The sequence below is a fragment of the Centroberyx affinis genome, unplaced genomic scaffold (genome assembly GCF_046629955.1).
Source record: "Centroberyx affinis isolate AG114_WGS23_722 - 3 ecotype Tasmania unplaced genomic scaffold, CSIRO-AGI_Caff_v1 ptg004744l_1, whole genome shotgun sequence".
Classification (NCBI taxonomy): domain Eukaryota; kingdom Metazoa; phylum Chordata; class Actinopteri; order Beryciformes; family Berycidae; genus Centroberyx; species Centroberyx affinis.
The window spans coordinates 10,622-82,710 of NW_027282296.1; the positions used below are offsets into that span (position 1 = coordinate 10,622).

Consider the following 72,089-nt stretch of genomic DNA (forward strand, 5'->3'; position numbering starts at 1 on the left):
GCAGACCATGAATCTTTCTAACTGCAGGGAGAGTGTGTATTTTCGGAGCAATGGGTCTTCGGAGCAATGGACGTTTGTTTTCGGGATAACGGCTGTCGGACAAATGGGACATTTTTCGGACTATTGGGGTTTCGGAATAATGGGCCGTCGGAACAATGAGAACAAGAACATAATTTATGATACAACGATGATCGAAAAAAATGAAACATTTTTTATTTTAGGTTTTTTTACTTTTATTTTTTTACCACTTGAGTTGCTAGATTGCCCGACGTGGCATTTTAATTGCCCCGGGCAATCGGGCAAGCCTTATTGTTGAACCATGTACTAGGCCTATAATTTTGATATTGGCTATAACTAACCGTTAAACCTTGCTGCGGTTGCTATGGAAACGCGAGTTGCGCAAGCCAGTAGGGCTGCACGATATATTGTTTTTTTATTGTCATTGCGATATGATTTTCCACGATAAACACATCGCAAAGGACTGTGATATCAAGTGTCAAAAATTTAGTGCACATCTACATTGTATATAATGGTAACACATTGTCATGAAGAAGTTATTACTTATGATTAAAACGATAATTTTTCATCTGCGCTGTTGTACTTGATTCTGCTCATAGGTTAAATTAAAATGGTCTGTTATCCTTATGATTGAGAGACACAGAAAGCCAAAACACTCTATTTTACCAGCTCCGTCTGTGGATCAGACCCGAAAAGGTTCTGGAAATCCGAGTCATGGAGATGAGATAATCCTCCTCTAAACTGCCCATTTGGCTTAATTTGGAGAACACAGTTGTTGCAGATGCGGAGACGCATGGTGGAAAATGTCTTGTATGAAATAATCCTCTTAACCCCCAAACTCCACTTGCCCTAGCCCCTTTGCTGATGCCTATCATGACTTCCCACCTTCTGTTTTCCCAGATCCTTTACTTAGATTTTTCATTAAGACTGTCTCAGAGGCTGACATTCTTGATGAGCCACTCAAGTTGCTGATTTGGACCTGCTGAGGTTCTACAAAGTAGTAGGAAGACTCATTGCAGCTCATATCTTTTCAGTTTGTCCCTCCCTCATGCCATGAAAGCTGTCGTTGCTGTGTGCAAAATATTCTTTATTCCTCTATTCAGGCTATTCAAATAATAATGTAATTTATGTTTTTTTATTTTGTGTATACTAGTGCAGTGCCCGTTCACGCCGCTGCTGCACAGAGCGCTGTTCGCTTGTTTAGTCAAACTTTATTAATATTGAACGTGTCGCATGTCCACATTGCACCAAATCCGACACTGCACGTCCTTGGGTCCCCAGCAATACATCCACCAAGTGTGAAGTAGATCGGACGAACGGTTCTCAAGATATGTGAAGGACACACACACACACACACACAGAGATTCTTGCTTTTATAGTAGGATTAGGCTATAATTTGACATTTCATTTAGCTAGCTCAGTATCTTATTGTTCAGGGACGAAAGTGTCTTATTCTGTTAAAGGAAAAATGCACTCTAAAACACTTCTAAACATCTATTAGTGATGCACCTTACATTTATTTGCCCATTTTGTTGTTGGGTTATATATTTCTCTTATTCCCTCAGATAACTGGCCAAACGTAGACAATGTGATGTCACGTCGATATTTCCTGTAAAGCTAAAATGGAGTTTGATAGAAGAAAATTATCTAAACCATCAACGGTAAATGTCAGGAATCCCGGTTATGTGCATATTCTCCAGTGGCACAGCACAAAAATTAAGTGGAGATTAATGTCTCGATGTGATCCTGCTTTTTGTCGTGGTTCAACACATGAACGTAAACTGCAAGTTTTATGCGTTGGTTTAGTATGCATTTTTCATTTATCCTACAGTTGTGGTGCAGAATTTCTAGAATATTGGGCGGTAGCGGTATATCACGGTATAGTCATTGTTCTGGTAATTCAATTTGAAAAAGTTTATGAATGAAAGAACCCTCTGAAAATGCTGCTTTTTTGCTGAAAATATAAACAGTCCAGTTAATTGAATATTTGGCACATAGAAGGTATTCTATCACACTTAAAATGTGTATAACTTTATGAAAAAATAGAAACAAAGGATAAGATTATGAAATAATTGCAAAACAAAATAACTTTTAGTTCTTTGTCATCTTGATTAGGCTATATTATGTTTCGTCCTGTTGATTTACAGGACACGCTTCCAATGTTTCCCACAGGTTGATAATTTACGTGTGTGTGTGTCTGGGTGGGTGGTGAGGGTATTTCAGTATTTCACAGCCTGTTGTGGGTTATGGATTAATTACTTGTCCTAACCTACAGTGAGAGCGGTGTGTCCAGGGAATCCAATGGTAAACAGGGGCAATATGCCATTCTTTGCACTACACTCATGTTACTGCAATAGTTTACCCATAAATGAAAATTCTGTCATTATCTAGTCACACTCATGCCAGTTGAAACACAGGTGAAGTTTGTTAGTCCGTATAACACACAGGGAAGTTGTCAGCACGACTCTGTAGCAGCCTTCTCCAAAACAACTGAAGTCAGTGGGCTCCGGTTCTTAAGATTCCCAAAAAGGGCAAAAACTCATGATGACCTTATATTTCTGTCAGTCTTAGCTGTCATCATCTGTCTAGATTAATTTCAGTATTTCAGTTACCCAGGCAGTAAGATATCCAAAAAAAAGAAAAAATCCACTGGACTTAAAATGAAGAGTTTAAGATGTTTTACCACTCATCCGAGAGGCTTCATCAGTTCTACTTAATGATGGGGAATTGGTGTGAAACTGCCGTGGTAAGATGGGCATTGCCCCTATGGTGACGCCCCTCCTCCGGGTTGTGAATGGGAGTAAGCTGGTGTGTTAGTGAATTGCCGAGGTAAAGATGTTACGACAGCGCTGTATGTAGCGGACAAGTGATGTTGCAATCTCCCCCCTCTGTTTAGTGAGGGTTGCTCCAGTTTGACGTATATGGCCTCCTTAACACCTCTTTCAAACTGTCTCTAAAATGTGTACATTATGATCCTTGAAGCTGTGTTTTTTTGTGAGTGTAAACCACTGAGTCTTGACCCGAGGGGTTCACTCTTTCATGCTGCACCATGCCTTTGTTGATGTTCGTTAGTCTCACCGATGTACTAGTCTGTGCACCCCTCACGGCACTTGACAGCATAGACAGTGTTGCTCCGTTGGTGGTGTTGGTGTGCGGTCCTTTGGATGAACCAGGTGCTGTCTCAGTGTGATGCCAGGTTTGAAAAACACCAGGATATTGTGTTTGGTAAAAATCCTCCGGGATGCCTCAGAAACCCCGACTATGCTACACCAGCTGATTTCAGTGAGTAGCACACCTTCAACCAGACAGAAGGAACTAATCAGTGAAATCGCCTGGTGATCGATTGGAAAAATTGCATACTCTTGGGCCTCCATGGCACATGAGACCCCTGGTGTAAAAATAATGTACAGCAAGCTGGCCATAATCGCAGAATAAGTTCTGTCAGATTCAAGACCCCAACATGAAGCGGAGGCTCCCTGTACATTATCCTGCTTATTACATGGCTACAGACCAAAGGTATGGTGTGCTGAGTTGTGGCTATCAAGGTCATGCTAGTGGCCACAGCACAGAAAAGTCATAGCGACAACAGTGGAGGAAAGCAGTAAGAAAAAGCAGGAAGCTAAACATTCAAAAACACGGTGAACATTAGCTTTGCTTTTTTTTTTATTGCAGATTGGCTGCGTTCGCCATCTGCTTCTTCAACGCCTGTGGTAGCTTGATGGATGCCAGTTATCTCAGCCTCAGGCTATAAGCCGTTTCAAGGTATACAGCTCATCAAGATAAGTGACAAGTTTTGGGTGGGGAAGTTGAGGGGGAGGAGGGTAGGACTCTTTGAGACACTTCCTGTCTCAAAGAGAAAAGTTGAATATTGTAGCTTTAACGCAGTGCAGCATAGGCAGGCACCCACAGCCCTTGCTGTATGGGGATAGTCACATGACCAACTTCTAGAGGTGTAAAAAAGCATCGACGCGTCCGTTTTGAAGTTTGAAAGCCAACTGCATCAATTTGAAAGTTGGGATTGATGTATATCACATTAAGGAGTAAACAAATTATTCCAATGGTAACACAACATTCTTGCCTGACAATGTGTAAATAAATCAGTTTTTATCCAAGCATAGTAATTACATGTTAGTGTGTGCTACATGACTGAGCTGCTTACTATCCTCTTGCCGCCGGTCACGCATGAAATGGTTTCCATTGAGGCAGCATAGGCTATGTCTTGTGTCAGTACATTAAAGTGTTTTAAAATAGGCTATGAAATTCCTAAAACAAAGTCAGAGATGAATATATGTGAGCGGTCAATGTTGAAAATAGCGAGTGAACTCAATGGGTCAGAATAAAATGAAATGATCAGTTCTCTCTCTGAAATTAAAAACAGCATGGCCATTTAAACTGTTGGGCCCATTGTCTATTAAAAAATAAGTAATCAGTTAACTGTCAAATCGTAGCCTACCTGTGGATAAACAGATGTAGGCCTGTAGTGTGATAAGGCGGTTGAAACCGTGATCGGCTGAACACTGATGACCCATCAGTGGCCAACAATTGAGCCTAGCAAAAAAATTCACCAAAATCACAAATCTTTTTACTACTGTTGTTTTACTACAATTTCCTAAAAACTTGGTATTCAGTGTTTGTCAGAATCCCATTTTTAAATCCAGATTATGATGTGATGGAGACGAAGAAGAACGGGCCCCTTCCTAGATGTAGCGTAAGCAAGGTGTGCGCACATGCTATCGTTTAAAGGAGTCATCATCAAATATTAATGGCCAGGCACACTGAGGGAAATGTTTTAATCTGAGTTGTATCCTGCTAGATTTAATGCAACAATAGTCAGGGCAGGCTTGCGAACAAACAAACGCTTGTGTTTTTTTTAATACTCTTTATTTTTTATTTTGAAAACGGGTACCAACAGTCGGTTGTCATGTATATGTACACAGATATATCACAACAGCAGGCAACATTGTTACATTTGTGAGACTCCTAGTATTTAATACATGTTTTGTTTAGCAATCTCAAGTTAAAAGTCAAATTTTCCATTCTATATATCTCTTGGACAATTGCAGTCCATTGTTGGACTGTTTGTGATTGGGTCTCTGATCATCCATTTATGTGTGAACTGCTTTTTTTGCTGCAAGTAAGATCTTAAGTAAATACTTATCGGCCCTTGTGTGGTCTGTAATATGGGAGTGGTCAGCTCTGATTTTGTCACCAGCATGGCAGATCTGACCTGGTTTGTATAGATTTTAATTTTGGTGTTATGAAGTAGCGTGTAAGACTCTAAGAGCAAAACTCTCGCCATGACTTAGAATTAGTGGAAATGGCTTGGATCAGACACATTTTGACCCATTCCTCTTCACTGATTTTAATTTTCAAATCTTTTTCCCATTTCTGTCTAGTGTAATTGGTTGAATGACCCTTGACATCTTGTATACCTGTGTGTATGGCTGAGACTAGTCCTCTCTTCCTACCATTCATTCTGTAAGCATCAGTAAATATATTAATTATTCCTGAGTTTGGTGTATCATATTGTTTTCCTTAATTTCCTTATTATAGAATTCTGCATCTTTAAGTATGGAAGCTATCCCAAGTCATTAGCAAATCTTTAATAGACATGAACAAATCATTAGTTCATATTTATTTTATAACTTACAAATGTTAGTAAATGATGACTTATATATTATGTCATATCATAATTCGCATTTATAAATGATGGGTAGAGTGATCTTAGGTAGCCTGTCACTGTGCTTCATCAATTAATGTGTTGTATAAAATTGGTAAATATGAGTAGATCATGTATTGGTTTCAAGAGAATCAGTTTTGGATTGTATTGAACACAATGCAAGACTTGTTTATTGCTCAGTGGACATCTCTCAGAAAATTAGTATTTCATGTTTGATAAAGTTGCTATTAAATAGTGGTAGCATTTTCTATTTGTAGCTGAGTACTTCCGTCTTTTGCATGAAATATGAATATCTTATTTAATTGAGTTTGGGTGATGGTACCTGCTATCGAGCTTTGCTGGGGGAAATTAAAGGCTATAAGCTCACCAACCCGAGATTCTAGCCCGTTTGAATCTTTAGTTTTCTTATCATCTTAAACCAGGTCTGGATTGAAAAGGGAGTCTACTGGTCTAGGCCGTTACAAGGTGCCTCTTCCAACTTTGATTTTTTATAAAGGTATCTATTTGCGAGACTTCCATGGCTTTCCACCTGGATGTTCTGACTGACACCAATAGACTAAATAGACTTTCAGCCGAGCTGCATAGTAATACTCCTTAAAGCAGGTAAAAGACATCCTGCCCTTCTCCCCCCGACCCTCCTCCCACAAATGAATCTTAAAATAAGTTTTTTCCAGATATTAAACTGTTTAGGAGGGACCGCAATGGGTAGACTGAAAAGACTGAAAGAGATAAAGGACTCTGGGTGAGACATTGATTTTAATTGCGTCTATTCGGTTGCTAAGATCCAAAGGAAGTTGGGACCACCTATCCACCTGTCCATCTTAATTCTTTTGTTAACAGGTTCATAATTTCGGAATCTGCGTATGCCTATGATGTGTTTGGAACACACTATTGTTATCCAACTATTGTTATCACTTTCGTTATCCCTTTTCTAAAGTTGCTCTGACTGCTTGGGCCAGAGGCTCTATAAACAGTGCAAAGAGGGTCCAACTCAGATAGCACCCTTGACATGTTCCATGCACCTTGACATGTAGATTTATAATATTTTTTTATTGAAAAGTAGGCTACTGTTGCTTATACATTATATTCCAAATAAAATAAGTCCTGTCAATAGACTCACGTGCATAACGCTATCTCTCTCAAACACACATACAACGTTACCATGCAAAATCGAAAAATTAAAATCCTCTACTATGAAAATTTGCACTTTACTTCGTTCCTGACATGTATTTTGTTGCCAAATAGCCATAGGCTTTCACCATTACGCAATGCCAAATGCCAAAAACGATGTGTCCCTCTCACCATTACGCAATGCCAAATGCGCAACGTGCATCATGTCCCGTTAACCATCATCACACATTGCCAATTGCTAAATACGCAAAAACAACACAGTAAATATGTAAAAAGCTCAGCCCAACAAAAAGTCATGAAAATAACCTGCAAAGGCATTTTACCTTCACCCAACACACACACACACATCGCCCTTGATTGGTTAATACATTACACTACATTCAAAAAATTTAGTAAATCCTCCCCAGTTGTGTCTCATGTCACTTAAATCAACTCACGTAGTGCAATATTTATTATTACTTTACTGAACGAGACTTAAAGCTACTCAAAGATACTCATCAGGAGCAGCTCATCACAATGTTCCAATAATTGTGCTTGGGGGGAATTATTTTCACCGGACATTATGACCGGGGAGATTTAAATAACTAAACTAAACTTCAACAGATTTTCCCGGTAAAAAAACGTATAGTCTCCTTCTTAAAGCCAAATGGACCTAGCACTTAAAAGAATTCCCACCCTACCGAGTTGAAAGCTTTCTCAGCATCCTACCTCATTATGAAAGCACGACTACGTTTTTTGGCTATATAATGCATGAAGGAAGTGCAGTGTTCTTATGTTATCCCATTATTCTGCACAATTCCACATGTTAACACAGAATAATGTAAGTAAATGTGATTGACATACCAGCTCCCGATGGTTCCTTGTCAATAATCTGTAATGTATCATCGGAAGCGTACCTTAGAACTGTAATTCACAGGGTGAATTTGTTTACAGCACAGGGTGCCGCACTGTTTGCCGTAATTGTCTGTGGCATGGATTGCTTTTTTTGGAAGTGTTTGCTTGAGGGGTTTGTGAAGACCTTGTGGCCACTGTCTATCAATGGCAGTGTGGCAGATTTTGCTGTGCCTGGGTTCTTGAGAGAAAAGCTCGTTTATTTTGATAGTCATAATTTAATTAGTTGTTTAGAAGAGGCTGTTTGCATATGGCACCCCAGTCGCCTCTGATGCGTAAACCTGTAGTGTTTGTTTAATGTGCATTGCCTGAGTGAAGACATGCTAGTTTTCCGAACGCTGGGTTTACGCTGCTTGGTTTTGGCGTGAATTTGCATACTGCATGGTGGTTTGGGGATCAGTGTAGCTTGGTTTCACCACCACTAAATCTCTGTCTTTAATATCAGGATGCTCAGCAGAATCCATATTCATATTGTTTCTCTATAGAGGATGGCTTAAGCTACATCCTAATTCTCTTACTAAGCCTTTTATCTGATGCAATAATCATTTGTGGTGTATGATAATTATGATGACAGTATATAATTACAGTTAAATGACAAAGTTTTTAATGTCTGTAATTGCACTGTAATTATTTTGGACAGTTTATTAACACCTGTCACCTTACTGGATAGAAAGAAAGTTGTATGTATGTTTCCCACAAAAATCAATGTAGCTGAGCAAATGGTAAGTCTGCTGTTGAACCAAGAGGGGATAAACCTCCATTTAGAGGTTTAACTGGTTTAAACTGTGGGGTTGATGGGGGGGGCATGGCCTTGTGAGCTGGCTGAGCTTGTTGGTGTATCGATGTGATAGATAAAGGTCCACATGGAGGTAAAGTATAGCAGGTTAAGAGAAATGTGAATTGAAGGCAAAAAAAAAAAATGGGAGCTGTTGAGAGTTGATCTGGATTTTTAATGATTAGTCTAAACTGTTACAACTAGATTTAATGAGTCAGTGAGTCTAGTTTGTTAATTGCAAGACTCTATAGTCCAATATTAGCGCTCTTACCACCACCTTACCAAAAACATATTTTTGGATGTCTATGTTAGAGGGGTGAGGAGGAAAAGGAGGAAAGGGAGGGGGGGGGGGGGGGGGGGGCTATAGGTAAACCTCCCACAGCTCCTCTCAGCACCCCCGGCTTGCGAGCGTATTGCTAATGAAGAGCTCAATTTAGCCAGTGATGCGCCACCAGCCCAGCCGAGCGTCCTGAGTGGCTGAGCCCTGCGCTGACATCACACAGCCCAGCAGTTGATTTGGCGCTGTCTCCGAGGCTCCGGAGCGAGCGAGAGTCTCAACTATGGGCTCTGCTACTTAGGCTCAGACAGAGGGCGAGCAGCCAGCAGAGACGGTGAGCGCTAGAGAGAGAGAGAGAGAGAGAGAGAGAAGAGAAGAGAAGAGAAAGGCAGGGAAGGGAGAGAGAGAGAGAGAGAGAGAGAGGGGGGCTGACTCGGGGACCTTTTCTCTGAGCAGCAACTTTCACAGCCAATGCAGCTTCTGGTACTATGGAAACTAAACCCCTGACCAATGGAAATAATGGAGGCTACAATGTGGCAGGTATGTGCAAACAGATTCAGGTAGCACAACAATTTCCATACCTTTTTTCCCCCCACTTGGGTTTTTGTCAAGACTCTGGCTCTGTTGCAGACTCTCATTTCTCTGTTTTTACTGTATATTTTCTGAAAGTGATTTGAGCGTTAATGTCTTTTAGTACTTGGGTTTCCAGTTGTAGGCTAGTGTCTGAAATTGTGGTGGTACGTTTGTTTGGTTTTTGTTTTGAACTGATTTTTATTTTGTAGTGACGTTGACTGTGGCCATACCTTGAATGAATACCCATTTGAATCATATCATTTACACTGTGTAGTGTTGCTTTCCCGAGGGCTTTTTCCCCCCTAGGTTAGTGGGGGACGGGAGGGCAGACGGGGTGCTTTCTTCCCCCACTTTTGATGTGCTGTGAATAGCGTGGTAGTTCTTGGACCCCAGGCTGCTCCATGCCTTTCTAAAATCCTTCCACCTGCTGTGCCATGCTTGGACAGCGATGGAAAATGCATGAAACAGTCTAACGTTACGCTCATTCTTCATTCCCTTGAATGGTGAATCATGTCCGGTCGCCTGCGGTCATGCCAGGCGGGCTCTCGGGACAAAGTGCCTTTTTGCAAGGAAAGGTCCCATTTAATAAGGCACTGGTTCTCTGAGCAACCGGACTACCACTGTTACTGGTGAGATTTTCTTTTCAGTCGAGGCAGTTCACTTGTACAGTGCGATTCCGCATGTGTGTTTCTTGGTCAGCAAGATTTTGCTTATCTGTTTTTTCCAGACGCCTTTTGCTCAACATCATTTGGCTGATGAATTGCTTTAACACCCTGCTGTAGGTGTCCTTGTTTTCATGAGCTCAGTGTTTTTGATGCTAATAGTTTACTGGTAATTGCAGTGATACCTTAGGGGACCATTAGCAAATTATTTTTATGCTTAGTACGTCTGAATTGTGGTGTAATTGGCAGTGCGGGACCACTCCACTCCTCAGTTCTGGTTAACTGGGGCAGTCGTGTCTCTGGAAAAGAGGGACAAGGTACAAATGGGACAAATTAAAATTTGTTTCAGACATCTAATGAAGGGCAGTTTATTCATAAACCAAATTTTAAACATTTGTGTAAAATGGCCCTGCTTTGGGGACTCTCTGGTGTGGTGGTCCCAGAGCAGAGGTCAGTGGTCTTTTTCCACATCGCCATTCTAATAATCATCCGCCTAGCTTTGCTACATGGGGGGATGGGGGGTGGATGAACGACAGACCCCGGTGCAAGCCCAAGAGATGCACTCCAGATAGCATTTAACATTAGCCAGGAACAGGCATAATTGCATTAAGATTAGGGGAAAAGGCAAGGGAATATCTGGCTCATGAAGGCAATTAAGTGGTATAATTGCTATATGGATGTAGCCGGGGCACATGGTTAACCTCCACAAGAAGTCCTCATTAGTAGACAGACCTCCTCTTGTGCGTTGAGTGGCAGGCGCCTTCCATTGAAAGGGGAAACGTGCAGGCTATCGGGGTCTTTACCGTACACTTTCATTCATTTTCCTCACTCTGTCGGTAATTGAAAGGAAGCTCGCGGTAACCTCGGCGCGGCCCCGGGGTCAAGCGGCCTCCGCGTTACTGATCTTTTATCTGCCGGGCAGCGGGCCTCGACTATCTCGAGAGGACGAGACGCGGTTTACGAGACGCCGCCGCCGCGGTCGTCCCCCCCCCCGGCTCTCTGTGGTTAGTCTGTGGACACGGACGCTTCTGAGCCGATCCTCGCCAAGGCTGAAGCTTTTGATCATGGCTTTGTGTTGCGGCAGATAGGAAATAGACATCCGGGATCTGGGTAGGTGAACCCCATGCCTCAGGGCCGTTTCATCTCTCTTAATTCACAGGAAATATTAGACCGTGCCCCGGGGTGAGAGGTGCGTGTGCGTGTGCGTGTGCGTGTGTGTGTGTGTGTGTGTGTATGTGTGTGAGAATGTATGCAGCGGAATCTCAAAAAAAAGTGTGAATGGAACAGTGTGCAGTCTCGGCCCACGTCCAAAATGAGGGGACTTGACATATTCGGACAGCGGAGGGAGCACGGCTCTGAAAGGGTGCAGTTTACGACCCCCCCCAACCCCCCACCCCCACCCCCAAACACACACACAAACACACAATGTTTTTCTCTTCTCTTTCCGCTCTGTGCGTGGCAGTCAGGCGTCAGAGCAGTCATTTGTATTCCTCTCTTGACGCTAGGCAACTGCCAATCATCCGGAAATATAACTGGCTGTGAAATAATAATAGTTCACCTAATGCTAATGCTAATATATACCTCCCTTGTGTCTATGTGCGCGCTTGTACACTCATGAGTTTGTGTTTGTTATATTTTTTGAAAATGGGATGGATTACAAATGTATTTGAACAGACAAAAGATTGCCCTGTTTCTCTAATGCCTTACAAGTTATTATATGTTGAAAGAGAATAATTGTAGAATTGTGTATCGTCTTTTGAGTTTTTCTTTTGAATTACACATTATGTAGTGAACATAAACGCATTTTATATTTTGTGTTTGGGGCAGTGCACATACCTCTGTTGTAGTGTGTACTTGTAAAGGCCCAAAATGTAATAATTCACCATAGCGTAATAACTGCTCCTAATGTAATAAAATTTAATGTAATAAAGCCTGTAACGTAATAAATATCTAGTAACGTAATAAAATGTTGAACCTGTAACGTAATAGCATTTTTGCCCATAATGTAACGTAACTACTTTATTGACAATTCATTACTTTACCACAGATGATCTCAAAGTACCACAAAGCGATTACAGTTACAAGAATCGCAAAGTATTCCTTAGCACCAGACAGTAGCACAGTAGTACATCAAAGCTTTCCACAAAGCCCCTGAAAGTATCGCAACGTATAGCTACTGTAAATGATGAAAAGCAGCACAAAGGGAAGGGAGTCTATACCAAAGCACCAAAAAGTCTACACCAAAAAGACCAACACAGTAAATAAGTTGCTGGTCTATGTTAGTACATTATTTAGCAAAATATTATTATCACGCCTGTAATGTTATAAACTAGCAATAACGTATTAAGTTATTTTGCGTTGTGGGCAAAAAATGCTATTATGTTACAGTTTTGTTACATTATTAGACTTACTTACTTAAAGATTACTTTTTGATTTTATGCCATTATGTTCAGTTATTATGTTTTGGGCCTTTACAATACTAACTATTCAAACACAGTAGCGATCCCCGCACTCTCCCATGCTCTGGCCATTAACAGTGAGCGAGCGTGGCACTGAGACGCCTCCTCTGGTCTCATTTTACAGACGGCAGGCAGAGCCAACAGCTTATTTATCCATCCCGACAAAATCAATAACTCCTCTACACTCCGCTGTCACTCGGTGACACCGGCGCAGATAGCTCATTTGTATCTCCCGAGATCTATTTGCGCTGTGTGTGTGTGTGTGTGTGTGTGTGACCATCAGGAGACTACCAGCCATTCAATGAATTAAATGCACACACACAAACACACTTGAAAACTCACGCGGGGTTACGAACCTCTATATTCATCCACTTGTATCACAAATCCTGCACTTCCCACCCAGTTTGTTCCATGGAGTTTCTCCTCACCCCCCCCCCCCCCCCGTCCCTCCAGCGGCTGCAGTTGTTTTAGCAGAGCCGCTCTATCTGTTGAGCTGTGAGAGGTCGGTTCGCTGCTGTCCGCCTGTGGCTGGAGCACATTGCCCAATTAGCGCTAAATGTGGACACGAATCCTTCCTCGCCTCGCTCAGCAGAGCCTGCAGCTACTCAGATGCCAGCCAAAAAGAAGTGGCAGCTCCCCCCCCCCACACACACACCACTATGCAATTGAAAGATGAGAGAAGAGAGGGAGAAAAAGCCCCTGGAGGAAAGCAAGAGCCCCCATGCAGACTTCTGCCGTTTATCCGCTTGAAAAGAAAATGTCCTTCTCTCTCATGCCTTGGCAAACCGCTCCATCTGCCAGCTATGAATTCACCATGTTAACCAAGTTACCTTCCTTGTTTTGGGCACATCTGCTCCTAACGCATTCACAAATGTAAGCCCTAATGTCCATTTCCATAGCACCCCACCTGTAGCCTGCTCTCTTGCCGTGTAACTTCGACGCTAAAGCCAAGGGTCATCAGTGTGACAGCCTGCTGCGAGGGTATATTCCCGAGGCTTTAAAGAGGCTCTTTATTTGACGTGTCTTCCGAGTAGGCCTAGTGCTTCTCAGCACTCCTCTCTGCTCTTTACCACCGGCTTTCCATCAGTGCTCAGCCCACCCTCCACTCTCACTCCACTTCATGCCAGAGAGGCTCCATCTGTGGCGGGTTCGCTGCGGGGGTGTTTGAGGGAAAAGGTCGACCAGGCGTAGGCGTTCTCTCTCTCTCTCTCTCTCTCTCTCTCTCTCTCTCTCTCTCTCTCTCTCTCTCTCTCTCTCTCTCTCTCTCTCTCTCTCTCGCACTTAGAACCTGGAGGGGTGGGTGGAAGTAGCGAGCGAGCGAACGAGGGGGGAGAGCGAGAGAGAGAGAGCGCTCGTCAATTCCAGAGCAGCTCTTCTCCGGGCGCATTAAAAGCATAATTGTCCTTGAGTAGTCCACTTGGAGAGGAGGTAGAGAAGAAAGTGCGGAGCGCCTCATTCTGCCCTCTGCTGCCGACCGCTCCACAGCAACCCCCTCCACTCACCCCACCCCCACCCGGTCAGACACGGTGGAGTTAAGACATGAGTGATGTGAAAGGCTTCTGGCAACTTGTCACTTCCACACAGAGGCAGGCAGGGGCCCTGGAGACGAGAGACAGACGAAAGGGACTTTGACAGATTCCACACGGCCCTGACGGACAGGGTTGCCTTGGCTCTCTAGGATGCGGAAAGAGAGAAAAAATAGTGTGTGTGTGTGTGTATTCACATCTCGGGCGTGTAGCTGACAGTCTCAACCAACACACGACATACCATTAGTAAAGCAGTAGAATAATGCTCAATTGTTATATCACCAAAATTACAAGCAACAAAAAATCTGGTGTGCAAAGGTCATGGGTTTAATGTGCTTACAGTACTCTTTATTTTGGAATTGGGAGGGATCAATGTTTGCTGTTCACAGTCAATTTGGGTATTGGAGACCAAAAAAAATAAGATCGAGAAGTGTGTACGTCTGTTTTGAGTCAGTTTAGTGTCAATACCAGTCTCTGTGTATGTTTGAGACTCACATCTCTCCTTACCAGTGACAGCGCCCTACCAGTCCTACTCTCCCAGTCTCATGAATTCCAATCAGCCGAGGCCATCAGCAGCTTAAATAATGCAGCAGCCCGCGTGTCGGCTTCATTAGCGTGATAAATGCGCTGCATTGTCAGGAGTCGGGCGGGCCCTCAGTAAGTGTTAGCGTGTAGCTGTGCTCGGCCAATCCCAACATGTCCTCTTGATGTCGAGCCTCCAGCAAAGGCAACCAGAGCGTGTTCCCGAAACAGCGTCTTGGAACGACTAGCCTCCACCGTTGACTAAAGGCTAATGAACGTGGATGGAGGGTTGCTCAGGAGCTGATGAGTTAGTATTAGAGGTCTTCACGGGTCCAAAATGACAGACCCGAACCCTAATGGACCCGGGAAATTCGTTCCGAGATCCGATTGCACCCGATAATTTTTAAAAATATATATATATACTGACCTGTTTTTGCCCGAGATATTACAGACCGACCTTATTTTCGCTCTTGTAATCTGATCCTAGGTCAGCCTAATCATCACGCAAGTTACACAGCGCTTCCACATGCGTTTCTCGTCTGGTCACGTGATCAGCGCTGATCACGGGTCTTCTCGGATCCACTCGGGTCTTACACATAATGATATACAGACCCGGGACCCGCGGTAATAGAATGGGACCCGACCCGGACCCGATTGACCATAATAAAACCTGGACCCGAACCCAGTACGGGTCCCGGGTCGGGTCTCGGATCCTAGGGTCCGGGAAGACCCGTGAAGACCTCTAGTTAGTATTATCCGAATCATGTCACCAAGCCAGTTATAGGAGCTGGACAAATTGTTGAGGGACGTGGACCTCAACAATAGTTTGAGAACTCCAGCTGTGAGGCTTTTACCTCTTAGTGCCCATGGAAAGACCTGAGCAGGAGGAGGTTGTGTTGCCCGCTGTGAGCAGCCATTGTTAACTAGATTATAGCTTACAGATTATTATAGACTGACCTCTCCCGACGGGGGGAGCACTCTGAACACTTGAATCGGCCCCATGCGAGCGTTTCAAAGAGAGCGCAGCCTTCCGGTCCTCTTAACTTAGAAGAGCACACTGCCTACGAGGGTTAGGAGAGCAGGGACATGGAAACATTTGCTCCCAGTGACAGCTACCTGCCCCGAAGGCTGACCTGGAACCATGGGAGATCAAAAAGAATCAAAGGCAAGAGAGAGGCAGCGTCATCAACGGTGCTATTCATGGATTCATTCAGGGAAATGACTGGAAATCAAATGGCTGTTATTGCTTTCAGAGTAGTGCTGTGTTTCCTGTGAGTGCCTCTCGATGCAGGTGGAAATTTAAGACGTGATTGCACGTGTAAGGTTCTACCCAAACGTCGCTATATAGTCTCTTGTGTTAAATGGCTTCCTCTTTCTCTCTCTCTCCCTTTTCTCTCCCAGGTCACTAAGGGGCATGAGAGGCTTGCCAGAGGCCAACGCTGTTGTGAGCTGGACCCAGCGCTGTTGACGGGGACATGGGCCTCTTCCTCAGGGCTTCCAGCACGCTCAACACGACAAAACACCGCCTGGGTGACCGAGACACACACCACCACCACCACCACGGCAGCAGCAGCATTCAAAGGGACCTCGCGGGCTTCAGCCTTCTCTCTGGCGCCACGCCACCGCAGGCTCAGCACCCAGCAGCAGCAGCACAGCTGGTGAACACACACACACACACACACACACACACACACTGTAGATACTAATAAGTTAGTGCCTTAGTGCTATACCAGTGGCCAAATTTTAGACAAAGCATTAGTAGAGGTGTGAATCTTCACTGGCCTCATGATTCGATTACGATTCAGAGGGCTACGATGCGATTATAAAACGATTAGCCTAACGATTATTGATTTCTATACATGATTTATTTTTTCCCACTGTGTGACAACTTGCAACTTTTAAAACATAGCGTATTGGTAATGATCCATAATTAAAATAAACAGATGAATTTACCAAAGATGCAAACTCCTCACCTTTAGGTGAAATTCGCCGTTTTGAGATCAAAATAGGTCAACTACTAGACCCGAGGAGATTTTTTATTTTTTATTTTTTGGGGGGGGGGGGTTGGTCAGTTTGATCGGGTTAGATGCAGAATTGGTTAATTGAGGTGAAACAGACTGCGCACCAAGTTATTTTCCTCACCTCAGTTGGTTTAAGTTGTTTAAGTGCTGCAGTGTGTGTTGGTCAGCCGCTGATCTCTGCTCCGCTGTGCTAACGTTAGTCTCTGAATGACGGCGTAGAAAGTTGACAATATGCTTCACGTTCGTCTCGCAAAGGCAATTATCGAGTCATTAAATCAATCTGCCTTTTTTGAAGATGAACTACAAGATGCATGGATGTATTGACAAGATAACTCGTATGCTCCTCCTGTCCGGGTGCTGCGCTGCCCTCGCAGTCGAGTTCCGCGTTCGTTCCGTCAACATCCCGTTATTAACTAACATTTAGAAAATCGATTTTTGACATTTGTGAATCGATTCAGAATCTTAGAATGCATCTTAGAATCGAGAAATTTCCCCCCCTTTAAGCATTAGTCAGTCCAGTGATGACAGCCTTAGAGAGACAGGCCGGACCACAGTAGTAACGGAGAGAAAAGAGTCTTTAAGTGTAAGATGACGAGGATGCCAGTTCGGTGACAGGCTGCCAGATAGGAGATAGCATGGAGAGATTGTTTCTCTCGTGTTCCTTCCTGGCGGTACGGGGGGAGACGGGTCCCCGGAGGCCACCCGCTCCACCACAGCAGAGGCCCACATATGGGAGTGTCAGCATCTCGCAGTGAAGGCAGCCTGGCAGCGCTGTCACAGATCGATGCGCCATCTGGGGCCGCTGACGTGGCACCAGACACTGTCAGAGCTGGCACACTCAGGAAATGTCACACGTGCATATATCTCACCCTGCAATGTGTTAATGGAAAGGTTTTAGACGCCCCTGCTTCTCATTAGCACTCGGGAGCTCTGTCTGGCTCCCCTGGGCGCCAGGTGCTGCCCATGCTATCAGGCACTCGGTTTTCATCATTTTGAGTGTGGAGGAGGGGTTGAAGGGAGTAGAGCTGCAACGATTAATCGATTAGTTGTCAACTATTAAATTAATCACCAACCATTTTGATAATCGATTAATCGGTTTGAGTAATTTTTTAAGAAAATAAGTCAAAATTCTCTGATTCCAGCTTCTTAAATGTGAATATTTTCTGGTTTCTTTCCTCCTCTATGACAGTAAACTGAATATCTTTGGGTTGTGGACAAAACAAGACATTTGAGGACGTCATCTTGGGCTTTGGGAAACACTGATCCACATTTTTCACCGTTTTCTGACATTTTATAGACCAAACAACTAATCGATCAATCGAGAAAATAATCAACAGATTAATCGATAATGAAAATAATCGTTAGTTGCAGCCCTAGAAGGGAGGTGTGGAGGTTAAGAGACTAGAATGTCACATTTTTAGACAGTTTAGCATAATAACAGGTGATGTATAATGGTAGAAACTTGACCGATCTGTTTATCAATGCGACCGTAAACACCAAATAAGCGATCTCTCGGTGACATCCCCCCCCCCCCCCGACTCCCGTTTTCTCTCTCTGTAGGTCTCCAGCCCTTGGTGTAGACACTCCAAGTAGCCGTCTCTAATGAGGATGTCTGAAACTGTCACTGTAAAAGAGACTAGTGACACCATGAGAGGCCCGGAGACGGAGGTGAACCACGCCGCGCCGGCCGCCGCCGACGTCAGCCCGACCAAGAGCGACAGCAGGGAGCGACGGGCCGAGCCGCGGGCCGACACCCAGCCGCCGCCGCCTCAGCCTCAGCCTCAGCCTCAGCCTCAGCCTCAGCCCCCGCCCCCGCCCCAAGTGCAGCCCGCAGCCCCGCCCCAAGTACAGCTTCCACCCCAGCCACAGCCCGACAGAGACGCCAGCTGCTGCCAAGACAAGAATGAAACTCAGGTAAACCCAAGTGGGCAGTACACTATAATAAGGCTAACATAGCTTAAAAAAGGTAGGGCCACCAGAAGCCCAATAAATATATAAAGGTATATAAACACTTGAAGATGTCCAAGTCATAAACAAGTATGTAGATTTTTGCAGAGGGTTATTTGAATTATTCTAGAGAGCGGTGGTGTGGTTCGTTAGGAGTGAGAACGTAATCCACAGGAAATTACCCCAAAACACAAGGGTTTATGGGTATAGGGAGATGGACGTTGCCAGCAGTTACTCATGCTTGCAAAGCCTAGAATAACAAAATGAACTGAGGGCAAACCTGAGTCAAGAGAGGTGAAATGTCTCCTCACTATCTCAGCCGAGGAGCACATTTCTCAACTCCTTGAAAGAATGCACAAGAATACTCATACTAAGTTTAATACTAAGAAGTATTAAATAGTAAAATACAACAAGGTCTACTTTTCTACTATGGTACATGGAAATTGCTCAGTTTGTTTTCTTTCTCATGGTCCCGTGACTGCCAGCCCGTTTTCCCCCACCCTTCCCCCTTTATAACTCTCCTCAATCAAACTTCAGCCACTCCCAATTTCCTTATTGGAGTGTAGCGTGACAGTTGAAAGGGGGGGCTCGGTGTGTGTGTGTGTGTGTGTGCCAGTGGAACGAGCTAAAGGTATATGTGCTAAGAGATGGGGGGGGTGGGGGGGTGGGGTAGGCGTTATTGAGCTTTGTAATGGCGAGCAGAGCAGTGCAGGAGAAATAATTGCTTTCCGATACAACACAGGCTGAGGGGCCCTGGGGAGTCCCCCGGCAAAGCACAACCAATCAATTGTCAGATAATTGAGTTATGAGAACCTGCAGAGGCAGTACCTCAAAACCACAACTCGGTTATTGTATGCTTGAAGGTTAAGATTGCGGGGTGTGGGGTGGAGGGAGGGGACGTATGTGTGTGTGTGTGTGTGTGTGTGTGTGTGTGTGCCGCGTCCAAATTTCCTCTCCCCTCTTTCCTTGACAGATAGCGCGTGACTTGCCTTGATGTTGTGACATTTCCCTTGAGCGTGTTTTTTTTTTTTTTTTTTTCTTTCTTTCTTGTTTTTTTTTTTTTTTTTTTTGAAAGAGCCCACAGCCTTTCTGACGTCGGCTCATTCTCTCCTTTCGTATCGTACCCGCACGAGCCTTCTGAGACGGGCCTCCTCCTCCTCTTCTTAAAAAATTTCGTCCCGCGCGAAAGGCAGACAGACATGGAGGAGAGAGAGGGGGGGACAGGGGGCATGGGCCAGGAGCCTTCCAGTCTTCCGATGAGAGGAAAGGCACATAATCTCCGTCTCAAATCCCAGTTTATCCACCAACTTCTCCCCGTGTCGCCCCTAGGGAGACAGGAAGGGGGGGGGGGAAGGGGGGGGGACGGAACGAATGTCTTTGCCTGCCGCCATCTGTCTCTCCTTCACTTTGCAGTTTGCGGTGCCTGTGCCTAGGAAGGAATTGTGACCGTTTCCCCCCCCCCGCGGCATTCCCTCCCAAGTGTAGAATTCAGAGAGGCATTTTTAAGGCACACTTTAAGTTTTTCCTACAGCGAGGGACGTCAAGCCTCGTAATGTAACCGAACCGGACGCTCGGAGGCTTTACGAAACCACGGCAGCCACGTGTTTAAAGGTGTTAACCGCTTCAAGGTGTCTCCTGCGCGTAATGAAGGCCGTCTCATCTTAATGTGACATTTGCATATGAAGGCAGAAACTTAGCCGAGTTCGGAGCTTAAAAGCGTTTTTTTCCGTCTACAAAAATGCTGAATCGAGTCTGATTTTGTAGACGTGAAATGAAACGGTTTCTCCTGTTTTAGATTTTTATTCTCATTTCACTCTGCGTCACTGACTGGTCAAGGCGTTCAAAGGGGAGGCGCTTGGACTCGGCGCGCAATGCTGGACCCGTGTCTCACCTCTGATCCATTTTGTTTCATTGCCTACCGTACAGCGGCAAACTCTTGGACAGTCAGGAAAACGAGCCAAGGTACAGTGGCAAGAGGCATGTCTGTAACTAGTGTTTGCTTGGAGGGGCCCATCTAATTTATTCAGACCGATTCATTGGTTTATTTTTCAAATTTGATATTGTTTTTGTTTTGCCTTGCATTCTATTCTCATCTTTATTTGTGGATTTTTCATTTGGAAGGAGGTTTTTGTAAATGTCTGCTTTTTTTTTTTTGTCTTGTTTTTAATCACGTAGCTTTCAGGTCTTCCAGTGCATCATTTGATCAGAATTCTTTTAGTGACTTCGCTGTTCACCTTAACCTTAAGCAATGTAACATTGACGACAGAGTGCATGATGCAGTCTTGAACTCTGGGGGTAAAAAGAAGCCTGATCCATAGTAGGTTGCCAGTGTGTTTTTGTGCTTGCGTTGCACGGGGGTATGGGTTCCTTTTTTTTCCCCTCCATAGTGCTTGGTTTGTGGTGTTGTAACTCTCTGTCCCATCCTGACTCTCTTCTTAACCCTCACCACTCTCCCCCAGTCTAACTCAAAGTTAAAGTTAGTTCGGAGCCTGGCTGTTTGTGAAGAGTCCTCTTCTCCCCCTATTACCACTGATCTGCCTCGAGAACACCAGGTAAACCCCCCTCTACTCCTATGAATGCACTACCCCCCTTTCTAATACACCACCTCCACCCATTAGCTGGTGTCCCACCTTCATTTCAGTGCATATTCATGCACCTGAAATATATTATACCCTTACAGTCAAACAGCAAAGAAAAAGTTGTATCAAGAATTCCTGAGCCCCCCTAGACTCCTCTCTCCCTATTTTCCTGTTCTCATCCTCAGTCCAGAACTGATGTTTTTTTTAACCAGTGAAAGTGTCAGAAAATTCCTTCATTTAAACATTATTTTCAGCTAATTGTGCCTAACGAGGTTTATGACTGTGGAATTGTCTATGTTGAATTCACACACTCTGTGGCAGTGTAGACTCTTTGATTAGTTTACTACAATTAAATCAAATTACATTTTGTGGAGATGCAAATAGTGGAAAGAGATTCCAACTTGGGAAAGACCTTGGGAAATATAAATGAAGTTTATACATTTTGTTATAGTGGTCAGATGTGGTGGATTAAAGACCAAGCTAGTATTCAACATGGTCATTTTTTTAAGATCAAGATCTTGTCTTTATTTGGGCAGAACTCTCACTCAGGCAGGTGGTTTCTTTCCTCAATCAAGAACAATGGGACAGTTTGACTGAACCAATGAAAAAAGTGAAAGGAGAAAAAAAACTGAATGAGATTTCCCCTCTACGAGTTGTTTTTTTCCCCTCTTTTCTCCAGCCTTTTCCCAGCTTTCATACTGTCTCTGCAGCACTGAAGCTCCGTTAGCAAGCTGCTTTTCACAGGGGAGCAGCAACGAGTCCGCCATTATTCTAATGCTAACATGACTGCTTTCCTCCCCTTTAAAAAAAAAAGAAAAATCTACTCCCGAGTCCCTTGGCGTCATGTCGTGTGCTTGTTCTACTTTGCCCTACTTTTGTATTGACTCTGAAAGGCAAAATAGGAAGCTTTTCTTTTCTCCAAATTCTTAACCGAAGAAAGAGGGTTGAAGGGAAAATCTGCTGGGTTCCAGACCCACTGTAGGGTCTGCATTGTTTAGACCAGTAGAGACAGAAAGCTTTAAACCAGCCACTAATGATACATATGGTCTTTCCCATGCCGCCCCGCTAAGCAGCTCCAGAACGTGTTAAAGGAAGCCTAAATCTTAAACAGGATTTAGGAAGTCCCTTTTTTCGGCCGTCCCTTTTGATTGCAGGCGCAGTAGTCATGGGTCAGCTCATAAGTCGCTCCAGAAAAGTAAAGTCGCAGTATTTTCTGTCGCTCTCCAGGCAATCGGTACCGTTGGCTGTGGTTTTTATTCCATCCAGTTCTAAGTTTGTTTTATCCTCTCTCTGGCCGTAATTCACACCGTGTCCACCAGAACACCCTGTGGCTGTCCCTGTTATGAGGCAGGAGTGGTAAATAACAGAAGCAGCAAGCAAAGACAGCAGGAGGCCCTCTGGCACTGCAGCCATCTTAAGAGTCATATTTGAGGTTCTTGGTAATAGATTGGCCGTCTGTGTGTGTGTGTGTGTGTGTGTGTGTGTGTGTTACAGTCCAGTGTGTCACATACGGTTACGGCACTGAGAGGCAGTTAACTCAAAATCATTTGCATTTTCCAAAGAAAGTAGGTTAGTTAGCTGCCGATTTGTGAGAACAACATTAGTCGTTTTTTAATCAGTTCCAGAGTACAACACCGTCAAACTTGTTCCCCCCCACCCCCCCCACCCCCATGTTGCCTTTATAGGATGACATTCAGATTCAGCTCAACCAGTCATTCGACAAAGAGGAGCTGCCAACGCTGACCAAGAATGAGGAAGACAAGGACAAGAGCGGGGACAAGCTGGAGAAGCCCGAGAAAATGCCGAGGAAAATGTTATCCCGAGGTAGGCACTCTCACCTCGTTAAGCTCCCGCAAAAAGAACGCGCTTAAGAAAACGAGACCCCCCCCCCCCCCCCCGCGGAGCATTTTAGGATCTCTGAACAATCCTTTTTTTTTTTTTTCGTTTCCTCAGATTCCAGTCAGGAATACACCGACTCCACTGGGATCGATCTCCACGAGTTCCTTGTAAACACGCTGAAAAATAACCCCAGGTGTGTAGACCAGGCTCCTGCTGCCCAGCTGCTGATCCCTTTTTACTGCTGATGATTAAGCAAAAGGCTCACCAGCCAAAAGGTTACCTTTGAACACTTGACATCTCGTCAGTCGATTTACTAATTGGGGTTCCTGTCATACCCCCCCCCCCCCCCCCCCCCCCAAGGTAATGAGACGAGTGCTCGAGTGACTGTGAAAGACTTGTGTAATTCTGTGTGCTTAAATCCCAATCCCAGGGACAGAATGATGCTGCTGAAGCTGGAACAGGACATCCTCGACTTTATCAGTAATAACGAGTGAGTGTTGAGCCCCTTTTTCCACTGATGTTTTTTGGGTTCCGTTTTCGACCGGAAAAAAAAAAAGCTGTTCTTGTCATTTCTGTTAAACCGCCGCATAATTTTCTGTGATGTGTTCCCCGCATCGCCCCGGGGAGCGTTAATGAGATCTGACTCCAGGCTGTGCTGGTGCAGCGCTGTTTAAAAAAAACGTGTTTCTAATTGTCCTCTCTTAGTCACTACTGAATTATTGATTTGGTCCATGACACACCCCCCCACCCGTCTTCCCCTCCCTCCCTCCCTCCCTCCCTCGTCTTTTTCTCAGAAGCCAGAAGAGAAAGTTCCCCCCGATGACCTCCTACCACAGAATGCTGCTGCACAGAGTCGCTGCCTACTTCGGCCTCGACCATAACGTCGATCAAACCGGGAAATCTGTAATCATCAACAAAACTAGCAATACAAGAATGTGAGTAATCTCTCCGCTTACACACACACACACACACACACACACACACACACACACACACAGCCTCCCCATCCTCTCACGCCGCGTGCAAGAATTGAATTTCCCAACCTGCTTTAATTCAAACGGCTTAGGCTTGCAGAAATTACAGACTCCGTATCTTCTGCAGTGGCAAAACAGATTTTTTTTCCTGCGCGGGCCCCTCCGCCGAAATGAGTTTTTTGGGTAAAACTTAATTATCTGCATTTTTCAATATTGCAAAGGGGGGGGGGGGGGTTGTGGCGGCGGAGGGGCAGGAGGTTTTTATGAGTTGTAAGGAGGCTGGCGTAAACATCCCCGGGTTTCATTCCAGTGTGCCCCCTCCTCGACAGGCTCAAGTTTTTTCATTTTGCTCTGTCTTCCCTCCCCCCCCTCTCTCCTCTCTCCTCCCCTCCCCTCCCCTCCCTGCACAGACCTGATCAGAAGTTTTCGGAACACATCAAAGACGACAAGACTGACGACTTCCAAAAGCGGTACATTCTCAAAAGGGACAACTCTAGCTCAGACAAAGACGACAACATGGTGAGGCCCCTTTTGATGCCAACCTCCCCAGATCTCCCTGTGCCGCTGGCTGCAGAGGAAAAATAGTGAATTACTTTTCCTCGTACGCCAGATGAGCTGTTATGTACGGAATGATCAGGGAACACACCTAGATCTCTAAGTCAGAGAGGTTTTAATGGGATACTTTGACATTTTGAATTTTCTCTATTTTTCTTGTCTATAGTTGCTATTGAGCTTCTCTGAAAACATAGGTATTGTTAATATCCTTCAATAAAAACAATGGCCAACCAATGCTTTAATAAGGAAAGTGCAGCAGCTTGTCCCCCCCACAGTGTGACAGGTTCCTAGTGAAGAAAACTAAGGTAAACACTAAAAGGGCTTTTTTTTTAAGAACTGTAAGTTGTGTTTCAGATGCGGATGAGGCTGAAGGATGACAGGAGGAGCAAGTCAATAGAGGAGCGGGAGGAGGAGTACCAGCGGGCCAGAGACAGGATATTTGCTCAAGATGTGAGAACGCTCTCCCACGCTTTTGCCATTGAGGAAAAATGATTCTGCTGTGTTATGTAAAGTGTATGTTTGTGCTAATGCTTGGAAAGTAAGTCATATTTTGTGTATTTCTTATTACAGGGTCCAGATGGCTTTGCTCTTGAAAAAAGGTACGCCTCCCAATCATAGATATAGATAGATACAATTTTATTTATGTGCCACTCCTCAACATACAGGTCAAACAGAGCAACACACACAGTACCCCAATAAAAAGAGGAGGTTGAGGACCACTCATTTAGAGTTATGAGACACAGGCTAAAAATAATACACATTAAAAAAATACTAGAATATATGCATGTTTAGCAGGTTTAACATGAACCACTCATTTGGCTGATGACATGTAAGACTGTAATTTCAAACCCACATTTCAATAGAATCTATTCTTTCCATGTCTACAGGATACAGGAAGATGACTCCTGCAACAGCACCCAGCAAAGGCGGCAAATATTTAGGTAATTTTTAGCTTTTTCCATACCAGGACTGATATTTTATACTTATTATATATAGCAGCAATTGGTAAGTATTATTACCACGGGGATTGAGGGTGTTATCAGCAGCAATAAAAATAATGTCAACAGCCAAACAATACAAATCCAAGATCCTGCTTAATATTCACAGAAACTGATATTGAAAGTATCACCATGTCATTCATCAACATATTTGCATAAAACACATCTGCAGCATTGATATATGCCTGTTGACATATCAGTATATCAACATATTTGCACAGCGTTATCAATATTTATCTCACAGCTTTGTTGAGTACTCAATTCTCATTGATCAATGAAGGCATTCTGAAGCCTGTTATTCTTAAATAAAACACATCTAATCATCCCTCCACAGTCAAGAAGTTTTACTGATTTCTGATCGAATTAACAAGCGACACCTTGTGGCAAAAAGACATTCCTCCTGCAGGCAAACACTCAGCCAACTGAGGTTAGACGTGGAATATTTTTCCCATAAAACTTGTGATTGCTGGTTAGAGGCTGAACAGCAATTTTACAGGATTTGTATATGTTGCTATGGTTACAGTTCTGCTACAGTGTAGCCATGGATGCTAGCTACAGACGTTTCTATGGTTACAGTTCTACTACAGTGTAGCCATGGATGCTAGCTACAGACGTTTCTGGTTGGTTACAGTTCTGCTGAATTAATTTTTGGCAGAAGCTTGTAATAAAATCACTTAAAATCAATATTTCATGTCAAATGATTAATGTCTTGGGTTAAGTAGCCGTGTAATAAGCGGGATAATGTACAGGGAGCCTCTGCTTCGCATGAGGGTCTTGATTTATCCTGTCGGGGCTTATTTTGCGATTATGATCAGCTCACTGTACATTATCCCTTTGCATAACAGATATCTGCAGCACTGCACATCCCCCTCACCTGTGTTTTTTAAATGGTACTCGGCAGAACGATATCTATATTTTCTCACTGTGGTGCTGAACGGTTGTCCAGGTTAAAAGACGGACGCTCGGCCAACAGCCGCCAGAGCAGCTCTGAGAACGAGCCGAAGTACTCGGACCCTCGGCCGTGGAGCAGCACCGACTCGGACAGCTCCAACCGCAACTTGAGGCCGGCCATGACGAAGGCCAGCAGCTTCAGCGGCATCTCCGTCCTCATCAGAGGAGACAGCTCAGGCAGCAGCAAGAGCATGGGCCGGCTCTCCAAGACCGGTAAGGACACACACAACCGGGGCTTGAAATTAACTCTGGCCGCAAGCTAAATCCCGGTCCTGTCCCGGTCCTGTCCCGGTTGATGTTGGTAAGTAATTCTACGAGCGACTTTGGCATATCGCCGGCTTGTCATCAATCAGTCTTTTGCAGTCTAAATATTACTTGATTTTACTTTACGACAGCCAAGAAATTAAATCAGCTCGAGGAATTCTGAACCCACTTGCCAGAGCGGGTGGTTGATGAAATAGTTAGTTTCATGCCCTGTGGATAACCATCCATCATCTGCCACTCCTGTCAGTGTTTGATTCTCCACCCAGCAACCCCACACATCCATCCAGTGACTAGTCAGCAGTGCAGCACCCGTCACAGCTCATGACCTGCCTGCGAAGACAGTCATATTCTAATAAACTTGACAAAATCAGAGACCACACACTGGTCTCGTTTCATTGCATCAACATCTATCAGTTACACAAGGCAGTAGTTGAATTGGAGTGAGACACTGAATTTGATGCTCAAACTTCAATTAAAAACTGGTGCTTCACTGTGCGTAGTCACAAGTGGCTGCGAGACCGTGCAGGAAGGCAAGTGGAAACACAAGCCACGCATTTTTAATCTCTTCTTCCTCCATCGATTTATTTGATCTGGTTTTCGGTTCCACTGAAGTTCACGGCATTGACGGAGTGCTTTTCTTTTGCCACCCGGCAACAGCAGAGTGAGGTCTTCATACCTCCAGTAGCTGTGTACTGCTCATTAGTCAACCGCTCACTTGTCTCTCCACAACTGTCTGTCTATTTTTGACGATGCACTGTTGAAGGCTTGCAGCCCTGGCATGCCTCCACCTTGTTGTGTGTGTCCTCTTTCCCCTCATAGTAACATTCTCCTCATTTTTAGTCTGAATTCATTGGTTATATCAATGAAAATGTGAGAACCATATGTTGTTACATGATCATGATGATGGCTGCGGTTATCAGTCAAGAAAAGTTTGGCAAAGAATTTTTCTTCACCCTTTGAAGTAAACATTGGCCGAGGCCTTTCTAATCCTTTTTTCTACCATATTTTCCTTTTAGATTGCGATCATCTAATGAACAATTATGTTAGAGAGTCACCGTGTCCTCGCCACAGCAGTTGTGGCATATATGTAAAAACGTGAAAAGCTAAATGAAGACATTAATCAAGAAATTAATTAACATGTCATGTAGAACTAGTGATATCATTATCTTTTTCCCAGTTTATGGCGGCATCTCTCCCACAGGTAATTAGATTAGATAATTAGTTATATACATTTGGAGTTTAATATTTGACCTCTCAAAGTAGTACACATTTCTTAAAGTTGTACTTTTTGACTGCAGCTGGGTGCTGGCATATCAATGTCATATTCACTTATTTTCATTGACCGCTCTTAATAGCCAATGAGTTCAAGCCTCCTCCACCACTAACACTGCCATGCCGCCAAACCCCCCCCCCCCCACCACTGCATCCTTGTGACTGTCCCATTTCCTTTTCTACTAAGGCCTAACATGTTTTGCTGTGTGTGGCGGTTAAGGCGTTCCTTCTTGTTCCTCCTCCCTTCCCCCCCCCCTCCCCCAGGTTCAGAGTCGTCTAGTAGCGTAGGTTCCTCCACGGGTTCGCTCTCTCGCTCCCAGCCGCCCCTCCCCGTCCCGGCTCTGACCCAGGCAGGCCATGCCGCGCCGCCCGTGGCCTACCCGGTCGTCTGCACTAGTAGTTCCGTGTCTTACGAGGTGGGCAGGAGTGGCCCGGCGCTGCAGCCACCGCCCCCGCCGCCTCCGCCGCCGCCGACATCCACGACTAACACTAGCTACTATTTGCTTCCACTGGAAGCCACGGGGATACCGCCAGGGAGTATCCTGGTCAACCCACACACAGGTTGGTACCCCCCCAAACCAGAGGACGGTCACATAAGTCAGCCTGAGCCATGGGCCCACGAAGCCATGCTCAAATGTCCCGTGTTTGCCTGTGCGTGTCTTGTCCTGTCATCCGAAATCTTACCTTCGAACTAACACGACTCACACAGCTAAGCTCTTTAGTCCCCTGTCCGATTTCTTCTTTGTCTCGGTGTAGAGAAACGGTTAGAGCAGCAGCTCTCCAGCAGTGGTAAGTCTCAGGGGGGGGGTAGGGGATTCTGTCTCAACCAAATCGGTGGGACGGGAAAACAGCAGAACGCCAAGGCATCATGCATTATTAATGTCTCTTTAAGTTCCGAGATCTAAGTCATGAGTATTTTCTGGAGGACCGTAATTAGAAGTTGCCTCGTTGCTTATGATTGCGCTTTTAAGAAGTAAACTGAGCCAACAGAAAGCATATCATCTTCCTAGAATCAGTCTGAATTGGCATGGAAGTCATCGTCTAATGATGCGGCTTGCATGCAAATGAGATTCCACTCTCTCCTCCTCCGTCCCTCAGATAAGTTTCGAAGGCACTTTGAAAAACTATAGCCGTCTCCCAAGATCATTACAGCCGACGTTGGTCAAAACAAATTCCCCAAAGTGTTGCTGAGACTCTGTTAACGAAGCCATACTGTACACTGAGTTGAATATAGAGATGCGTCTGGCCTCTGATGTCTAATGTTTTGCTCGTCTTAAATATGCAAGGGGTCTGATAAGGCAAGAGCTGACAATAATATTTTCTGCCAGGGTGTGAAAGTGCTTATTGACCTTTATTCAGGAGTTGACAAATGGGAAGGCTTATATAGCACCGAAGCCCCGGGAATTAATTTCGGTACTCAAAAACGGAACGGAGTTATTTTTCAGGGTCACTGGACAGTCATGGGGACTGAACATGGAACATAAATTGAAGAGCCCTTTGCACCTCTACAGAAATGAGCCCAAGTGTAAACATAGATTTTTCTCTGCGAGGTAATTTATTTGGGGGCTTGTGTGCTGTAGGTAGGAAATGTCCAACCCCTAAATCTTTGATATTGGACACAGTAGCATGCTCTCACAAGCAGAATGCTACACAGTGGAGCTAGCCCGTCCAGGTCTGGCAACGAGCTGCCTTGAGATCATGTCTGTTAGTAATGTACACTCCATAGATGCTCACAGAATACAAACAGTGTGAACACCAGTGGAGAGAGGCAAGTGATGGATAAGTCAAACACTGGAGCCTAGTGTCTAGCAGAAGCCTCTTTTTTTTAAGAAGAAGAAAAATACCTTTTGAAAAGGATCAGCGTTCAGCGCCAGCCTATTTCGCAGCGGAACCTCTGAGAAATACATTCATGCATAAATGAATTCATAAAGAATCGGCGCAGGAAAATCACGAGAGCATCAGGCAGTTTTTTTTTTTTTTCATCAGCAATTCAGAAATGAACTCTCAGGGAAAAGAAAATGAGGGCAAATATATTAAATTCATTATCTAGGCCAACGTAGATTTTACAGATTCTCTGCACATAATGTACCTCTACAATATGCTCAGCCTTCTCCCAGCTTAGGCAAAGGTACACATTTATTATAAATGTTTATAGAGAACTGTGGATTGAGGAATATGCAAATGGATTTCTTTGTTCCATGTTTCCGCTTCCCACCTGTTTCAGGACAAAACTAACTAAGGCACAGTCCTATCAGTTTGTGTGTACCAATTTGGCAAAATGATCAAATTGAAAATGGTAATACTTTATAATAGGAGGTTATGGTAAGTTTATAATGGGTGATAAAATGTGTCTTGTTCATTGTAGTTTGAAAAGATAATATTTGAGGAGTTACTGTAGTGAAGTGCTGTTCCATTTGATGATTTTTACGTTTTTGATGAATTATTGGTGAAGACTGTTCTAGAATTGCCCTCATCTCCTCTCTCCCCACCAGGCCAGCCCTTTGTGAACCCAGACGGCAGCGCTGTGGTGTACAACCCCAACTTGGCCCCCCAGCAGGGCAGGACCCAGCAGCCCCTGCCCCCCCCACCACCAGCACCGCCCCCGCCTGGCCCCCACCAGCACCAGCCAGCCAACCACGTCCTCTCCCAGGTCCGCCCCCACACACCCAAAGCAGCGCAGTCGGATTAAATGCATTTAAGTGCTAAGAAATTACAGCCCCAAACATCAAAATCAAAATCAGAAACACCATATTTGTCACCAAACTGAAAGAATATACAAATAAGGCAACTACTGATTATACACTGCCCATCAAAACCCATTTATTTTTACTATTTTCCACATTTTAGAATAACAGTAAAGACATCAAAACTATGACATAACACAAATGGAATGATGCAGTGACCAAAAAGTGTTCAACAAATCAAAACTATCTTATATTTTAGATTCTTTAAAGTAGCCGCCCTTTGCCTTGATGGAAAGGCAAAAGGCTTTGGAAAGAAATTCATACATAGGCGTCAACTTCATTTATATTTGTCTAAGAAACAAATTTCAAGCATTTAAGCATAAGCCTTTAGATCAAGCTGGCTTCAAGGTAATGGAAAAACATAATACAGTCGATCAGGTGTCCCCAGACTTTTGACGGGCAGCGTAAATCTAAAATATAGAAGAAAGTAGAAACATTACTGCTCCTGCTACTACTTTCCACCTGATGAGGACTCGAGTTTTTTTTTTTCACTTTTTCACCTCTGTTTACACAGCCAGGCCCGTTCCCAGTCATTTCACGGCCGACACAGTGTCATTTGTTGTGGGAAAACTTTGCGACCCGCGGCTCTCCTCAGTCGCCACCTTGTCAAGAGTAAATGGATTGAGTTCAAGTGTCATGTAAACACCACCATGACCCCCCCCCCACACCCCCCCCCCCTCGGTGCATTAGAAAGCCCCAAACGGTAATCATTAGCATTCACGCCGGCCCCTAGAGTCGGCGACGGGCAATCTTCTTCCGAGGCCTTCCGTCACAAGCTGTCGGCCCGAGTTCCTCCTTTTTTTTTTTTTTTTTTGGAGCCATAAGGGTTGAGCTTCATTAGTGAGAATAGCAGAGCTGGAAATTGAGTTGACCCCCGCGGCGACGATGCACAGCCCAGGGGTCGAAGGGAAGGAAGCCGCTCACGAGCCAATGGGAAAGCGGCGTCCCTTCCTAATAACCGAGGACAGACACCATCAGGGATAAGAAAGGAAGGAGTTGATGAGAACTTTGCAGATAAGAAATATTTGGTTTGACCCTGGAGCCCCGTGGTCCTTATTTTAAAGCCTGTTAATTGATTTCTACCAGTCAACCTTGGTGGAGGAGAATCATATTATTGGTCACCTATTGACTAAGCCTTTTGTCTTAATTAACATCATTACTGTTAAGACCTCTTCCCCAGGCACTCTCCCATCCCTCTCTACCCATAAACTAATAGGCTTTTCCTCTTGTTTATAGAGGATAAACCTTCCAGCTCCTTTTCTTGCTGTGTGCGTTACTACTCCTGTCTGACTAAACCCATTGCCCCTCGACCTCTTCTTCTTCTTCTTCTCCTGTTGTTGTTTTCTCTCCTGCTCTGTGTGTGTGTGTGTGTGTGTGTGTGTGTGCGTGTGTGTGTGTGACCTGTCTCAGCCGGCCCGGCCCCTCCAGCCCTCCACTCAGCCTGTCCAGTACCCAACGGTCTCTTACCCACCGCAGCTCCTCTCGGTCTCCCCTAACCAACAATACACTGTGGTACCTGCCTCTTCTCTTCTTCTTTACGCCTCCTATCCAGTCCTCCTCAGTCTGTCCTGTCTCATCTATCTGGCTGGCTTTCCTTGTCGTCGTCCCCTCACTCCCGTACTGCTCAGTAGGGCTGCAACTAACGGTTATTTTCATTGTCGATTAATCTGTCGATTATTTTCTCGATTAATCGATTAGTTGTTTGGTCTATAAAATGTCAGAAAATGGTGAAAAATGTGGATCAGTGTTTCGCAAAGCCCAAGATGACGTCCTCAAATGTCTTGTTTTGTCCACAACCCAAAGATATTCAGTTTACTGTCATAGAGGAGGAAAGAAACCAGAAAATATTCACATTTAAGAAGCTGGAATCAGAGAATTTTGACTTATTTTTCTTAAAAAATGACTCAAACCGATTAATCGATTATCAAAATAGTTGGCGATTAATTTAATAGTTAACAACTAATCGATTAATCGATTAATCGTTGCAGCTCTACTGCTCAGAAAGGGACCCAAGACAGTAATTCCAGCCAGCATTATTTATATGGCACTTCTCTGAGGGCGAAAAAAAATAAAAAATCTGCTGCAACCTTGCAGCACCTCCAAGGTCCATGAATTAAAAAAGAACCACAGGAATAAAAAATTCAGCTACTCTTGAAGAACAATTGATGAGCCTTTTTTTTTTTTCTTCCTATGGCACTTCTCTGAAACAGATGATAGATGGTTCAGCTATCACAGATATCATTGATCAAAGATGAATGATGATTCATGACAGCCTCATTAAGTTGAAATCACTTGAGTTATTTGTTTGTGTGAGAAATTATCAAGGGAGTAGAGATTTGTTCTCAAGGCCATAAGTCAGATCGTAATACTTTTTTGCCATACGAGAGTATTCGAGCATAATTTGACACGGACAGTGATTGGACGGCTCATGAATAAGGAATGGGGAAGTCTTTCCGGCAAAATGAATGGAGCAAATTCTATTTTAGGTTTTCTGCCCACTGGACCTCTGAATACATAATGTGACATCAGTATCTGTTGTGCAGAATTGGTGTAAATGTGTGAAAATACAGATCCAGCGGATTTCGGAAGTTCGAACCGCAAGTTTACTTAATTTTCTATATTTTAGGGCAAATGAAATGCAGTCGTACTGAGAGTGAAGTGTGAACCCATAGTCAGGTTTAATTAAAATGCCAGTGATTAATGGAGTCATTTTAAATTTCATGGGTTGTGTTTTGCTACCCTATTCCCCTCCATTAATGCAAATTTAGTGTTCTGCTAACTTCTTTTTTGACCTCCCTTCTCCCAATAAATATTCCTTTAATGATTGATTAAAGTTTTAAATTTGTAGAAGACAGCTTTGAATAATTAATACGGCAGCAGATGTTGAATTTGATTTTCTATGAATAGAAATGCTGAGAGTCCTTAACCACCCCCAGCACCCAGTAACTAAAGTAAACCACGCTTCAAAACAGGTCACAAAAGGAAATTCGTAATAGCCTGTTGCATGGCCTTAGTTTAACGTGGAATTTTATGTTTTTCTCCTGTAAAATTTTTTTTTTTTCCCCCTGTTATTCTGCAGCAAGACAACCTGGGAGCCCAGTTCAGCCACATGAGCCTGGGCCGGCAGGCCTCTGGTGAGGGCCGGGACGCCCATACTGCCATGTACCCCTCTTCAGTGGTGCTACAGGCCCCCCCGCAGCAGGCCGGCTACATGGTGCCTCCACCAGGTCAGCCCGTACCTGCCCCAGCCTACTCCACCCCTGCCCCGCCACCTGTCAACCAGCCAGTCATGCAGCAGCAGGGATACATGCAACAATCCATGCAGCAGGTGTGTACTAGACAGAAAAAATACTGTGTAGCCTGTATGACATAGATGTGTATATGTAGTATGATGTATGTATATGACATGTACTGTGTATGATGCTATGTAAAGCCCTTTGAGACATGCTTGTGATAAAGGGCTATATGAATAAACAAGACTAGACTAGAATACTGCCCGAATAAAGCAAACAGCAGAAACTGCTTCCTGTTTGTTGTAAAGCTCAAAGGTCATGGCTCAGGTTTAGATTCATTCATATCAACAAAATTTAAACCCATAAATGCTATTAAATGATATATAGTTAACTGCTCTTACTTTCTTGCTGTGTCTGCACGAGCATTTTAACGTTTGACCTGAAGAGAGGCCGTGCGAGCCGAGAGCCTCGAGCTGCACAGCAGCGCTGGTGTTAATGTGCACCCCTCCGGACCCATGTGCCTCTCCCCCTTTGTGTGTCCGCAGATGCCAGCCTGCTACTGTGCGCCAGGCCAGTACCCCCTCTCCAACCAGCAGTACCGAGCGGTGGGCACGGTGCAGTACAGCGCCCCGCAGAGCCAGCCGCTACCCCCCCCTACACAACAGACAGGTAACTAAAGGCAGAAAGCCCAGCCGGATCTTGGCACTCACTCCAAGTAACAACAACAACACTTTATCTAAGCTCCCTCCAAGTTTGTGCCAGTTTAATATTATTTGTCTTCAGCTGCGGCTCAAATTGCCGTGAGCTGGAACGAGCGAAAGCCATGAAACTTGGCCCAATAACTGGAAATGATGTGCAAATGCTTCCCAAGAAATATGAGCCCAGTCGGCCAGATGGTGGCGCAGTAATTAAGGCCCAAAAATGCAATTTTGGAAAGGCCACGCCCCTCACACCGTAAGTCCGATTGACTTGAAATTTGACACACGAGTCCAGCTCAATGCGCTCTACAAAAAAGCCTCTTGGACCATAAAAGCCCGCCATGATGGATTTTTTGCTAATTTGCATAATGTAAAAAAAAATAATGTGACATCTACTTTTTGGATTTTGACGTTGTCAACACCAAATTTGGTATACGGCCTTGGGGGACTGCGATACACATTTCTATTATAAATGAGCAAGATTGGTCGAAAAACATGGCCGCCATCATCCAAAATATCTTCGCAAAGGGCGGGGCTTAGCAAATATTGGCCATAACTCCTTAACCATTTGTCCAATCATCATAAATCTTGGTAGGTATCTTCAGTCCATGTTTGGGAATAGGTCTACCAAAGCATTTTGAGGCCGACCCACAGGGGCGCCACAAATGCCACAAACGTGTATCTGAAAACCCCGTGGACAGAATTTCACCAAAATTAGTGTGCATGCTCTGCACACTAATTTTTAACCAAAATCTGAAGTGCCATATTGATCGGCCTATCACATATTTGCTCATAACTCAAGATGCCGTTGAGCAATCCTGATTAAACTCACTGGAGACATCCTGCGCTATCGCCTGAACATACACACCGAGTTTCGTTCAAATCCGATGGAGGGGGGGGGACGAATGGCGGAACTTTGAGTGCGCAGTTATTGAAATGCTGCATACATTGTAATGATAAAACAATGTGCTTGGTCTCACTCCTTTAAACAGAATTAAACGAGCTGAAGTGACTTTGCTCACCTTTGTGAAGCCTGAAACCCGCTCGCTGCTGCTAGCGGCTTTAATTTTGGTCGATTGAGCTGCTTCCCTCTGTGAAGCAAAAAAAGGTTTGAACCCTCGAGTTGCCACTTGCGGCTGTATTGTGGCTTTTCCCAGTGTGATTTCGGTTTTCTGAATTTAGCATGTGACTAATTGAATTTCTGACTTGATAGGAGGCTAAGTACCCCCAAATCCTTTTTCCCTCCACATACAGTACATTTTTTGTTTTTGGAGTCTTTTTACTGCATGCTGTGGGGTAGAGGGGCTTGTTACCACTTCTTCACTCTCAGCCCCGATACTCTCCCCTCCCTGTTTTTTTTTTTTGTCACTCTCAGCACTTTGTTTTCTTCGGCTATCCGTTCTTATGGCAGGTCCACAATGGGCTCATCTTGGGTAAACTGCAGCGGGGAAATTAGGCGGCGCCCCTGGGGCAGAAGATCAGAGCGAGGAGCTAATTACAGCGTAGAGCTTTTCTTCCTGAGTCGGCCATTGTGTTGCTCTTCTAACCCTCACAATACCCATCCCCAATCAAATACACGATTAGCATTGTTTCCTCCCCCCACTATGCTCGGCTAACTGCGGTATTAGGCTATGCGCCGGCCTCTCTCGGGAGAAGGATGCACCGCGCCACCAACATCAGAAAAGTGAAATGCTTTGGGGTTTGTTTTTATCTTTTACCTGGCTGCCATTGTGCGTGCATCTGTCCTGAGGTTGTACAGTATATGGGGAAAAGCTGTGTGTGTGGGGAAAATGTCTTCTAGCGTGTTATGAAAGCATTGTATTTTAATATGCCTTTGAATTTTTTTCCCGGGTCCTGTGCTGGGTTTTGCGATGGAACAAGAGGGTCTGGAGACGGGGCCGGGGCGCTGTCTGAGAGGCCTATGATTCTCACAGTGAACCGGTCTCTTTTCCTGCCCCTCACTCGTCCTCTCCTCCATACTGTATTAATCTACCGGAGGGAAAAAAAAAAAAAAAAATGTCAGCTCTCAGCCAGCCCACCTCTTTCCCAGCCTCCTTCAGGACGGACTGTCAAATAATGAGGTCTCCTGTCTGTCAAATACCGAGCCTTCAGATTTGTTTTTCTGTCACAGGCTGTGAATGGTTTTTTTCTCTGTTCTCTATGACTCTACTGCCATATTAAAAGTGTTATTGATCATTATCTGTACTGCTTAATTACTCCGTTTATTGATGCCCATGGGTTGGCCACTACACTGCTGCATATAATCTTCCAATAGACAAATCAGTTGTCTATCAGCTGTTTCTATACGGACTTTGGTCACTGTGTCCAGATGTGTCGCCAGCTAAAAATAAACGAATAAACAATAATGCTGCATTGGTCTTGTTGAGAAAAAAAGCTGATGAAATGGATAGTATGAATTGAAGGACATCAGCACTGAAAGGAAAGATCCCTGTCTACGTTCCCCCTTCTTCAAGCAAATATATGTTTTGGGGGTTTTTTTTTAAAGTGTAAGCCAGTATAAGCACCAGTATATCTACTAAGAAGCAGTTGGGCAGCAAGCGTGTTTTAATGCTAATCTCCTGTAAGCCCCCCCCGCCAGTGCAGACAGCAAACATCAGCTTGTGCCTTTTTTTTTCGAGGGGGCCCGAATGTTTTAATTTTTATTTCCGCTTCACGCTCGGTGTGTGTGTGTGTGTGTAAAGTGAGAGGTGAGAGAACGGCACTAAAAATAGCCCGGCCTCACCGCCTTCCCGCCAGAGGCCATCCTTTCCTTTTTTTTGTCCCACTTCTCCTCTCATCTCGGCCCAAATTGATTGCCGTCGCTCCGGCCAAAATAAAAGCCAGGAGAAATTGAAAACTGCCCAGGCCCTCCCCTCCCTTTTTTGCTTGCTGCTTTTTTTTTTTTTTTTTTTTTTTACCGTGGGCATTTACACGGCTGCAATCGCTCGCCGGTAACCTTGACACTGATCTATTTTACCCAGTGGAAGAAGAATACCTGTTACTAGTTTCAGAGGATTCGTTCCCTCTAACAGTATTTCCATGCAATGTTTATTTCCTCCCAATATCTTTCCCAGTGGTAAATTCTTTTCAAGTGAAATTACTTACGGGGGAAAAGCAGTTCATTCTCCCAGCTGTTTTTATGTCGACTTGACGGAATCATCGGTTGTGCCGAACGAAAGTGAAGCTCAGTGCGCTCGGCCCCATGGAGCTGCTTTGCCGACGCCCAATCGCCTGAAATCATCAAGTCGTTTTATTCCTGCTGGTTCACAGAATCACCTTTTTTTTTTTTTGTTCCTTCCTTTCCTGTCGCTCTAGGTTACCAAACTGTGATGCCAAATCAACCGCAGAGCTATCAGAGTATGATAGGAGTTCAACAGCAACAAAGTCAGACCCTGGTCAGTGGCCAGCATAGCAATATGGGAACTCAGATGCAAGGCATGATGGTCCAGTATCCCTCCATGCCATCTTATCAGGTGTGTATTCTCTTCAAAAAAAAATGAATAAAATAAAATACAACTAGTTCACTTTATTCCAAATGAACTGACGGTATATAAACACCTCAGCTACTAGCCTAGTTGAATCCAATCCAGTTGAAAGTTCAATGTGTTTGTCTTTTTTTCTCTCAGTTTTTATAGTGAAAACAGTTGCCATGTCTATAGGACTTTATTGTAAAGCTTGTGTGGGGCTCTCGTCTCTCCAGGTATCCATGCCCCAAGGGTCGCAGGGTGTACCACAGCAGACATATCAGCAGCCAATCCTCATCCCCAACCAGTCTAACCAGGGGCCCATGCCAGCCTCCAGTGTCCAGGTTTACTACAGTGTTATCACACCTAACCAACAGAACTCAATGAGGTACAGTAGCAAATGCTTTATATGGCACCAATCAGGCTTCATATATTTGTCAGGCTGTAAACTTGTGAGGTTCCTGCTGGGTCAGCCTCGTTCCTCTTTCCTGCTTTTGATGCCGCTGTGCACGGGAAGGAAGGGGTCACTTCTAAAGGCCCCTCACCCCTTTAGGGACCTCAATTTTAGTAGGCCAAGCTCAAGATGATTTATAAGGCCAGATATCCAGTGAGTCTTAATATAACAGCGATGGTCCCGCGTGGTGAGCGGCTCTCTCTACACCATCCTTCATGTTGGCTGCTGTGCAGATGCACACTATTCCTCAGGGTGCCTGCCTGTCTGCAGCAGCTGCCTCTGTGCTTTGGGCTGACACATCACCCTTCGCTTTGCTTATATCCTTATTAAATCAGGATGGAGGAGCCTCGAAAGCAGAAAACTGGAAGTGGCACGCCTGCAATTTGGTTACCGAGGCCGGATGATAAATGCTTATTACCCTTGATTTGTTTTGATTCGGCTGAAAATGAGCCCCATCCCCCCCCCAGCATTGAACCTCACTAGTGTTTGATGAGGAAATTTATCGTGATTCTAATGTAATACAGGCTATTGATCCCCAGTGTACACTGTGTTCCACTTGGCTAATTTAGCCCATTTTTAGGCCAATGAGCTGAATTCTGATTACACGGTGATGCCGTGCCCGTGATGTGCTGCCCGTGCTGCTTCAGCGGGCCGCTCGTCTGTTTTTCTCTCACTGCTGTTTGTCTTCGTGCAGCTCGTCGGTGGGGTTCCTGCCTCCTCCGGGGTCAGAGCAGATGCAGTTTCCGCGGCCGTCCTCCCCCTGTAGCTCCCAGCAGATCCCTGCACAGCAGTGCTCAGGTACACCGCCATGGTCAATTAATACAAGGTTTCAACAAGGACATCAAAATCAATGGCTTCTGTATCAATAAGCAAGTCAAGCAGAGCCAGCCGGTTGGTCCTTGGTTGGTCGCGGTACAACTCTACCTCTGTAAAAGTGATTGCAGGGCAATAGCAGAGGAAAGTTCTGTGTGATGTCTTTTTTTTTCCTCAAGTTTTCATTGCAGAATAGAGATGAGATGAGAACAGCAGAACACTTGACTAATGAATCCCAAACTCCCAAAATTATATATCACTTGCTCTGATAATACACCTCAAAATGATGCCCCTTCTCCCTTTCCTCCTCCATTCCAACATTTTTTTTTTTTTTTACTCTTCCTCATCCTCGTCCATTTTTCCTCCTACTCTCTACGATTCTATCCACTTAACTGAACCCACCTCTCTCCCTGTTTCTTGCCTCAAAAGTGGAAGCTCCTCTCCCCTAACCCTGGAATTAGATTGCGCTAGACAAAAGAGGGATGTCATCAGGAGAAATTACCTCTCGCCGAGTTCTCCGGCAAATAAAAATGGATTGAATTGATTCAAAGCCAGGATATAGGGGGAAGAGGGGGCACAATTTCATCTCCTCCACGAAGCCCATAATATAAGGTTCAAACAACAAAAGGGGAGGTAGTCATGTCAACGTCTGAACATCAGCCAGCCCACCACCACCATCCCCCCCGCTTCATTCAGCCTATGTGTGCCAAAGGGCTTTAAGGTGATAATTGAAATTACACTCTCCAGCCTTAACGATCTAATTATTGAACAGATATGGGGTGGTAATTAAAAAGTAATTCCTCTGCTTCTTTGTTCCCTGTTATGGCCATCTTGGAGAAAAAGAGCCTTCATGGGTTCTCTAATTCTAATTTGCCGTTTTATGTTGCCTCGGTTAATGTGAATTTCCTCTGGTGGCGAGCCCTGTGATCGTTCCCGACCATCTCCCCCTCATCTCCTCTCTTCTCCTCCAATAACTAATTATAGTGGGAAGGAAAATGTTCTCTCAAATGCCAAAATTAAATTGCTCCGCTAAAGCAGGTGGTCAAAATGTTTTTAATTTTGCGCAGGGATTACCAAGTGAAATGACTGGCCGCGTTCAATTTTGTGTTTACATAGTGATCAAGTAAATATTGAGGTAGAAAAAAAGAAACCAGGACTCACTTTGATGGATGAAATGTATGTAAAATGGAAACTGTTAGACCTATAATACTGCTATACCAGCTGCTATAACAAAACAAAAAAACTATCGGTATGGCCGATCGGTATGGCAGATATGGCTCATAGACGATCGGCGGCAAAAAAGGTTATCAGGGCGTCCCTAGTATTTTGGATTTCCCACGCTTCAAAATGATTACTGCTAACCTGTGTGTTCATGTATTATTTTGAGTTGTTTATTAGTCTAGTTAATTTTAATATAAAAGGAAACGGCGCCTCATTGGCACAGTTTTATTTGTATGCCTTCATGTTTACTCTAAAACATCAGTAAGCCGAGTTCAAAAGAAGAGCATTAAGACAGTTTAGCAGTCCTAGCAAACAGAAGCCGCAAAATATAATAACAGTTAAGAGCAGTTCAAAGCGGTCCTGTAATAAGGCCAAGCATAGCTAATCTTCAGGGCAAACAAAGTTAATTGGATGCTTGGCAGCTCAAAGTTTTCTGATGTGATTAATTGTCAATGCAGTAGCTGTCCTTGAAATACTGTCTGGAAGTCCCACATTGACAGGTATAATGTTTACATCAACAAACCTAATTTCAACACAGGAATTTAATAACATGTTACACAGTCAGTGACTGAATGTAATAACTGGCTTGCCATCACCTGTAGCTAGGTGATGAAGATTTATAATGGTGAGGCTGAGATATTAATACAATATAGACATAATATATGGCATATTAATAATATATAGAGCAAAATTGATGATTTCTTCATGGACATGCAGAAGTAGGTTTTACATGCTATTTACATGCCAATGAATGTGTTAATTAGCATACTACTTTTTGCAGTCCATATATACTATAACGCAGTGATTCTATTCTAATTTAGTACACATATGGGCCACAGACCCCCATTTGATGAGATTTTGTCTCTTGGACCCAAATCTGAAAATATGTCTATTGTCAGATATGATTTTGTCCAGAAATCCATGACTATCTGTATTGTAGGTAGAGAGATAACAGTGAAACTATGATAAAAAAAAGTCATTCTTCTACATTCTCTAATTGTGTTAACTTCTTGTAAATGAGATAATGGTGAAGTTTAACAATTCACCAATTTGCTGGGGACCCCCTGGAACCCCCTCAAGGACCCCTGGTGGTCCTCGGACCCCACGTTGAGAACCACTGTGTTTACTTTTTAGGTCAATTAAAAATAAAAAAAAAATAAAATAAAAAATGACTGTGTGTGTTTGTGCATGCAGGTGTTCCCCCTCCACCAGGTGGCGGTATGGTGATGATGCAGCTGACTTTGCCCCCCAGCCAGCAGCCGCGGCCGCACTCCCCCCCACAGTGGAAACACAACAAGTACTACAGCCTGGACCACCAGAGAGGGCCCAAGTCGACAGAGCTCTCCTCCATAGACACCTCACAGGTACTGGAGCCCGCAAGGCCAAATAAAGGGAAGCAGTGAAATAAGCCAACACCGAATGTCCCCAGCATCACACGCAAAGTGTAACCAACCAGAATGTAGGGTAGCGGTGTGAAACTCCTACTAAAGGATGCTGACTAGTGCTTCTGGGAAGTATGGAGTCAGTCCAAAAGTTCGGTTCAGAGCTCTGGGTTTTTACTTTACTGTTATTTGAAAACTGTGTGCACTGTACACAGGCTGACGTTAGCCAAAAACACAAAAAAGATGACAGAGAACTTAGGGCTGGACAATATATCGATATTATATCAATATTGTGATATGAGACTAGAGATCGTCTTAGATTTTGGATATCGTAATATCGTGATATGGCATAAGTGTCTTTTCCTGGTTTTAAAGGCTGCATTACAGTAAAGTGATGTCATTTTCTGAACTTACCAGACTGTTCTAGCTGTTCTGTTATTTGCCTTTACCCACTTAGTCATTATATCCACATTACTGATGATTATTTATCAAAAATCTCATTGTGTAAATATTTTGTGAAAGCACCAATAGTCATCCCTACAATATTGTCGCAATATTGATATCGAGGTATTTGGTCAAAAATATTGTGATATTTGATTTTGTCCATATTGCCCAGCCCTAAGAGAACTCACAGCCCAGAGGTGAGGGAAATGCTGGCGAGTCACAAATTTGAGGACTTGAGACTTGCTTGACTAACATTGATAAAAGACTCGACTTGACTTTGACTTGGTATTCATGACTTGAGACTTGACTTAGACTTGAGACGGATGACTCAAAATGTCTTGACTTTTTTTTTTCATTAAATATTTACTTGTTCATTTAGGAGGCTTGTTATTGATTGCCACAAAATGTCAAATATCAGTAAGATTTATAAGATGTAACAGGCTGCAACAGTTTTCGTCAATGTTGAAAATAAAACTCAACTTTTCATGGCCGCTGTCTTTTAACTGATTTAAATGTGGAAACTGGGGTAGATCATCAGAATTTCGTATGACTTGACTTGTGACTTGCTTGACTTATAGCAGGGACTCGACTTGACTTGCTTGATTCCCACCACAGTGACTTGGGACTTGCACATGTGTGACTTACTCCCACCTCTGGCCCAGCCCACAGCCAGTCACACACCCTGAAGAAATCAAAGCACTGCTTAAGTACCAACTGTCAGTCACATTAGCCCTTAGCAGCAGAGGTGCTACCAAAAGTAGGAATGGCTATCTACCATTTTGACATACAAGCCAGTCATTTAGTCTTTACATTTATACAAGGTGATACTAGTGATCAGCTATATGTGGAACTGCAGGGCTGTCAGGAAAAGAAAAACAAATGTACACAAATCCAAAACACATTGCTCCCCCCTCTCATCAGCACACTTGGCACAGTCCAGTTGGAAACACTGGTGTGTGTGTGTGTGGCAGCATTCACGTGTGCCGTCCCTCACCAGGAAGTGGACCTCAGAGAAAACAATGATTAATAGAGGTGGAAAATAGAACAAACTTGTACAAAGGAAATACAGCACTGAAACAGAGAATAAAGTATTTGCATTAATTGACTGAAGTGGATCCTGGTTTAGCAGATGAATACATCATTTAAGAAATCACTAGAATATAACTAAGGATGAATTGAGAATGAGTGCAGGGGCTATGAACAGGGGGTTCCCCAAGCTACTACTAAGCGTCTACTCACCTCTGTCTGGCCGGTCGCTTTTATAACTGAATGTCACTAAACGTACACACTATTAGAATTTGGTAGTGACAACCGAATTTATGAATGAGAGCGACTGCGCATGTCTGGTACACACTGGAGCAGACTGAAGTAAAATGAGTAGACTACAGGTAACAGGAGTCACTCCACTCCGATCTTGCGATGGCTGGAAATAATGTCTGTAACCATAGTAACGTTTACTTCAGATCAATATGGCGGCTACCACTGCCTGTATTTTCAGTTTATTTGACACCACTAACATAAGTAACCAGAGGCGTCAATTAATCCATAAGATCTTAATAAACCGCACACACTGACAGCGGCGTCACTTTCTCTTTTTCCACCGCAGGAACTTCATACTTTTAACCGCAACATCTGGGCCGAGACGCAGAACTGTTAGGAGCAACTGCAATGTTGAGGAATATAAAATTTGAGGATGTCCCACAACACTTACCTCCGTCTCTTTCAAATTAAGGATGACAATGTTACGTAACATAAGGAGTGTCGCGCCACGTTACAACCAGTCGTCCAGTAAAAAAAGCGAAACCGCTGTCAAATTCCGTATCAATACCTGATTTTTTCAGGTAGTGAGTTTGGTTACAGAATGCGGTTGTCACTCTCCTTAATAACCGAACTGTGTGTGAAATTGAAGGAGAGTTGTGAGTTTCATAGAGGTTTCAAAATAATAGCGATCTCTGCTGAACCTCGGATCGCGCAGCGAACGGTTGCCATGGTAACGATGGACTCAACTGAAACTACTGTATAACGCTAAATACAAGGTCTTAGCCTTGTATTTGGGGGGTGGGGGGGGTCTAAAGAGGCTATTGACTGAACAACGTCAGTCAATAGCCTCTTTAGACCAGCCATTCTGGTCCTTGATTTTGATGTTGCCACCCAAGTTTAACCAATCCTGACAAGTCCCACTTGCACTGACTTTTGCCAATGTTCAAAATATAAATGGGAGAAGTGAAGGGAGGAACAGGGAAAGATTAGAAGGACTTCTGTTTTAGGAGGGTGTGTTAAGGTGTTATGACCATGTAAAATTGGTGGCATTTCCTCATTATTTAAACTGATTTATGTTTCTAACATTATTGGATCTCAGTTCTGTGAGTGCAGTAGTACTCAGGAGAGAGATCCAGTATTACTCTGAGAAGACTAAAATATGCACTTTGGTATTATATTTATTACTATTTGTAATGATATTTTTGTTTTAGACTACTTATTTCCTACAATTTAAAAAATTGCACTGGACTCAAGAAAGTACATTAAACATTCACAATTAAAAAACATCAGTTTATTTTTCAATTGAACATTGGTCCTTTAATAAAAATTTGTATTCATGTTATTTTAATTGTCATACTTTCATAAACATATTTAAGGTTTGTTTATTAATTTGGTAAAAAGTGGCATCACGGGAAAAATGTCTTTTGCCACCGCAAAATGTGGGGAACCCCCTGTAGGCACCTGATTACTGAGGGAGTGCATGTAGCTCCCTCACACAGAAATTACAGCAAATTGATATGATTAGCTCTCTGTCACACAAAAGATTTCTCCAATCCAAAAAATATGTACTGTAATATTATTTAATTTATCTTAAGCATGAGAATCAGTTTGTTGGCCTTGTAAGTTTGCACAAGGAATTCGACTTGGTGGGTTGCTCACACAGGTCACATTAAACATAACACAATGCAAAATTATATATATATATATATATATATTGTTTTTCTATATTAGTATAGAAAAACATTTAAAAATAGAAATTTTTAGGAAATGGGTCTCCTCTTGAAGTAGTATATAAAGAAAGTATTAGAAATCAATAAGTAGTGTATAAAACGTAAAAATAGTATGTAAAACATACGCATGGTCTCTGTTGGAGTCTGACTGATAGGAAGCTTTGGATGTCATAAATGGAATAAAAAATAGAAATATACTCAGATCTAGGGAATATTCTGTGTTTTGAACACCGCAAGTTAAAAAAAAAAAAAAAAAAAAACTTACTACATACTTGCAATTGGTATCAACAGTGGAAAAAGTAGTATCCATGCTTTCCTAATTAAAAGCCAGTTCCCACCAGTTTGCATGCAGTGTGAAAACATTCAAAGCCAGAGTTATTCACAAAATGCCAAGTGGACACGTGTTCAAATTGTTGTTGTTGCACAAAAGTGCTGTCGCACGGAACATGTCAAACAGATTTTTCTTTTTATTGCGTTATCTCATGATTTTCTTTGTGAATTTTTTTGTGACCAGGATTGATCAGTTTATTTCTTAATGATAGAGCATTCATTTTAGGTTTTTATGTATGGGGTAGATCTGAGATGTGTTTTGTAAATGGCAGAGGTTTTTCATCGTTTGAATTGTGTTTGTGTGTGTGTGTGTGTGTGTGTGTGTGTGTGTGGCTACAGAGCAGTCCTCAGCTTGGCAGCCCCTCCCCCTCCCCGGCCCAGTCTCCCACGCCTACTCACCTGACCAATGTGAAGAACATCCGTCCAGGCCTGGCCTCCGCTCCCATCATGCCACAGTTCTCCCGACCCTTTGTGCCAGGGCAAGGTAGGCATCAAGAAGGCCCGGTGAATCCTCCCACATACTAGCCAGTCTGAGAAAGAAAAGAAAGTTAAAGGTGGGGGGGGGGGGGGGTTGCGCAACAGCAGGGCACATGGTGCACATCGGGAATTGGCGATGACAAAAATGGGAAGAAAATAGGCAAAAAAAAAGGCACCAAAAAAAAAATCATGGTTATGTATTCCATACGTATGCTGATGGATTATATTTGGGCAAAATGAAATGGAGAAACTGATAAAATTTAAAATAGGTTTCCATTAACAATGTTAATTTGCTTTGACAGCCACAAGCAACGACTTTTGATAGAGCAAAGCAACACAAAAGCAAGTGGTCGTGTTTGGTCTGAATGTAGCACAAGGGGCGGAGCCACAATATTTATACGCCCATACACTAGGGATGGGATAGGGCTGGGCAATATATCGATATTATATCGATATCGTGATATGAGACTAGATATCGTCTCAGATTTTGGATATGGTAATATGGTGATATGGCATAAGTGTCTTTTCCTGGTTTTAAAGGCTGCATTACAGTAAAGTGATGTCATTTTCTGAACTTACCAGACTGTTCTAGCTGTTCTATTATTTGCCTTTACCCACTTTGTCATTATATCCACATTACTGATGATTATTTATCAAAAATCTCATTGTGTAAATATTTTGTGAAAGCACCAATAGTCATCCCTACATTATTGTCGCAATATCGATATCGAGGTATTTGGTCAAAAATATTGTGATATTTGATTTTGTCCATATCGCCCAGCCCTAGGGACGGGACAATATGCTTATGTCACGATACGATTCGATGCGTGATATGGGATTCACAATTCAATAGAACCACGATACGATGTCGTAACTAAAAGTTCAAACGACAACAAAGTAAGACTGTGCAGAGTTATGGTTATTTCTGTGCCTCAAATCTTTCTAGCAATGGCTTGCTAGAACGTAAACAACAATTTAAAAAATATCATTACAAAGTGCAGATAATATAATTTGGATGCTTGTGAAATTGTGATGGGCAAGCCCGTCCCAGAGCTAATACCACAATTCAGTTGAAGTCCCTTCTCTGGGGGGTTGTCAGAAGCTAGTTTGGGAAATGTAGGAAATCACGGAAGTAGAAGTAGATGAGGCCGGCTGAAGGAAAGCAGGCACACCAACAAAGTAAACGACAAACACCTCATCACAAAATAACATCTTGAGGGGGGAGGTTCCTTTTAAATATGTGTATGCGGGTGTGTGTGTGTGTGTTTTCCTAGGAGACTCGCGGTATCCCCTGCTCGGACAGCCCCTGCAGTATAACCCCCAGATCCGTCCCCCTCTCCTCCACGCACCCCCGATGGTCCCCAGTCACCAGGTGAGTCGAAATGCACACCTGCCACTCAGCCTTTGTTTTTGTTTTTTTCACCCCAGTTCTTGGTTATGCAAATAAACAGTTAAACAAAACAACTTCACAAAATCAGCGCCAGTGTCTGTCTCTGATTTTTTGGAATCCCATCCATACCTCTTAATATGCTGTGACTGCACTGGAGTTTGATCTGGTCTCCCCCCCCCCCCCCCCCCTCTCTCCAGGTACCCATGGGTATGAGGCACGGTGGCGGCCGAGGAAGAAAACAGCCCAGGAAAGCTCTGTCTACAGATCTCAGTGTAGGTGAAGCAGGTAAACTTAGGGACAAACTCTGTCAGCTGTAAGGCAGAGATGAGCAGGGAAACTCCAAACTAGAAGAGTTGGAGACCTCATGGCAACCGGTCATTGGCTACCAGAGGTGTGGACTCGAGTCACATGACTTGGACTCGAGTCACAAATTTGATGACTTTAGACTCGACTTGACAAAATCAAAAAAAGACTTGCAACCGGACTCGGACTTTAACACCGATGACTCGTGACTTCACTTGGACTTGAGCCTTTTGACTTGAAAAGACTTGATACCTTCCCCCCAAACCCAAAGATTAAAAAGCATGTTATTTTAAAAAGTGTGCCACGAATCAATTAATTTCCCTTCATTTCCTGAATCAACAAACGTTAACGCTATTCGTTCCCAGCGAGTCGACACTTCATTTCCCAGATCCACTTTGTTTGAACCAGTCTGACAGCATCCAATCAAGTTGCAGGAGAGAACCGTGAAGAAGTAACGTTACGTTACTGAGCGCCAGTTGGAAAAAATGATACCAGATAATTTCGTTTGTGTACAAAAACTGCGGTGGTCAACCAAAAACAAATTGCAATATGCAAAACATGCAAGTCGAAAATTACAGACGGAGATGCAACAACTTCCAACTTTGTTCGACATGTGAAGCTGCACAAAGAACGGTAAGTCGAGGCTAATAATATTAACGTAGTTAGCGAGCCAATGCTTAGCTAACATTACAGCTATCCGTTGCATCCACCGCAGAGCCACCACCCCCAGTTCTTCCGTAACACAGGCTCCATGTCGGCCATTGTACAGCAATGATCTGTTTAAACAGACGAGAGTGTTGCAGGTTCCCTCCCTGACTCGTACTTTGATGTTCACCTGAAACAAGATGACAAATCAAACGTTACAGCAGCGACATCACAGTGTAACGTTAATGTTAACATTACTCCCTTCACTGAAAATACATGATTTCCTCTGTTGTTAAAAATGCATTACATTTGGTGAAGAGCGCATTATGACTTCTTTAGGACTCGAAACTCAAAGTTTAGGACTTGGGACTTGACTTGGGACTTGTCAGTCTTGACTTGGGACTTGACTCGGGACTTGTCAGTCTTGACTTGGGACTTCACTTGGGATGAGTGCAAAGACTTGAGACTTACTTGTGACTTACAAAACAATGACTTGGTCCCACCTCTGTTGTCTACAGATGTCAATACCGATGTTTTGTATTATAGTTCATGTCGGTGTAGAGCGGCGGCCTCACTGATCCATCAGAGCGTCAACATGGTGGCGGGCAGAAGGACAGGAAGGCTTGGCTCAGAACAGAGCTACTTCATAGCAAGAAGAAGAAACAGACTATAGAGACCTGGAAAACCTCCAGTCATCCCAGTGTTACACCAGGCTTTCTCCGTTTTATCTTTGTCTCGGTCGGAGTCGGACCGTCGTCTCTGTGTTTGCCGCTTTTCTTTTCCAAAACAAAGACAGGAACTCCTCTGATTGGCTAAACGGATGGAGACAAATCCGTCCGTCCAGAAAAGTCAAAGTCCGTCAAAATGGACGCCAATCTGACAGACGGACACATCACCGGCCCTGACCGAACGGACAGCTCTCATTGAAAATGAATTGAAACGGACAGACACAATGGATCAGTGCGGCCACCGCCTAACATCCACAGCTTAAAGGAATAGTTCACCCAAAAATGAAAATTCTGTCATCATCTCCTCACCCTCATGCCAAATGAAACTCAGGTGAAATGTGTTAGTCCATATAACACACAGGGAGGCTGCAGCACAACTTGGTAGCAGCCTTCTCCAAAACAACTGAAGTCAATGGGGACCTGTTCTTTAGAGCTCCAAAACAAAAACAGCCAAACAATCACACTGTGAATAGAAAGACCTAGACACCATTATTTGTTGCAAATCAATCAGCTGTAGTTAAGATTTGCACTAAATGATGGTGTAAATATACTGTAGGTCTTTTTGGAACTCTGAAGAACTGGTCCCCACTGACTTCAGTTGTTTTGGAGAAGGCTGCTATGGAGTTGTGCTGCAGCCTCCCTGTGTGTTATATGGACAAACTTCACCTGTGTTTCAACTGGCATGAGGGGGAGGAGATGATGACAGACTTTTCATTTTTGGGTGAACTATTCCTTTAAAGCATAGCTAAGCTAATGCTTAGTTCCCCTCTGACATTCTCCAGTGTTTGATTTCATTCATATGAATGTGTGATGACTGTGCCTCCTCTCTCCCTCTTGGAGGCAGTGAGCGGGCCGGTCCTGGAGGCGACTGAGCTGCCGGGAAAGAGCAGTTGTAGCCGGAGCCGGGGCGACTGTGTGCCGGGCGAGCTCTCCAGGGCGGGGCCTGGCATCCCCCGGCCCCTCGGACACCACCGCCGCCGCCAGGAACGCCAGCCGGGGGCCGGAGACGACCACCGCCGCCTCCACCTCCACCTCCACCACCACGCCAGACCTACTTTCCCGGTCCTCGCCAACCCCGCCTACGCCCTCCTGGCCGCCGTCCCCTCCAGACACCCCGCCGCCCCCGCCCCCGCCGCCCCCCGCCACACCACCGCTTCCCGCGCCGCCTTCAGACTCGCTACGAGCAAAGATCCCGGTCTGGAGAGGGCCAGCTCCCGATAGCGGGCGCCGCCGTTGCAGCAGATGCAACGGCGAAGGACCTCTGGCTCCCACCCGGCCCCTTTCAACGACAGCTCCCCCCCACCGCCCCCCCGCCACTGCCACCACCACCAGCGTCTCCAGTCACTTCCTGATGCCCTCACTCTCTACTCCCTCCCTTCCCTCCCTCCCTCCCCCCCCCCTTCTGTCGCATTCTAAGTTGGTTTGATGTAGAAAGGTTGTTTTTACACTTGTTTGTAGAGACTCTTGGGGAATGTTTTGTCTTTGTAAATTCTAGCAAATTTGATTAAAAACAGGAACAAAAAGTAACAATAACATATGATACATGATTAACATCCCAAAACACAAAAAAAACAAAAAAAAGGATGAATTTCCAAATGGTTATCGGTCTGCTCACATTTAAGGGGCAGAACATATCAAAGGCAGCCGCTTTTCCCTTTTTTAAAGTTTTTTTTTTTCTTTTTTAAGTTGTGAAATCTTGAGTTTGATCCCTAGCTCAGTTGTCTTGCTGGGCTGTGTTGGAGTGTTTGCTCTGTCTCAGCTGAACTCCACCTAAGCCCCCTCCTCCACCCCCCCCCCCCCGCCCCCCACCCCCCTCCCTCCTGGGCATCTTAGTCCAGCCCCCCCCCCCTCCCACCAGCCACTTGCCCCATATTGTGGTCAGAACATCATGGAGTCCCCCTCTGCTACACAATGGGTCTCTTGTTGTGCCTTCTCTCCAGAGTCTACTGCTTTATTCTCCAACAAACACAAAATGAAGACACCGCAGTGTCTAACTTGTATGGAAAAGACCCGCTTATTGTAAATAATTTATATAATAGCTAAAAAATTCAATCAGTTCTCTTTTCACAGTGAACAGTATTTGTTGGTCACAGGCACAAATGAGAATGACAAAGGCTTTTTTTTTGTTTTGACGTCCCCGGTTTTTAACTTTAATTTAACAATCCTCAGCTTTCAATCTCTCTCTCTCCCTCTCTCTCTGTCTCGCTCTCTCTCTCCTTGCTCTCTCTCTCTCTTGCTCTCTCTCTCTCTCTCTCTCTCTCTCTCTCTCTGTGTCCACACTTTCCAACACTCCCCCTGGTGAAAGGCCAACAGTATCAAGTATCAGAAGGTCTTCTTAAATTAAACCCACTGGGTCACTGGAAAAAAGTTTGCACATTTATACAACTGAATATATATTATATCTATATTTTTTCCTTTCATTTCTCAAAGAAAAAAATGTGTGGATTCTTGAAAGGCTGTTCAATGCTGGTGCAAGTCATTTTTATTTCAGTTTGAAAACCAATAAATGTTTACACCAAAACGACGTCTCTCTCATGAGAGTTCCACCTATCTCTGTTGATCCCTAGGAGCTTTTTTCTTTCTCATGTTTAACCGACGGCTAAAACGTAAGAAGTCCCTCCTGATGTTGTCACAGAAATGCAGAGGACGGCTTATTTAGAAGATACGGGGCCCCTGTCTATGCAAGGCGTATCTAATTTGGTCATCGGCGCTATTCATCTCAATTCACATTTTATAGGGCTATTTGTCTGCTACATTAACCTCCCGCCAACCTCATCTCTTGAAACGCCTCGCGACTTCCTTCCGCTGTAATATTTCCTCGCTAATAACGTCAAAGCAATTTACCGCGAGGAAAACCTAACCCACCTGCCCGCTGTGGCTCACGTATATAAAAGCCCGGGGAAGTCAGAAACGGTTGAAAATGGATGACATTATCGTTCACCCCTCCCTCTCCCTCCCTCATTATCTGAAGGAGGCTGTCCCATGTCCGGCTTGCGGAATTAAGGATCTCCTTCCCTGACAGGAGGATTATTAACGGGTTATTAAGTCAACATCTGGAGCGGCCGCACCGCCGCGCCTCAGCTCGGTGAAATTGAGCTTTCGTAATTGAAGTGAATTTTCCGCTCGGCATTAAATTACCCTTGGGTTGTTGTTTTGTTGTGGTTTATCATTTGCGGGTGCCGTTATTTTCCTCTTCCCCCCCCCCCCCCCCCCCCCGAAGGCACTGCTGTTACACAGGAGAGAGCATTAAGCCCGGGTTGTGCATTGTCAGGTTATTTTAAGCAAAGTAGAAATTTTTAATATTAAATCTTGCCGTGGAATTAATGGAGGCACACGGCAGGGGGCGGGCGGGGGGGGGGGCCTGGGGAGAATGGACGGTAAGTACAAAACAGACAATATGAGAGAGGATGCCTTATTATGAAGGAAATATGTGCCCCAGAGCACTGACACAATAAGTCAGATGCAAGCTGTCTTGACAGGAAAAGATAAATGACATGGTGGAGCCGCAGCCCAGAGCGCTCGTTCAGGAGCCACTGCCAGGTCCTTTGTACAGTCAGCACACCGACCGGCTGGGAAGCATTTAGGAAAAGTTGTCCCGGTGCTGGGCTGGGCTGGGACCGGCCCTTGGTGGTGTCGATCAGGGCCACAACCCCTCCCTGTCCTCGTATGACTCAATCACACACACACACACACAAACACACACAGTAGGGGAGGTTGGGGGAAATGAGGCCAGGATGGAAAACGTGCTTGGTAGAATGTGTGCCTGGTTAGTCGTATTGGTTATGCCAATTAGGCCCAATTCCTGCTATTCAGCACAGGTAGGAGGGAACATCATGAAGCCGCTATCAGAGTGAATAAAGCCGGAAGGAAGTCCAGCTGGACCGATAGGTTGTCCGGCTCAAGGCTATGCAACACACACAGTATGGGTATAACTCACAAGTCTTTGGCCTTGCTGCACCGTTTCATCTCCGGCAGACAGGCCGGTGCTGCTGGGTTCCTCTGGAGTCTTTCCACCACAGTACCACAGCGTCCATAACACTGTTCTGCTCTGAAACCAAACACTTCTTTGAAGGAGAGAAGCATATATAAGTTTTTTACTTTTGGATTTACAGTCATTTTTGACCTCGTTTTAGATAAGTTTCAGTCAGGATTTCAGATAGTGTTTGTACTTATAATTCTTTTTTCAATTTTTTATAGTTTTTTCTAACTTTACTAAAAAATCCATATACATGAGCATTTCTACCACTACTACTACTACTGCTGCAAGTACAGGTAGCCTACTACTGCTAGTACAACTATTGCTAAGTAAGTAACTTTATTTATGTAGCACCTTTCGAGAGCAGAGACGTCACAAAGTGCTTCACAGAGGAAATAAAGCATAAAAATACATACAGACATAAAGCACAATAAAAAATAAAAAAAAAAGTAAATAAAAAATTACTCAAAGGCAAGTCTAAACTACTACTAATGTTACTACTACTATTACTACTAGTTCTACTGCTGCGGCTACTACTAGGCCTATTATTACTACTACCACCACTACTAGTAATAGTACTAATTCTACTGCTACTAACACTACTAGTGCTACTACAACTATTACTACTACTAGTAGTGCTACTACTACTAATGCTCCTGCTATACATACCTGCTACTGCCTGTTATCTTTTCAACCTGCTGTTTTGTGTCCTGTGCTTTGTTCTGTGTCCTTGTGTTTTGTCGCATACTGTATTCTACATCAGTGATTCTCAACCTTTTTCATATCAAGGACCCTAATTTAGTCCACATTAGAACCACGGACCCCCATTTGATGAGATTTTGTCTCTCTGACCCAAATCTGAGAATACTTTTATTGTTAGATATGATTTTGTCCAGAATTCCATGACTATCTGTATTGTAGGTAGAGAGATGACAGAGAAACTATGATCAAAACAGTCATTCTTCTACATTCTCTAACTGTGTTAAATTCTTGTAAATGAAATAATGGTGAAGTTTAACAATTCATCAATTTGCTGGGGACCCCCTGGAACCCCCTCAAGGACCCCTGGTGGTCCCCGGACCCCACGTTGAGAACCACTGTTCTACATCATTTGTTTTGTCGTTGCTTGTTGATTTGTTAGATCTAGGTAGGCTCATTCTCTGTAAAGTCCTTTGCCACAGGTTTTGTGATGAAGGGGTTTATAAATACTTGACTTGAGTGCTACTAATACTACTACGAATAATAATAACAGGCATTATTATTGTGACTGTGATTATTATTTAGCGTTAGCGTTATTTTCGTTTTTTTCTCACACACAGCATTTCTTCTCCTTTTTTCCATTTCCATTTGCTGAAACGTTTTTCTTCCCTTGACCCTGCGGAGGGAATTGTCGAATTTCTATTCTCTGTCCTTGGCATCGCCGGAACGTCTCTCTCCTCCTCCTCCTCCTCCTCCTCCTCACCTCCCTCCTCACAGTAATGAAAAGGCTGACTATGGAAGCCTACCATCTGTCTGACCCTCTTTTATTTGGCATCCCTATTTCTTGTACCCAGGCTCTTTTTTTTTTTCCCCCTCTCCGTGTAACACCCCTCCACCCCCTCCTCCCTCCTCCTCCTCCTCCCTCCTCCTCCTCCCTCGTCTAATCTTTTCATTCCTTTGTCTTCTGATCTGCTCCATTCTCTCCATATCTCCTCCCCAGCTCTTCCTCTTTGCCGTCAGCCCGCCGCCACTCGGAGAAGCCTTCCCTTTCTCTCCGTCCTTCTTCCACACATGTGCCATATGTGGACGCTCCCACCTCCGTAGTAGTGAGAGGATCCCTTTTGACGATGTGTTTGCCCAATCCACTGGGGAAATAGGGTTCCTCTCTCTTGATGGTGTAATTGCCCAGCTGCGACACCACAGAGGGCCCCCTCGTCCTTTTGAAAGCGTCCCAGACTTCCAGGCCCGGCTGCCGTCTCCACCGCCTCTCCCACACGGCCTGCTCAGTATTTACCGTGTTGCAACAAGAGGAAATTTTTAGGGAACTAAAATTGTTATCGAAATGGCATAAATCCCGTGATATTCACTGATCTCAACTAACGAGAGAAGAAAATGATCAAACAGAGCAGATGGTAATTGTTGTCTGCGTATATTAATGTAATAAATTCCTTCTCTGACCATATAATCTTCTCAGGCCTTGTGGTAAAAAAATGGCAGCGAGTACTTACAGAATCACTACCACAGTGCCATCCTGTGGTTCTGGGCTGATATTACACCTCAATTGTACTACAACTCACTTTATTAGGCCCACACCTAAAGCGAGAACTATTTTGGGCTCAATTTGACCCCGTTCAACATTTAACATCTCTAAAAACATGATTTAACATTATTTTTCAAGCTTGATATTTCACGACTTTGACTTATTTCGTGGGGAAAACAGATAAACATCAAATTTAAAGTGATGATACGTTTTCAAGGTCCCTGTACACACTTTGTATACAGTGGTGTTTGGGACATTTTGACCCCAAAGTAAGTAAGTAAGTAAAGTTTTTTTATAGAGCACCTTTCACAGAGCAAAGTCACAAAGTGCTTCACAGGAGTAAAATAGTTTAAATAAGACCATCAAATAGTAAGAAACTATAAAACATAAATCACAAAGGACATAAAAACACACAGAAATACAGACACAAGAGGCGAGACACAGGCCAGTCTGAACAGATGAGTCTTCAGCTGCTTTTTAAAAGTGTCAACAGAGACGGCAGATCTGAAGTCCAGTGGAAGAGCGTTCCACAGTTTAGGACCTGGTCAGAAGACCTCCGTGACCTGCTGGTGCTGTAGGGCCGGAGCAGGTCGCAGATGTCCACAGCTGCCTGAGCATGCCGGGCTCTATATGTGATTACAAGAACCTTAAATTGAATCCTAAACTTGATGGGAAGCCAGTGTGAGGAAGCTAAGGGTGTGGGTGTGATGTGGGACTCGCTGAGGCAGGTGAAAGCCTTACAGAACCAGAGAAAATATGAAAGTTTTTACACATACTTTCTTTCTCTTTGTTTTGGCACACTGGGGGAACTTTCCCATGCAACTGTTCCCATGCTTTAGGGCCCGTAACATTCGACACACACACACACACACACACACACACACACACACCATTTCTGCCAATGAAGTCCTGTCACAGCTCTTTGGAATACTATTTTGGTAACTAATTTACTTTTTATTGGTGTTTTTTTCATTATTGACTAACTGCTGTGTGTTACTTGCTGATGTTGTGAAGTAAACACTTTCAATTACAATCTTTTTTTTTTGTAGATTTGACCCCAAACATAAAAGGCGTTTGTTAAGTTTATTCATTGAAAGAAAAAAAAAAAACATGGTTCACTCTCTTTAACTGTTCAGACAATCAAAAGTTCTTGTACACTACTATTATTTTTACTATTATTATTATTTTTTTTTCTTCCTTTTTTATTAAAAGTATTTATTACTGTTATTTATTTATTGCGCTATTCATATTTTTTATCACTGCTACTTCTTCTCCTTCCATTGTTTTTGGTCTCCATGTTAATGAGAGTTGTGTTTGGATTGGTGTGTGTGCACGTGAGTCTGTGTGCGCGCACGTTTGTGCTCCTATGTGTGTGTGTTATTCTGTGTTCATGTGTTTGTGTGCATACAGTTTGTTTTGTTGTTCCTTTTTCATTTTTTTATGAACTTTGTTTATTGATTTTTTATACACAAATTGACAATAATGTTAAAGCACTTGTGAGTGACAGTGTCATATTATAGTAGTACAGTAGAAAAAACAACAACATACAACACACAACAACACAATAAACTCACCCATCAGGTCAGAATAAGAATAAATGAATAAAAATAATAAGTAAATAAGATAAAAAGGGATCTTATTCGGGGATAACTGGGAAGGTAATTTTCTCTGCATAGGCAAAGAAAGGCCCCCACATCTTTTTAAATTTCTTGGAAGAGCCTTTCAATGTATATCGGATTTTTCCGAGCTGTAAATTATTGAAAACTTCATTAACCACAGAGCGTGAGAAGGCGGTGTGGGTGATTTCCATCTCATTAGTATTAGACGTCTAGCCAATAATGTTACAAAAGCTATCGGATCGGCTTGGAGCCCAGGCGAAGGCAGCTGAGGCATCAGGTTGGAGAAGAGTCCCAGTTACCTCTGTCAGAGTATTGAAAATCACAGTCCAGTAGTTACACAGAGATGTACACAACCAACACATACGCACATGGTTTGCAGGTGTTGGATGACATTTTTCACAAGAGGGGTCAATATTGTCATAAATTTTGAAAAGCCTAAATTTGGTGAACAACTTTCCATTGAATCAACCCATGTCCGGCACAGACAGATGAGGTATGCACATGTTCAAGAATATCCCCCGTTGTTCCCTTTTCATTGTTGTACATTTGGAGATGGAGATGTTTTTCCTTCTATGTTGCAGTTTGATACAGCACTATATTGTCTGAACACGCCAATAAAAACTGTTAAACCAAAAAGTTCTTGTACACACAAGACACACGATGCCCATCAACGCTCTAGTGTTGCCTTGAATCTGGGTAAATAAATACAAGATTTGTTCTGCCTTCGTTCTCATTTGACGTTGGCTTCAGACAGACTTTTCTTAGATGAAATGAAACATGAAATGAGAGGATTTAACTGAACTAACAGTATGGAGAATGCAGATTTAAAGCAATATTCCACTCAGTGTTAACATGAGGGAATCTGGAAGTTGACCGCCATGGAAACCAGAATATAAACTACTCACCAAGATCAGATGCAGCTGGATGAGCTTGTAGCGTTTGGATTTTTACTTCCCATTCACTTGATTGAGCCATGAAAATAGCCTGAAAACTGACATTTAACACGTTCATGAAAGGATTCAACAACAGATTCAACAGATGCAATCAATAGGTGGCAGTTTAATAACTGTGGTTGGGGCCTCTGTATCAAACAAAATCGTGTTTAGGGCCCCCAACGTCAATAGAGGCCGTGACTTGGGCCCCCATAATCATTCTAAACTGTACTGTAGGCCCCTATAGGTAAGTGTGTGTCAGGGTCCCACCTGGCTGCACATTTCAATTGAAATTAGTGAAATGTTGCAAAATGCATTGAACATGGATGCAGGCTCAGAATATTTTGGGGCCCCTGGTGGTCTTGGGGCCCCGGGGCATGTGCCCTGCATGTCACGTGGGTGAAAGCTGCCCTGGGATCCACTGTCACCATCCAGCTCTCAGTATTGATCATGGAAAACAGGCAACATTTCCTCTGAAAGTTGATGATCCAGACCACAGAATCAAATAAAATAACCTGGAACTTCTTTGCCCCGTCTATAGAGGCATTTTAGACCAGGGTTTCAAACTGAAAGAGAATGGTGCTGACTATGTGTCCCCAGTGTCCAATATTGTTGTTGGACATTCATGAAGCTCTATAGAGATTTGTGAGTTAAATGGTGATAATGTTCCACCAAAGTACAATAGCTCTTCTGGCCCTACCTACACCGTCCCAGTAGGAGTGTAATGTGTATTTTCTCCTTTAACCAGGAGAGGGCAGCATTTCATTAAACAACAGCTACAGAGCTCCAGGAGCAGCCTTCCTTGAGTCACACAGGCAAGAAAGGTTTTGTAATGTATATGATATTCATATAATCTTCATATGATTCCCCCTTCAAACCACATTTCACCTTGTTTTTGACCTTTCTCCACATATCCTCACTCAAAATACAGGTTGACAGAAATATAACAAAAATATAAAGGCAACAATTTTGTTTTTGCTCCCATTTTTCATGAGTTGAAATAAAAGATCTAAGACTTTTTCTATGCACACAAAAGGCTTATTTCTCTCAAATTTTGTTCACAAATTTGTTTAAATCCGTGTTAGTGAGCATTTCTCCTTTGCCAAGATAATCCATCCACCTGACAGGTGTGGCATATCAAGATGCTGATTAAACAGCATGATTATTGCACAGGTGTGGCTTGGACTGCTCACAATAAAAGACCACTCTGAAATGTGCAGTTTTATCAGACAACACAATGCCACATATGTTGTAAGTTTTGACTGCAGGAATGTCCACCAGAGCTCATGTTGCAGCATGATAATGCAATATGGTTAGAGAGCCTTGCAATAAAAATATTTGTTTCTTAACTAAATGTAAGGTAAAGTGATTCCAGTATGTTTTATTGCCATTTTAAGAGTTTTAAGCATATTTTGATGATTATCGGGATAATATCGTGAATCGCAATTATTTTGGCCAGGATAATCGTGACATGAAATTTTCATATTGTCCCATGCCTAATCCACAGATTATTGCCTATCTACACACTGATCTCCACAAATTACCTCTAGAGTGTATGTGACTCATCTATGCTCATTTTTCTTTCATTTTATGGTTTGGTTATTGGTATGGTATGGTATGGATGTGAGACCGTGGGAGGCCGTGATGTGAAGTGGGGACCGGTGCCAAAACACTGCCGTTATCCCGGAGCGTGGTCCGTTGGCGGGCTGCGGACCAGGGAGCCGTGGTGTCGGGGACGAAATCCCCTGGGACTTGTATCCTGTTAGACCGAGAACCCATAGGAGTGTCTCACCTGTTTGCTTACTTGCACGTGTGAAGCGGAGTGTCCACAAAACCTAGTGTGAAACGTTGTAGTGCCGTGTGTCCTGGAGTGTCTTATCACTGGTAGAGAATAAACTTTCTCGGCTAACTAGTATACAAAGAATACGGAGCGAGGCTCAGGGGGAAGTCTCGGTATTGTTTTGTATTGTCCCTTGTTTTGTAATAAACCCTGGCATTTGCATTTTGGCAGTCGCCTGTTTTGCTTTGTGCTTTTAGCTACCATGTATCTTTTAAAATTATTTATAGTTTTGTTGTTAACTAGAGCAAGAGGCTGTGATGTTTCAGTCCTGATAGAGGAGTCTAAGGTTGCCTGGTATAGTACCTGTCTCTAACTAGGACGGTTGACTCTGTCTGTCTATGCCTCACTAGTCTTCAGTGGCTTTCCCGGGCACGCGTGACCCACCCAGGGTTACCACCCAAAACAACAAACTAAAATAACAAATTAGTAGCAAAAGTAACAAAATAGTAGCAGTAGTAGTAGTTCCCAGCACTTCGTGCTTGGACCCCTAATAATAATAATAATAATAATAATAATAATCCAAACAAAAACAATAGGGTTCGGCTTAAAGGAGTCGGCTCTACAGTATGAGCCGGCTCCTTTAAGTGAACGATGGGAGCCAGCTCCTGTCTGAGAGCCAATTTATTTTTTTCTTTATTTTTTTTGTAAATTAATACAAGGCAGAATAATAGAATCTTTTCGCCACACTGCTCGGCCACGCACACTCCATGCACTGACTGAATGTTGTGTTGATGTGTATGTGCGTGCGTGCGACCAATCACGCGTGATGACAGACAGAACAGCAGAAGACAAGATGAGTGACAGTCGCAAACAAAGTAGCATTTGGATGCATTTTAATAACATAGACAACCTAAAGGCAGAATGTAGTGTTTGATGTTTTTACATTATTTAAGGTTTTTATACCAAACATAATGTAAAATTATTGTATTCTGGAAATTATAAGGTTTAGTATAATTACATTGAATAATTTAAGTGATATGTGCACACATACCAATCATAGGTCAAGACATTGCTAAATTTGGCTGAATTATAAAAGCCAGAAGTGGTACTAAATGAAGAGCCGTTTGGGAGCCGAAAGAGCCGGCTCTTATTGCTGAGCTGAGCCAAATGATTTGGCTCACTAAAAAGAGCCGGAATTCCCATCACTAGTTCCAGCACCTGCAGTGCTTGGACCCCTAAAAAAGTAAGTAAGTTCGGAGAGATAACTATGCCGGAAATCTATATAAATCTCTTGCAGAAGGTTTTGAGCAGAAATAAATACTTAATAAATAATAATAAAAGATAGTTTGTTCCTTGTATCTCTTCATTCTCTCTTGTACACGCATATAATCCTAAAAGCATGAAGTTTCTTGGGACTGCCATCTCTCATACACTGGAGCGGGAGGCCAACACCAGCCTTACAATCAGCAAGGCCCATCACAGACTTTTCTTCCTGCGTCAGCTCAGTAAATTTGCTGTGACCCTGGAAGCTATGATTCACCTCTACAGGGCTGTCACAGAGTGTGCTAACCCTCTCCATCACAACATGGTATGTCAATACAACAGCTCAAGAGAGAAAGCAGCTGGAGAGAGTTACAAGCACATCATCTAAGATCACTGGCTGTGAGCTCCATGTGCCACCTGTATTCACAGGGAGAGACTGTCCACCAACCCTTCACACCCTGCCAGTTCTTTCTTCAAACCCCGTCCTTCTAGGAAGAGGGACCAGAGCATTAGCCTGGTACCTCACGTCTCCATATGGCACCTACACAGAGACTGTTTGTCACCTGAATGTGCAGGCTAGGTGATTTTTAATGGAAGCATTAGAAGTCAGGTAAATGAAGGGCCTTTGTAAGGCATTAGGTCACTTTATTAAAGGGTGGGCACTCTTATTTTACTCAGTAGTTCTTATATTGCACAGTGTAAGAATAATGTGTAGGTGTGGATTTGGCACATGTGGGTTTGTATGTATGGTATGCTGTATGACTGTTATCTCATGTACTTCATTGTCATCTGTGTCTTTGTTTTTAATGGAGCAGCATCAATGCAAATCCTATCTGCCTCCACTGACCCCTGTTCCTCCAAGCTGCCAGCATGGACTGGCCCAGAAATAAAATAAAATACAATAAAATAAAATAAACTAAATACACTGAGCAATAAAAATAGAGGATTTCCATTTTAGCAGCATCTCTTCAACATTGAACAGGGCACAATGGAGAGCTGTAGAGTTTAGAATCTATGGAATCAGAGTTTCAGGTCCAAGATGCACCTTGTGTGTCAGTTTACATGGATTCCCTCTGCGTACACCACGTCTTCACGACTGCCATTGACTGTGTTTACACCTTGTTGTCTGCTGCTGCTTTGAGCGTGCATTCACCACTGACTTATCAGTAACCACCTTCTCCAAGACCCTGCAAAGGTAGGATTTTTTTCACTCACTTATCTAATTTCACTGCTTAACCTGTTCAAACCTAATAAAAATCCTATGTTTTAGCATCCTAAGTGTCAGTGAAATGTTACATGTTACAGTTAGTTATATTGTCACCAAATTAAACACTATGGCTAGACTTACACTGCAAAGCTCAAATTTGACACTTTTCCCTCTTGTAACACAAATTTGATGTTGTAAGAGGGAAAAACAGGTTAAACCAGATAATTCTCTGTGTAGATAGCAATGTATTGGGATCAGGATCCCAAAAGCATCCTAGCAGCAAGATGCTCTTGGTTAATACTAAAATGCTTTTGGGAAACCAGGTCCTGATCAGTCTCACATGGGGGAGTTAGGGCTTTAATATGAGTCTGTCTGCTGTCAAGACTCCTGCTGAATTTCTTTGAGGCCTCAAACATTTAATTGAGCTATTGGTGTCTTTCTCTGTAGTAATATTGTCCTATAAATGAATAACTTGAATAAATGCTGTATCATACCATGCTGTATGTTATTTTCCATGGTGTTCAGGTTGCCTTGTCGAGATCATGGACTCCCGTCCCTCTGAGGTGGAGAAAGCTGAGGCCCAGACCCACACCAGGATCCAGACCTGGACGGAGCTGGTCCACAGCTACTCCCTCAAACAAGTCATCTCCCAGCTGGCAGTTCAGATACATTATCATGGATGTGTGTTCAATGTGATATGAAATGAGAAGCTTTGAATCCAAAGATAATCACAAGATGCTCCAGTAGTTACAGTTCAGGCTTCTGCAGAATTATTTTATTACGTTTTGCTCCAACTATTAAACAGATTGACTTATATTACATGCATAGTTGATCAAATCTCACCTTATGTTTTTGCTCCCTCCCTTGGTGAGTTACACAGTACATGCCTGCTTCCCCTTCATTAAATCTTCACGGTTGAAACTCAAGTTGTCTCATGTTGGTCTTCTGTGCTCTCCAGATCAGCCCTTGTGCCCCTGAGCCTGTGGATCATCTGCAGGCCCATGGCTCTCTGAACACACAGCGCCTCCTCTCTCCCTCCTTCCCCTGGGTCCAGGTGATGGAGGAGAAGCAGGAGGCCAACTGTCTCCTCCAGCCCACTGCACACTACCAGGTGACTACTGTACTGCCGACATGTTCAAATGCTGCAAGTGCAGGAGGAATCCCCATTAATGTGTTGACAATATTATGTCAAAATACATTGAATGACTTGTTAACACAAAAATAAAATGCATTGCAGTGTAAGATCAGCAGTAGGCCTACATGTTGCCACCACATTATATCTAAGGTGTATATTTGCAGGTGGCCAAGTGCGTCCTGGGCAGCTTGGAGGAGGTTTTAGGGCCCAGAGCCTTGCTGGAGAAAGCTCTGCTGGTCTCTTCACCCATCCTCCAGCAATATGTTGCTCACCTGGTGGCTCTGACCATAGCCCAGCTGGTCCCAGATCAGCTGTCACCTAACCAGGACAGACTGGTGAGTGAGACGAGTTAAACTTACTTTCAATTAAACTTAATCCTGTCTAGATTAGTTTATGATTTTATTGTATTCTATTTTAATTTTGTTCAGCAGACACATTTTAAAATGCATGACATGAAGATTTTGAAGTCAGTTAGTTCTAACATAAAAGCTGATGAAGTAAATACAAACACTTACCAGCTTGTGATTGGACAGAGGGTGTCGGCAGCAGACTGCCTCCCTCTCCCTGCTACACTCACTGTCAGCAGTGAGCTAGTGGAGGATCTGCTCATCCAGCTGATGCTGAAGCTCCACCCACTGAACGGCTTTGGTGTCAGACGGCTGGATCAGCAACAACTGCTGGCTTTGTGCCTCCATGTAGGTGTACTACTAATACTACTATTATTACTACTGCTACTAATACTGCTACTGCTACTACTACTACTGCTACCCTTACTACATCCAGTGGTGGAAGAAGTACTCTGATCCTTTACTTCAGTAAAAGTACCAATACAGCAATGTAAAAATACTCCATTACAAGAAAAAGTCCTGCATGAAAAATCCTACTTAAGTAAAAGTACATAAGTATTAGCAGCAAAATGTAGTTAAAGTATTAAAGTAAAAGTAGTGGTTTGGTCCCTCTGACTGATGTTTTATTATATATGACATCATTAGATTATTAATACTGAAGCATCAGTGTGTAAGCAGCATGTTACTGTTGTAGCTGCTGGAGGCGGAGCTAGTTTGAACTACTTTATATACAGTTAGCTAGTTTAGTCCAGTGGTTCCCAACCTAGGGGTCGGGCCCCTCCAAAGGGTCACCAGATAAATCTGAGGGGTCGTGAGATGATTAATGGGAGAGGAAAGAAGAAAAAACAAAGTTCTGTTACACAAATCTGTTTTCAGTTTTTGGACTTTTTCTCTAATCTTTGATTTTTGCTGAAATATTGGATCATTTGAACATTTATTGAAATTAAACCATGTGAGGTTTAGAGGGAAAAATCACTATTTGGTGGAGCTGTTAACAACTCATAGACATCTGAAATGTGACCCGACTACACACTGCTTTTTGTAAGACGTCAAAAGCCAAAAAGGTTGGAAACCACTGGTTTCATCTTTAACAATGTGTTGTATTTTAAAAGCTTGTTATATTATCCACTGTGTCAAATCTCCATCTGAAAAGTAACTAAAACTGTCAAATAAATGTAGTGGAGTAGAAAGTACAATATTTCCCTCTGAGTGGAAGTATAAAGTAGCATCAAATGGAAATACTCAAGTAAAGTACAAGTATCTCAAAATTGTACTTAAGTACAGTACTTGAGTAAATGTACTTAGTTTCTTTCCACCACTGACTACAGCTACTACTATCTAACTCTGTTCTTCTCGTCTCTTCTTCATTGTGATCACCTCTCCTGTCCTTGTCCAGATGAGTGCTGTGACTCTGGAGACCCTGCGGAGAGTTCCAGGCGTTGCCATGGATACCAGTCTCCCTCCTCCACTGTGTAACACCAGGAGAGCCGCCGTGTTGCTCCAGAGCCGCCTCATGAAGACCTTTGGATCATCTATTCAGGTACAACTGGACATCAGTGCCAATCGCATCCCATTTGTTGGATATGTTTCTCATGCAATACTGTGAGCACATGCATTTTCAGAGTGGATTGTCCTAGTGGGAGTTGAACCACTAACGCCCTGTCTTGACAAAATACTCTAAAAATCTTCTGGACTACCTCTCACAAAAATGCCTGGTCTGTTGCTGTAGGTGAAGAAACTGCTGGCGATGAGAGACCCTGCTCTCCTCTGCTCAATCCCACATGTCATCATCGAGGCCGTCCTGACTATGTACCAGCCAGGCAGGCAGGCCGACCTGTCAGGTGCTCCGAACCAAGGTGATCAAATGGAAGAAGCTATGGTCATTTATTGCTGTACATCCCACAATACCTTGCACTTCATGCAATAGGTGTTCCCGACACAACCGGATTCATGTCGCGGGGAGGTCTGGCCGGTCCCATGATTTTTTTTTTTACTTGTGTGCTTGTGTGCTCTTGTATGTTTTCTTTTAATGTATTTTTTTTTTTTTATATGCCATCAATTTGCCAGGGACTGCTGTCATAATCTGGAGTAGGGGTTATGTCATTGTTTTACTATTTGTCTGTGCTTATGTGCTTTTGTCTGTGCTTATGTGTTTATGTGCTTATGTGCTCTTGTATGTTTTTCTCTTAATGTTTTTATATGCCATCAACCTGCCAGGGACTGCAGATGAAAACTAGCCTGTACGGCTAAATCTGGCACTTTTACATGATGTACTTAAGTAGTCATGTTAATTAATGTGCATTGTCCCTTCTTAAATAAATAAACAAACAAACAAACAAACAACAAACTTTAAAAATACTCTCCACTATGACACCGCTTCACCCCTCCTTGTTCTCTGCTCCCAGTATTATGACACTGCTTGACCGATCCTTCTTTTCTGCTCTTAGCACCCAGGGAGAGAGATGAGATGGAGACCAGGCTGTTCTCTCAGCTTCTCCCTGAGTCTCTGCGGGAGAAAATGTTCCAGCAGTATGGAACATGGATCCGGCCCACCAAGGTCTTCCAGAAGGCCCTGCGCAGGATCACCGACCGGGACGTCCTGGAATACCGGAGCAGAGTCACCAAGCCCCGCTCGTCCAACAGGGATGTGGTGTGGGTGGACGGCAGCTTCTTTGTCGGTGACGACTATGAGGAGGTGAAGACGCCGACGGACAGCAGCTCGCTAGCCAAGAACCCTCTGGCCCTCGACTGCAGCCTGGCTGCCTTCATGAAGCAGTTCCCGGAGACAGAACTGTTCGCGGAGACCAAGCCTGTCACTGACGGGTTAGACGGTCGGTCTCTGCTCAGTGTCCAGGGAACTGCAGGAGGGAGAGGAGACCAGGGGTTTGTGCATGGCTTCAGATCTCTCCATTCTTCTCCTCCCCAACCACGGGCTGCTGACTCTGCTGCTGTGCAACCACTTCTGACTACAGTAGGTTTACTTCAGCTAAATAAAACAGTGTGTAAGAAAGTGTTTGTGAAACTATAGGTTGGGACCCAAAACTTGAACCCTTAAATTACAGGCCTGCTTCTACAGGCTCCTCACATGCCAATAGCACCAGCAAATGTATATTAGTCCAGGTCAAAGATTACAAACCCCTAACTACCCCTGAAGTGAAAGCTCCATCTGTACGGGGTTCAGCTGAACCAACCCAAAATCTTCTCCTCTAACACAGGAAATAGCAGTGGTGCAGGAGTCCACCATCAGATGCGTCCTGGTGGAACTTTTCCGAGGCAGAGACAAGACTCTGTACCGGCCGCAGCACCTGCAGAACCGCACCTTTGAGGAGGAGCTGGTGCAGCACATCCACTCCCTGCTGCAGGAGGATGCGGCCAAGTACCAACACAACAGAGTCTTCCTCCGAAACCTGGAACGCCTCACCGACCCCGAGCGGGAGGTTTGTTTTGATTTCATTTGGGGTTAAAACAAAAAACATCAAATTTTAAAAGGAGCATGAATTCACTTCAAACTCACTTCACTGACATATCAGGAAGATGTCCCCAATATTTTGCACATTCAGTGTATAAATTCAGTGTATAAACTCACCCACTTTCTCCTCTGGCAGATCAAACTGAGCCTGGATCTGTCCTGGCCCCTCAAAACCTCTCTGAATCAGGCCCTTCCTAACGTCTGGCTGAGCAGACAGGGGCTGATGGAGGATCCTCAGATCGCCTTGCTGGCCTGCAGCCTCATCGCCACAGAGATCCTCGACCACCTCGAGCCCTCTGTGAGCTTCGCTGAAGGCACCGAGAGCGGAGATGAAACCCCGTTCAGCGTCAACATCCCAGTCCGCCGAGAGGAGGAGGAGACGCAGAGAGACCAGAACCTGCTGGAGCTCCGTCTGCAGGAGGAGCGCAAGGAGAGCAGGGAGGAGTTCTGGAGCACAGAGCTGGAGGTGAGCCGCCATTCAAAGCAACGTGTTGTCAAAGTCACAGTCTGCAGCACATGGGTAGTGTTAAACCTAAGGCATACACTGAATGGACAAAATATTAGGGACGCTTTCTCTTTTCATGAAGTACATTGATGAGGTGAATCCAGGTAAAAGCCATTATCCCTTATTGATTTCCTTCATTAAATCTATAGCAAACACAAAGAAAGAGATTAAGATAAAGAGAAGCGGACGAGTTAGAGAAGGATTTTTAAACTTTGAGGCAATTGACATGTGGATTGTGGGGCTGCAATTCAATATCAGGAAGATGTCCGTAATATTTTCTACATTCAGTGTAGTTTTACTGCAAAGCTAACTGTAACTTTCCTGAAACACGGGCCGTTTCCTACTGCTATGCTATGAACATGATGCTCAGAAACAATGGGAAAGGTAAGATCTGACATTTTGTTTTACTCGACAGGTTGCTCCAGCGACAACAGAGCTGAAAGAGAAGAAGAAAAAGAAAAAGTGGGTCTCTTGGCTCTGTGGCCTCTTCAGGCGCAAGAGGACATAGACAGACACACACATTGTATTGTTGTATTATTGTATTGTATCGTCGTATCCCAAACATCTCTCTCTGACCAACTGAGAAACCTCACAGGATGAGGAGCCATGATTTGCCTCCATATAGTGCTTGGCTGTGGCATATCACCAGACAGATGACTTATTTTGACCAACATATGCACAATAAGTCTGATTTGCTGATGCTGCTGATTGCTGGTGATATATCAGCAGAACATTGTGTTTTATTCTTGTAATATTGTATTTTATAATTGTGTCATTGTTCACAAGATTGTAAACCTAGTGAACATTCACATCACAATATACCCCCACCTCAACAAGTCAAGGTGATGTGATGATTCTTCTTTTTTATATATATAGTTTTTTAACTTCAGAGCTTTATTTCTTTAAATAAAATGTTTCCTGAATATCAGCTGTGCCTTCAACTTTTCTGTGATGTTTTGGTCAAATTGGACCGTTTTAATGTTTACTATGTAATAAATACCAGATTATTTATCATGTTTACAAAAGGCTTCATGATAATTTCAGCATAGGGATTTTAAACACAAAAACCCACTGTTACCATTCTTCTTGGGTTTAGAAAATAAATAAGCCACATTCCATATATACATGAGTCTCTATCACTCAACTTTGACCCAGAACTTGTATTTGCAATGCAATAACACCAAACCCAACTCCATACATATAGCAAATAATGAGGATTTAAAAAAGTTCTTGGGCAGCTACAATTAGTTCAAAATGCAAAAACTAGTACTGACAAAAACTAAAAAATATGAACACATCACCCCAATTCTCGAGTCTCTACACTGGCTCCCAATGAATCAAAGAATTGCATTTAAAATACTATTACTTGTTTATAAATCAATAAATGGGTTAGGTCCTAAATACATTTCTGACATGCCTTTATCACATGAGCCCTCAAGAATGTTTAGATCATCTGAAATGAGTTTGTTGACCGTCCCCAGAGTCAGGACAAAACCTGGCGAGGCAGCATTATCTTATCACACGACACAAAATTGGAATAAACTCCCAGATAATATCAGACATGCCCCTACCTTGACCATTTTCAAATCTAGGCTAAAAACTTACATGTTCTCCTTTGCCTATAACTGAGCCACCTTTTGTCTGCATTATGGATCTCCTGCATTATAGTTTAATGTTACGCACTTTAAATTGAAAGAGGGATTCCTAATAATTCCTATTGATTATTTTTCTGACTTTAAATTTGCAATAGGCAATAGGTATAAATGGTATATTATATTTATGTTAAACCACTTTAAATTGCCTGTGTACCTTTTTATGCACTTCTCCTATGCAGTTTTAATATTTTTCATAATGAATGAATGAATTCTTTTATGCCTTCTTATGTTATGTTATCTTTTTTCTCCTTTCTTTTGTAAAGCACTTTGAATTGCATTCAATGTATGAAAATGTGCTATATAAATCAACGTGCTTCTTAAAACCTATTTTTATGTAAAGGCCTTGTCTTAGTGTTTATTTTAACCTGTTTTATTCTATTTCATTTTTTTCTCCATTGTATTCTTTCTTTTAGATGGTGTTTTCTATTTTTAAGTACTTTACCTCATATTATGTTTTATTGACTTTTTAAACTGTTTTTATTGCTGTAAAGCACTTTATAACTCGGTTTTGAACAATGCTATATAAATAAAGTTTATTATTATTGCATAACTAATATGTTGGAGTAAACATATCAGAGTAAAATGTTCCAAGTAATTTTATATAATCCCAATGATTGGATACAGCTTCCATTTAACAAATTGTACTCAGTGAAAATATTTGGCCATCTTACAGTAACTGTTAATGGTTTAAGTCCCGCTGTGTTGTGAATGCAGATTGGACAACCTGTAAAAACCCCAACAAAAAACACGTGTTTTGGGGAAATAAACTTCAACTTGTGGCATTGTTTGACATTTATTCAAGTTGGGTGGTAGGCTATTTATTTGCAGAATTGTTTGACATTTATTCAAAATGAGTGGCATTTGTTTGTGGACAGGATAATACATTTGTGATCATCCTTGTTTATTTACAAGTTGTGATATACATTTGTGAAACATGTTGTGTGCATTTATTTCTTTTTAAGACAAATCTGACTCCATACTGCTGGGATACATAAGAAATACATAAAAAGAAAACTTGAAATTGATTTCTCCAAGAAGACAATTTCACAGATTTTGGCTGCAGTCAAAAAAGCAGAAATAATGTGTCATTGGGATTAAACTCACTTGTTTCTGACAAAGGCATCCTTCCACATTGGAATAGGTTTGTATTTTAGTGTTTGTTTCTCAGCGTTTTGCAGCCCTTGCAGTCTCTTTGCAAGGGCCCATAAATAACCTGCCACTTTTATTCACCACATTTACCAGCGTCCTCATCTTTAATGCGGTCTCTCTTTAAATCTGATATGTCTCTGTATTTCTCTGAAGTCCCTGCAGTTGTTTGTAGTGAGGACTTTTATTTTGGAAAATACCGGAAGTCTTAACGTTACTTCTGACGCTGGTTAGCAGTGCTAGAAGCAGTACGCTAACAAGCTGACTTGGCTTCAAGGATTGATGCAACTTGTCAGCAGCGTTACAAAAACAGAGGAAGACAACACACTCTAGAAAGATGCTTTGGTTTGAGGGCTCAATTCCCGCTGCCATCACCTCCGCTAAACAACATGGCTTCATCTTTGTCGTTGTCATCACAGGTATTTGTGACAATTAGCGAGCTAACGCTAGCTAACGTTAGCTCGCATAGTAGCAAGATTAACGATAGCAAGCAGCTTGCTAGCAACGTAGTTAGCCATTAGCCAGCTAGCTTACCTAACCAGCTGTCAATGATCTGCTGAGTAACATTACACAAACTAATTTGAGAAATTTGACCCCTCGGAAGCAAATAGCGTTAGACATCAACATATTAAGAATGCTGCGAAATGATGTTGTATGAGTTATATCAATACGTATGGTGAAAAGAAGTGACAACGTCTTTGCTATTTAATTGGCGTCACCAATGTCTCCCATAATCAGAATGACGTTAACGACAGCAGAGATTGATACTTTTTGTCACCCTGCTAAATAGACAGTTAGTCGTTTCGCCAGATTATGACTGGAAAGAACCAGGGTGGCATCTAGCCCCAGGCAGTGACAGCCATCTACCTGTTCGTGTAACGGCAGTGGTAACGTTAGCTCTGGCTCGGTCGAACAGCCTGTTTACTCTGCTGTCAAGCTGTTAGCTAGCTGTACCGAACTGTAAAAGTGTTTGGTCATTCACGCTTGCATAATTGGTTTCAGTATCAGTATCAGTAACGCCAGCATAGCTATGACCTTCTAACCCGTGGACCTCGATGTACGAGTATGTCACCGCTGCAACTTTCTAGAAACGGAACACAATCCCTAACATTATGGCCAAGTGTGTGTGGGCAGTGGGGCATCACCAAATGACTCATCACTGTAAAATTCTCTCCCCCAAGGAGAAGATGAACAGTCGGCACAGTTGATGTCCAGCTGGGAGGACGATAAAGTGTCGGAAGCGGCACAGAATTGTGTGGCAATCAAAGTGGATGCCAAGAGGTATGGGTGTGTGTGCAGTTACACGGACATATACTGAATTTCACGCTCCATGAGTTGGAACTATATCCGGTAGATCACCAGTGTCTCCCATTAAGTAAATACAGAGAGCAGAGTTTACTCACTGAGATGTCCCACAGTTTATAGCACAATGTATCTAATGTACAATGTGTTCAGTGTTAGGGTTATTGCAGTGCTATGAACAAAACCCATTGTAAAGCTGAAACATTCTGAGCCCTTATCACTACTCTCTCATTTTTTGCTAATAAAGCAATTTAAGGCTTTACATCTCACTGACACCAGTAGGG

The 72,089-nt window shown here is 43.4% G+C and overlaps 2 protein-coding genes across 2 annotated transcripts in view; both read left to right on the forward strand.

The window, feature by feature from the left end:
* The first annotated feature begins 15,919 nt into the window (after window positions 1–15,919).
* LOC139665938 (R3H domain-containing protein 1-like) lies at window positions 15,920–51,741 on the forward strand. Its single transcript, XM_071544996.1, has 22 exons — window positions 15,920–16,172; window positions 18,096–18,449; window positions 22,747–22,885; window positions 23,015–23,093; window positions 23,331–23,390; window positions 23,695–23,835; window positions 24,285–24,393; window positions 24,784–24,879; window positions 25,000–25,028; window positions 25,317–25,370; window positions 26,374–26,591; window positions 30,407–30,564; window positions 33,738–33,986; window positions 34,437–34,560; window positions 37,905–38,062; window positions 38,290–38,441; window positions 39,202–39,305; window positions 41,736–41,905; window positions 46,027–46,171; window positions 47,439–47,536; window positions 47,752–47,839; window positions 50,075–51,741. The coding sequence occupies exons 2-22, from the start codon at window positions 18,138–18,140 to the stop codon at window positions 50,449–50,451; spliced, it is 3,060 nt and encodes a 1,019-aa protein (XP_071401097.1). The 5' UTR covers window positions 15,920–16,172; window positions 18,096–18,137; the 3' UTR covers window positions 50,452–51,741.
* Window positions 51,742–70,752: 19,011 nt separating this feature from the next.
* The window catches only part of ubxn4 (UBX domain protein 4), a gene marked incomplete at its 3' end in the record, with an annotated part of 11,082 nt that continues 9,745 nt past the window's right edge, over window positions 70,753–72,089 (forward strand). Inside the window, exons 1-2 of the mRNA XM_071544995.1 lie at window positions 70,753–70,922; window positions 71,685–71,784. Coding sequence (XP_071401096.1) covers window positions 70,841–70,922; window positions 71,685–71,784 — 182 coding nt within the window. The remainder of the gene's footprint in view (window positions 70,923–71,684; window positions 71,785–72,089) is intronic.

What these genes read in the sequence shown, in the direction of transcription:
- LOC139665938 (XM_071544996.1), top strand. Translation starts at nt 18,138, where the DNA reads ATGAGGATGTCTGAAACTGTCACTGTAAAAGAGACTAGTGACACCATG. An exon ending in GACTTTATCAGTAATAACGA is followed by an intron (nt 23,391 to 23,694) that starts GTGAGTGTTGAG and finishes TCTTTTTCTCAG; the next exon opens with AAGCCAGAAGAGAAAGTTCC. An exon ending in CAGACAAAGACGACAACATG is followed by an intron (nt 24,394 to 24,783) that starts GTGAGGCCCCTT and finishes GTTGTGTTTCAG; the next exon opens with ATGCGGATGAGGCTGAAGGA.